At 32.2% G+C, this 69559-nt stretch overlaps 1 long non-coding RNA gene across 1 annotated transcript; it reads left to right on the plus strand.

The window, feature by feature from the left end:
- The first annotated feature begins 35275 nt into the window (after nt 1-35275).
- On the plus strand, nt 35276-38923 carry LOC139501339 (uncharacterized). Its single transcript, XR_011658522.1, has 3 exons — nt 35276-35334; nt 36737-36890; nt 38830-38923. It is a non-coding gene; the product is annotated as an uncharacterized lncRNA (long non-coding RNA).
- The last annotated feature ends 30636 nt before the right edge of the window (nt 38924-69559 follow it).

Here is a 69559-nt window from a genome sequence, read left to right on the forward strand (position 1 = left end):
GAACTATTTTTTAAGTTAAAATATACCTCTGGGATCACTCGCCTCTCTTCCGTAATGATAAAATCCATGCAGATGCTTAATGATTGTAATCATAATCGTTGATTGATTGATTGATCATGATGAACACCACTTTCAACAGTCTTTGCTATATTAAGTTTGTCATTTGTATTTCCCCATTGTTTTTTACATATGTAACTGGTCTTCGTTGCAAATGATTAAATTACAAATAAGTATGGAAGGCAATTGTAATTTTACATTTTACATTTCGGTTCAGACTGCTTTTTATCCTAATATTACAGTTTATGATATATTTCGAAAAGAAAACATTCAAAGTTCTGTATTTATACACGATGTGTGATACAAAAATGTGATACGAAAATCTGCGTTAATTTGATTGACTTGACATGACTGCTTTTTATCCTAATATTACAGTTTATGATATATTTCGAAAAGAAAACATTCAAAGTTCTGTATTTATACACGATGTGTGATACAAAAATGTGATACGAAAATCTGCGTTAATTTGATTGACTTGACATGACTGCTTTTTATCCTAATATTACAGTTTATGATATATTTCGAAATGAAAACATTCAAAGTTCTGTATTTATACACGATGTGTGATACAAAAGTGTGATACGAAAATCTGCGTTAATTTGATTGACTTGACATGACACTAATAACATACAAAACACCAACCCATTTCATCTGACAATATTCTTGTTGTCAAAATTTGTTAAATTTTTAAGCGGTTTAAGGGGGTAGACCTTGGTTCAGGGAGATAACTCTTTAAATCAGTTAAGCGTTTGTAAAAGTCAAGTTCATCAATGTTTTTTAAGCATTTACCTGAAACAGATTAAAAATATTCTATGTAACCTAGAAGCTTAGAATATGTTTTTGAAAATGGTTGACACAAACGTACTGATGATTTTAAGAGTTATTTCCCTTAACCTAGGTCTACCTCCTTAAAAGGTTAAAAGTTTCTGACACCAGAATGGAATATACGACAACATAATGTGCAGGAAACTAACTAGGTTCACATTTCGCGGAATTTTAACTTTAACACGTTGAGAGTTGTGACCATAAGAGAAATAGGTTTAACAACTAAATAACATTGGGTATCGCTTGATTTTATTTTTTTTAATTGAATCTCGTTAATTTTTTTTAAAGTATTAATACATTCTAATACCAATGTTATCTCAATTGATTTCTAATCACCTGTCAGTGTCACCAAATAGATATACTATTGAACTGTTGAACTGAGTAATATTATGGGACGAATATATGTAACTGGACACATCATTGATGAGTTTATCCCGAAACATCTGTCTATTGTTGGATCAGTTTTGGATAAGCGAACGGTTAAATCCCGCCCAGTCAAGTGACATAAATCAAGTAATACGAAGGCTCGTTTTTTTTATCTTATTGAAATTAAATAACTCAAGTTGAAATCGAGCTATACTCATTTCTCACTCGTTATAAAACCTATAACTATCACATTGATTGATTGCTCTATTTATGTTGTTGGACGCCACTGTCATTAACCATCATTCTAACTTTGTAGTAACTTCCTGAAGTATCTGTACAACGTCCACAATCGATCCTCCGACAACACAACAAAACTTAGATTTGAATTGGCATCTGTACATGCTCCCTGCGTTATCCATCATTGAACCAATGAACATGCAATTCACCCATCTATTTTTTATAAAATTTAGAAATTTAGTATTTAAGTCCTGTAACACACTGCACCAATGAGCTTATGAAAAACTGTCCATGTGATTCTGTAAATCAATCATACAAAAAATCCTATATAAAAACTGATCAAAGATCTGAAGCAATGATTTTGTACTCCAGACAGACGTTTCGTCTTCAACAGACTCATCAGAGACGTTCGAATCAAAAGGTTATACATGTTATAAGGACATTCTACACAGCGATTGCATAACCTTAGCTGTATTTGCAAAACCTTTATGAATTGGGACTTATGCTCTTCATCTTCGTACTTTTGTATTTTAGTAAAAAAAAAATAATTGAACGGCACTCGTGTGGGTTTTTTTTTTTTAAAACAAAGCGACTGTCTGACGTACAAAATTTAAACTACTGTTGCCTTATTTTACATCATCAGTTGAAGAAGCAGACCATAGAAAATCTGAATCTACCATACAATTACCTTAATTGTAAATGAATAAAAGACATTTAAGACCATTTAACATACACTTCACATAAAACCAAAGACTGAGTAATACGAGCTCCACCCAAACGCACGACTGGCTGAATTTGATGACATATCATATCTCACTTTTTGGTTATTAGAAAACCAAAGCTCATGCGCTTGTTAGTCCATTCTGATGTATCAGCAAAATTAATATGTTGGGTGTTTTAAACCGTATATGATAATGTACTTTTCAATTTGTCAAATGATCAAATGAATCCGATAATACAACTAGGTTCAAAAGGACACGCACTTCTTTTCTTTTTTTAAGTACATAATAGCTACTTTTCCATTTACTAGTTTCCTGATATTTGACATCTGTTTCTAGAATGTAATTATCAATGTGCGTCAAAGTTCAAAAACCTTTAATATGAAAAGGCGTCCTGCTGTATTGAATGGTATAGTCAATTTTCATTCTATAATGAATTATTTTATCTGAACTGTTTTGTTGGTCTTAGTCTTTTTTCGAATATGGAAGAGGGTGTTGTTTTGGTGCCATGATAGTTTATCATTGATACTGATGTTATGAAGATAAAACAAAATCTAAATTCAATTTGGAAAAAATTAGAACAAGCTTTAATACAAAGTCATTGTTGTAATATATATTTAAAAATTGCGTAAAAAACAAAACGCTAAGAGAAATTCAGGAATTGTTTGTGATTTGTATAGAATATTACCAAATAAGACAGAATACCTTAACGTATAAGATATCTGTACAATGAATTGTAATAGGGCACCATTTCTTTGTAGCGATAATAACATTCAGGAAAAGTCTTGAAAAGGTTAATGATAATTAAACGCTGGTGTAATAATTTTTCGGAATAACAGAGATTTCTTTCGATAAAAATCAAATACATTATAATATACAACAAATCAAACAAGTTGAGATATGTAGACGTCAAACGATGAGGCTAAGAAAACCTTTAAGTAATTTATGACAATAGATAAATTCCGCTTGAAAAAAAGTTGGTTGTATTATTAAAACTAAATATCTTTCGATTCAGATTAAAACATGTTTTGTGATCGTTGCTTTTGGTTGAAAACCGTATGTGGCATTTTTAATCTTTACATTTTGTTCTTTATAAAAAAAGAACGAATATTACAAGCTGACAAAGAAAAAAAAACATATTTCAATGAAAAATACTCAATTAAATGACAATATGAAAACAAAGAAAAGACAAACATCTTTCAACAATACAGTTCACATAAAAACAAAAGACTAAAAAATTTAGGCTACACCAAACTCCACACCTCCTTAATTGTCTTACATATGACATAATAAATGGACTCGAACTTGTTTTTTCTTTATGTTTTTTTATATATAAAGATATAATACTTACCTTCGTATCTTTAAGTGTCGTGTTATTTGACCGCTGTTGAAAAGTTACCTTCGTATTTTTATTTGACGTGTTATTTGACCTCTGTTGAATAGTTACCTTTGTATTTTTACTTGACGTGTTATTTGACCCCTGTTGAATAGTCACCTTCGTATTTTTATGTGTCCGTTTATTTGACCGCTGTTGAATAGTTACCTTCGTATTTTTATTTGACGTGTTATTTGACCCCTGTTGAATAGTTATCTTCGTATTTTTATGTGTCCTGTTATTTGAACGCTGTAATAGTTATCTTCGTATTTTTATTTGTCGTGTTATTTGACCGCTGTTGAATAGTTATCTTCGTATTTTTAAGTGTCCTGTTATTTGACCGCTGTAATAGTTACCTTTGTATTTTTATGTGTCCAGTTATTTGACCGCTGTTGAATAGTTATCTTCGTATTTTTATTTGTCGTGTTATTTGACCGCTGTTGAATAGTTATCTTCGTATTTTCATATGTCCGGTTATTTGACCTCTGTTGAATAGTTACCTTTGTATTTTTATTTGACGTGTTATTTGACCCCTGTTGAATAGTCACCTTCGTATTTTTATGTGTCCTGTTATTTGACCGCTGTAATAGTTATCTTCGTATTTTTATTTGTCGTGTTATTTGACCGCTGTTGAATAGTTATCTTCGTATTTTTATGTGTCCAGTTATTTGACCGCTGTTGAATAGGTATCTTCGTATTTTTATGTTTCCTGTTATTTGACCGCTGTAATAGTTACCTTTGTATTTTTATGTGTCCTGTTTTTTACCGCTGTTGAATAGTTATCTTCCTATTTTTCTCTGTCCTGTTATTTGACCTCTATTGAATAGTTACCTTTGTATTTCTATGTGTTGTGTTATTTGACCGCTGTTGAATAGTTTCCTTCGTATTTTTATTTGTCGTGTTATTTGACCGCTGTTGAATAGTTATCTTCGTATTTTTATATGTCCGGTTATTTGACCGCTGTTGAATAGTTACCTTCGTATTCTTATTTGACGTGTTATTTAACCCCTGTTGAATAGTTATCTTCGTATTTTTATGTGTCCGGTTATTTGACCGCTGTTGAATAGTTATCTTCGTATTTTTATTTGTCGTGTTATTTGACCGCTGTTGAATAGTTACCTTCGTATTTTTATGTGTCCGGTTATTTGACCGCTGTTGAAAAATTATCTGCGTATTTTTATATGTCCAGTTATTTGACCGCTGTTGAATAGTTATCTTTGTATTTTTATGTGTCCGGTTTTTTGACCGCTGTTGAATAGTTACCTTCGTATTTTTATTTGTCGTGTTATTTGACCGCTGTTGAATAGTTATCTTCGTATTTTTATGTGTCCTGTTATTTGACCGCTGTTGAATAGTTATCTTCTTATTTTTATGTGTCCTGTTATTTGACCACTGTTGAATAGTTACCTTTGTATTTCTATGTGTTGTGTTATTTGACCGCTGTTGAATAGTTACCTTTTTTTTATTTGTCGTGTTATTTGACCGCTGTTGAATAGTTACCTTCGTATTTTTATGTGTCCGGTTATTTGACCGCTGTTGAATAGTAACCTTCGTATTTTTATGTGTCCGGTTATTTGACCGCTGTTTAATAGTTATCTTCGTATTTTTATTTGTCGTGTTATTTGACCGCTGTTGAAAAGTTATCTTCGTATTTTTATGTGTCCGGTTATTTGACCGCTGTTGAATAGTTACCTTTGTATTTTTATTTGACGTGTTATTTGACCGCTGTTGAAAAGTTACCTTCGTATTTTTATTTGACATGGTATTTGACCGCTGTTGAAAAGTTACCATTTATTTGTCGTGTTATTTGACCGCTGTTGAATAGTTACCTTTGTATTTTTTATTTGACGTGTTATTTGACCGCTGTTGAAAAGTTACCTTCGTATTTTTATTTGACGTGCTATTTGACCGCTGTTGAAAAGTTACCTTCGTATTTTATATGTCGTGTTATTTGACAGCTGTTGAATAGTTACCTTTGTATTTTTATGTGTCGTGTTATTTGACCGCTGTTGAATAGTTACCTTCATATTTTTATGTGTCCGGTTATTTGACCGCTGTTGAATAGTAACCTTCGTATTTTTATGTGTCCGGTTATTTGACCGCTGTTGAATAGTTACCTTCGTATTTTGATGTGTCCGGTTATTTGACCGCTGTTGAATAGTTACCTTTGTATTTTTATGTGTCCGGATTTTTGACCGCTGTTGAATAGTTATCTTCGTATTTCTATGTGTCCGGTTATTTGACCGCTGTTGAATAGTTACCTTTGTATTTTTAATTGACGTGTTTTTTACCGCTGTTGAATAGTTATCTTCCTATTTTTCTGTGTCCTGTTATTTGACCTCTGTTGAATAGTTACCTTTGTATTTCTATGTGTTGTGTTATTTGACCGCTGTTGAATAGTTTCCTTCGTATTTTTATTTGTCGTGTTATTTGACCGCTGTTGAATAGTTATCTTCGTATTTTTATATGTCCGGTTATTTGACCGCTGTTGAATAGTTACCTTCGTATTCTTATTTGACGTGTTATTTAACCCCTGTTGAATAGTTATCTTCGTATTTTTATGTGTCCGGTTATTTGACCGCTGTTGAATAGTTATCTTCGTATTTTTATTTGTCGTGTTATTTGACCGCTGTTGAATAGTTACCTTCGTATTTTTATGTGTCCGGTTATTTGACCGCTGTTGAAAAATTATCTGCGTATTTTTATATGTCCAGTTATTTGACCGCTGTTGAATAGTTATCTTTGTATTTTTATGTGTCCGGTTATTTGACCGCTGTTGAATAGTTACCTTCGTATTTTTATTTGTCGTGTTATTTGACTGCTGTTGAATAGTTATCTTCGTATTTTTATGTGTCCTGTTATTTGACCGCTGTTGAATAGTTATCTTCTTATTTTTATGTGTCCTGTTATTTGACAACTGTTGAATAGTTACCTTTGTATTTCTATGTGTTGTGTTATTTGACCGCTGTTGAATAGTTACCTTTTTTTTATTTGTCGTGTTATTTGACCGCTGTTGAATAGTTACCTTCGTATTTTTATGTGTCCGGTTATTTGACCGCTGTTGAATAGTAACCTTCGTATTTTTATGTGTCCGGTTATTTGACCGCTGTTTAATAGTTATCTTCGTATTTTTATTTGTCGTGTTATTTGACCGCTGTTGAAAAGTTATCTTCGTATTTTTATGTGTCCGGTTATTTGACCGCTGTTGAATAGTTACCTTTGTATTTTTATTTGACGTGTTATTTGACCGCTGTTGAAAAGTTACCTTCGTATTTTTATTTGACATGGTATTTGACCGCTGTTGAAAAGTTACCATTTATTTGTCGTGTTATTTGACCGCTGTTGAATAGTTACCTTTGTATTTTTATTTGACGTGTTATTTGACCGCTGTTGAATAGTTACCTTTGTATTTTTATTTGACGTGTTATTTGACCGCTGTTGAAAAGTTACCTTCGTATTTTTATTTGACGTGCTATTTGACCGCTGTTGAAAAGTTACCTTCGTATTTTATATGTCGTGTTATTTGACAGCTGTTGAATAGTTACCTTTGTATTTTTATGTGTCGTGTTATTTGACCGCTGTTGAATAGTTATCTTCATATTTTTATGTGTCCGGTTATTTGACCGCTGTTGAATAGTAACCTTCGTATTTTTATGTGTCCGGTTATTTGACCGCTGTTGAATAGTTACCTTCGTATTTTGATGTGTCCGGTTATTTGACCGTTGTTGAATAGTTACCTTTGTATTTTTATGTGTCCGGATTTTTGACCGCTGTTGAATAGTTATCTTCGTATTTCTATGTGTCCGGTTATTTGACCGCTGTTGAATATTTACCTTTGTATTTTTATTTGACGTGTTATTTGACCGCTGTTGAATAGTTACCTTCGTTTTTTTATTTGTCGTGTTATTTGACACCTGTTGAATAGTTACCTTTGTATTTTTAAGTGTCGTGTTATTTGACCGCTGTTGAATAGTTGTCTTCGTATTTTTATTTGTCGTGTTATTTGACCCCTGTTGAATAGTTACCTTTGTATTTTTATGTGTCTGGTTATTTGACCGCTGTTGAATAATAACCTTTGTATTTTTATGTGTCTGGTTATATGACCGCTGTTGAATAATAACCTGCGTATTTTGATGTGTCCGGATATTTGACCGCTGTTGAATAGTTACCTTCGTATTTTTATGTGTCCAACTATTTGACCGCTGTAAAAGTTATCTTCGTATTTTGATGTGTCCTGTTATTTGACCGCTGTTGAATAGTTACCTTTGTATTTTTATGTGTCCGGTTATTTGACCGCTGTTGAATAATAACCTTCGTATTTTTATGTGTCTGGTTATTTGACCGCTGTTGAATAGTTATCTTTGTATTTTTATGTGTTCTGCGATTTGACCGCTGTTGAAAAGTTACCTTCGTATTATTATGTGTCCGGTTATTTGACCGCTGTTGAATAGTTACCTTCGTATTTTTATGTGTCCGGTTATGTGACTGCTGTTGAATAGTTACCTTCGTATTTTTATGTGTCCGGTTATTTGACTGCTGTTGAATAGTTAGCTTCGTATTTTTATGTGTCCGGAGATTTAACTGCTGTTTAATAGTTACCTTCGTTTTTTAATGTGTCCAGTTATTTGACCGCTGTTGAATAGTTACCTTCGTATTTTTATGTGTCCAGTTATTTGACCGCTGTTGAATAGTTGAAATGTGAAACTATTTAAAAAAAACTTGCACTAAAACGCCATTTGTAATAAAATAATACATAGGTAAATGAAAATAATTTGTTGTAAGGTTGAGATCCTAAAAAATAGGTTTACCGCTGCCGCAGTTTTGCGCCTGTCCCAAGTCAGAAGCCTCTGGACTTTGTTAGTCGTATATGATTTTTAATTGTAGTCTTTTATGTATAATTTGGAGTTTAGTATGATGTCCATTATCACTCAACTAATATACATATTTATTTAGGGGCCAGTCGAAGGACTCCTCCGGTGGGTGCGGGAGTTACTCGCTGCGTGAAGAGCCATTGGTGGCCTTCGGATGTTGTCTGCTATTTTGTCAGATTGTTGTCTCTTTGACACATTTCCCATTTCCATTCTCAGATTTATGTACAGTTCAAATGGAGAAAGGACATAATTTTACAAAACGAATAATTTTGATGTGAATAGTACGAAGAAGTGAAAATTTAGGTCAAACTTATCACCGTGGTTCAAACATTATGACGTAGCTTATAGAGTCCCGTCGAAGTTATTTAGGTCGGGACTACGTATTTGATGATATGCAATCATATCAATAGCTGACTAGAGTGATAAAGTCAGTTGGACGATCGATGAAAATAATTATAAGTTACTGCACGGTCTGCAAAAAGGAGAAACACTATAACCGGCTAAATTTTGACGAATTGAGAAACAAATTTGGGACGTTCTTATTTTTTAACTGTTCATTCATTTTCATTCTTTATGTTATGCAAAGTTTAAATGATACTGAACAGAAGATGAACAAAGATATGTTTTGTTAACTAAACTATTATTTTATAATATCATGACTTTCAAATGTTACCAACCAAATAAGAAAAAATATAGTCATTTAAGATGTTCTTGTCTTAAGCAAGTATAGGTGTTTCGGTTACGGTGTTGACATGCATATCAATAATGTGGTCATTTTTATAAATTTCCTGTTTACAAATTTTCGATTTTTTCGAAAAACTAAGGATTTTCATTTCCAAAGCATAATTTACATCCGCCGCATTTGGCACAATTTTTTTTAAAATTTGGATCCTCAATGGTCTTCAACTTTGTACTTGTTTGGCTTTATAAATATTTGATATGAGCGTCACTGATGAGTTATACAACAATGTATGTAGACGAAACGTGTACCTAATTATAATTCTGGTACCTTTGATAACTAATTAGGTTATTAGAATAACATTAAACAACATTATTTGATATATGTAAACAAATATCACAACCCGTTAAAGCGTTTAACGCGATTGTGATTGACAGCATTAGCAAGAAAATATTAAATGTCGGTTAACACAACGCTAACATATGATTGACAATTCATATAAATTACAATGCAGACTCCATTGCGAAAAATAAACAATTACTTAACTGGCGACAATAAAGTCTGACCACCATTACTATTTTATTAATAAATGATACGATAAAGTCAGCCCTAATACGAATAAATCAGCAAGTAAAATACTGATGATTTCACACTGTCTATATTAGTACAACTTATTTCTTCTTGCAAGAATTTGCAATTTGCTGAATATTCTTGGATCTCTGCATTCACGCATATCATGTATGAATGGATCACAGTTAAGGTAAAAAAACATTAGATTTGGAAACATGGTTTATAGAAGTGTAAAACACAGGCGAAAGATACCTGAAAGACAGTAAAATTCGAAGATAGATGATAAACTGACAGCACCAGGGATTAATAAGAAAAAGACAAACAGACAAATAATAGTACACAACACACAACATTTAAAACTAAAAGGGAATAGTTTGACCTAACCAATCCATTTAAAAGATGAGTAAATATGTAAATCATACACAAATGATATCATAATATCAATGTGCAATAGACAGGAGTAATATTTAGCAAATATTACTTCCTCAGTTCCGTCTATTATAATTGAAAAAAATGAATGGTATTTAAGTAGCAGACGTTACTTTGGACTGGTTAAAATATGTAACAAAACATCTCTAGTGTGTAATTGGCTAACAACTCATCAATTCAACTTGATTTGAATCCGATTCATGCGACATTAGATTTTACCTGTTGCAATTAAGATGACAATGTGCACAGCATGTGCAGTCATTAAAACGAATATCCACTGAAAAGTAAACATAGGAAAGCATATGATGTATAAAATCCTAATATTGCTCATTGACATTAAATGACTCGTTCGTTTATGGTTCCGTAGTAGTATATATATTGTTTATAATGCTCAGTTTTGTATTCTCTGTAGGGTATTTTGTGGACTAATGTTTTTCTGTTTTCTGTTTATGTTTTGGCGGCCATGTCTTTGTTAAATGTTTTTGCCTTATGGATTATTCTTTCCTTTTTCGCGTATACCTACACAATCTGTATGTCTGACAGTTTACTTTTGGTGGATCTCTTCTTTTTACTCGCATATAACTGCACACTCTGTATTTCTGACAGTTCTCTCTTTTTTAAAACTTGTCTTTCTTGCATATAACTAAACAATCTGTATTTCTGACACACAACTTTTTATTGATCTCTTCTTTCAGTTTGTCAGAAATATGCAGGTAGATTGTCGTAATAATAACAAGAGAAAGCTACAGTTTTTGGTGCAATATGATTTATTTATAAACGGATATATGCAAATATGTAAAATATATAACATTTTCTCGTAAACTTTTCGTAAACATAATTTGTTTATTTAGCTTAAATGAATCAAACCATATCGCTCCTTTTTACATGTACCTCAAACTATTTATTGGTTTTCAAGTTATTTGGGTCACCCTATTTGATTTGCAAATGCTTTTGAAACTCGATTTAAGATGTTTACGGTACTTTTTTATTCTAAAGATATATATAAAAGGGTCGATAAGGGGGTTCAACAACAAGAAAATGTTATTAGCAGCCCATAAATAGTGCATTGCTTTGTCCGATCCGCCAACAATGTAAGAATACAAAACTAAAACCGACCTTGGTAAGTTTGATATAAATGTAAGTCCAATGATTATGCTAAGCGTTGTCAAATTTTGACGCATTTTAAATGCGAGATTCCTTTTTATTTCAGTTTGGTTGCCTGTTACTCCTGTTACTTGAACGGCGATTGTTTTTTGTTGTTTTGTTATCCGGAAAATGACAACTCCATAGGATAGTGCTATCAAACAGCAAATAAAAATTGCTGGTATATCATGTAAATACAGAAATCCTAGTGTTGCTGTGTAATTGACGTCACATGGAAATGTTCCGATTAAGGTGTCCAGTCCAAACCGTACCAAAGCAATAACATGAGGTAAAATGAGACATATTGCAATTGAAATATTGCTTGTAAGACCCGTCAAAATCCTTTGTTTTACGATGAATGTAGCATTTATACGTTCGGCGCATATTATCAACGTTTGTAAAAGTGATGCTATAATAGTTCCGCCTATAAATTGTTTTATCACCATACATTGGTACCTGTATCCTGTATCGTTTAATTGTAATACATTTAAAAACGAGCCATACAGAGATTCTAATCCAATTAGAGAATCGCTTATGCTTAAACAAAGCGCTAACACTAAAAAACGTTTCATCTTTAACTCTTTTGACGACCTTATTGTATGCATGGCAAATCCATTGAAAAACAGAAGTAAAATTGATATAATCAAACCAATAACTCCTGCAGTTTGTTGTCTCATTTTGAAAGAAATGTCGTCTCTTATTTTATTCTTTCTATCGAAAGCTATAAAAAAGGGCAGTCTTTTATATTCGCATTCAGTTTATATATGTTTTCATTCTGATTTACGTAATCATCTATGAAACAGCACGACTTATTGTTGTCAGATATACAATTTCTTCCATTTGATATATGATTATTGTGTACAAAAAAAAAGATAATTATATGCATCATGATTAAAGTATCATCCGTTGTTAAGGATCACCTATCTACTCAATAAGAATAATGACAGGCCTCAATCCAAACAAGATGAAATAACATTAAGTTAATGAAAGATTTGTTTTTAATTTGATACAAAATCTGTGTTCTCCTTTTTACAATGTTTGATGAGAGTACGCATATTATTACTACGTTTGATGAGAGTACGCATATTATTACTACGCTTGAACCTGAGGAGTTCCTTAGATTACATTTAATATACCGAAAGTTGAAAAGGGCATCTTTGTAAAATTTCAGCAACTGATAAATTATATCTGTAATGACTTCATCGTTCACAACCTTCAACCACCTAAGTGTTGCTTAGTCTTCAGTATTCTTTGTTGTGTATTGTTAAGTATATTTTTTCTGTTGGTCTATTTTTTGTTAGCCCTGGCGTTGTCAGTTTGCTTTCGATCTATGAGTTTGAACGTCCCTCTGGTATCTTTCGAAACTCTTTCGTGCTGGTAGCATGTAACCTTCTATCATTTGTATAAGTATTTCAGTGACATATATGTATACATATACAGATTGCCTAACTTATCTTATATTTATGCAATAAAACCGTTAAAACCGAACACAGTCTCCAAGACACTCTTCTACAACTCTAAAATTCCCAAAATGATGCAGATTATATAGGTATTTACAACAGAGACTACAAAGATAAGCTTTAAATAAAAATTGTAATGTGCGATATAAACTTGACAATTATAAAATTTTAAAGGTGACAGCAGTTAAGAAGTTACAACAATTATTGCATAGAAATCCATTCCCGATAAACAACACTGACTGATCTAAGCTGGTAAAATATTTCAAATTAACAACGGTAGAGTAATTATAACCTCATTCATTTGGTTGATATCTTTTGCGAAGAACATGTAATACATCGCCATTCTTTCAATATCCAAGCTGTGGAATAGTCGTTATCCACGTGTTGTCGGCAACGTATTTATATTCTTTAACTTTAAGTTACATTTGCCTTGGTGGCAATAAATGTAGCCTTGGTGTCTTTAGGACCTTATTGGTCATTTATATATGCCTTGGTGGCAATAGACCTAAGTGGTAATTTTCATATGCCTTGGTGGCAAATAGACCAAGGTGGTCATTGTAGGATAGTAATTTTTACATTTTTTTTACATTTGCTTTGGTGGCAACATTAAATTAAGATACTAGCCTTGGGGTTTTAATACCTCGATGGTAGTTTATAATTGCATTGTTGGCTTCTTGATAGAACTAGATGGTAATGTTTGACCTTGATGGCAAAATATTTAAGAATTTAGACCTTGGGTAGTTATTGTAAACCCAGGTGGTAATCTATCTATAATGCCGTGCGCCAATTAAACGCAGAGCAAAGTGCTATAGCGATATTATATTTTGTGTAGAAGTTAGGGCTCTGGACATTTTAGAGACCTGCATTTGAAAGGAGAATAAAAAATTGTTTATAGGGTAAACAGTTTCTTTTGTAACTTTTGAGTGTTGTGGATTTTTTTGTTTATCATTACATCGTACATACTGATAGAACGTCCTCTTTGAAGACTTTGTTAGAAAGGTATAAAAAGATTGAGAAAGTGGAATAATTTAGTGTGTAATTACATGTCACTGTATATTGATGTTTGCCAGAGTATTATGTATTGAATTATGATGTGTCTTCTTCGAGGTCCGCGTTCAGCGGTTTGTTTGATTTTACATAACATTGAATAGAATGTTTTTGTTTTCAGATGGTATTACCTGCAGTTTTAACAAGCTGATGAATGAAGGAGAAGCAATATGGCATTACACGATAATTCCTGTCAATGAGTTCGATAAACCTAAAAGGAAAGGATTTTTCTTATCAGAATCTTGTGAGAACAAATTGCAAGTTGACGTAATGTTTTGATTTCAGAAATTGTGTTAAAAATGAAAAAAAAATTAAAATAAATTGGTGAAAATTATGTTTTTCTGTATTGAAATAAGCAGAAGATGCCAATATGGCACGGTACTATATTATAAACAAATCTGTGATTAAAACAGCTTTACGTTCAAATGAACCAATATAAAAGTTATCAAAATTCCTGTTATTTGTCCGTAATTTTATGAAGTTTACTATTAGATGTGTATATATTTTCAATGATGTGTTGAATTATGTAACAACAACTGTCTCTCTTGGGAGATTAAATAATGGTTGCAATATTTTTGTTTTGTTTTATTTCATGAATATAATGTTGAATCAGTATGTATACTAGTACCAATGTATACTAAAATTGTAATGTATGGATAATTTTTAAAATTTAAATTGTCTGATATGGTTGTGGTCTGTAATCTATTTCTTACATGAAGAGATATTTCTCGTATCATACTGCACATAATGTGATACGAAAATTTGATACGAAAATCTGCGTAAATTTGATTGACTTGACATGATGCTAATAATATACAAAACACCAACCCATTTCACCTGACAATATTCTTGTTGTCATAAGTTGTTACATTTTTAAGCAGTTTAAAAGGCTTAAAATGTCTGACTGCAGAATGAGATATGCGACAAGAAACTGGATTGTGCAAGAAACTAACTAGATAGACATTTCGCTGAATTTTTACTTTAACACATTGAGAGTTGTGACCATAAGAGAAATAGGTTTAACAACTAAATAAAATTGGATACTGGTATCGCTTGATATTGGTTATTTTTAATTTAATCTAGTTATTTAATTTGAAAAATATTAATAAATTCTATTACCAATGTTAGTTAAATTGATTTTTAATCACCTATCAGTGTCACCAAATGAATATACAATTGAAGTGAGTAAATATTTTGGGACAAATAACTGGACACTTCATTGGTGAGTTTATCCCGAAACACCTGTCTATTGTCGGATTAGTCTTAGATAAGCGAACAGTTAAACCCCACACAGTCAAGTGAAATAAATCAAGTTATACGAAGGATCGTTTATCATCATATTGAAATCAAATATCTAGAGTTGATATCAAGCTGTATTGAATTCTCACTCATTATGAAACCTATAAATATCACATTGATTGATTGATCTATACACTTGTATGTAGTTGGACGCCATTGTCTTTAACCATCATTCTGACTTCCTGAAGTATCTGTACAACGTCCACAAATTTAGATTTGAAATGGCATCTGTACCTGCTCCTTGCTCTATCCATCTTTGAACCAATGAACACGCAAATTCGCCCATCAGCTACACACGTCTTTTTTTAAATATCGAATTTTAGTATGTACGTTCTGTAATACACTGCACAAAGGAGCTTATGAAACACTGTATATATGATAGTCTAAAAAAAATCATACAAATCCTATTCAAAAACTCACCAAAGATCCCAGGCAATGATTTTGTACTCCGACACGCGATTCGTCTACAACAGACTCATCAGAGACGTTCGAATCAAAACATTATACATGTTATAAGGACATTCTAACCAGGGAATACACGAACTTAGTTGTATTTGTAAAACCATTAGGAATTTGGTTCTATGGTCTTCTATTACTCTAATTTTAGTTAAAATCAGTTGTTGTTGCTTCATGTCTGTCATATGTGTTTCTCGTGAATTGGTTTGTTATCAATTAAACCTTCTATATTCTTTATTGAGTTTATTTTTTTTTTATGTCGGGTTTTTTTATTGTCGACTCTACGATAGCGTTTTGTCTTTGTTGAAGGCCGAACTGTTGTTTTGAATGTCATTCATACACTTCATTTAAGCTTTGGTTGATTGTTTTCCCATTATTAAACATTATGTTTTGTATTTTATACCCTGCCAATACACACAGTCTTGCTCCTTTTAGAGTTCATTTTACATCCTGCTTTTTTTCATGATTTATCTATTCCTAATTTGGTCATGAGATCGACAGAAAAATATAGAACAATTCATATCATTGATCGTCTATAAACTACTGTTGCCTTATTTTACATAGTCAGGTGAATAAATCAGAATATACCTATACAATTACCTTAATTTTAAACGAATAAAAGACATCTAAGACCATTTAACATACACTTAATATGTGTATGAGTAATACGAGCTCCACCCAAAAGCACTACTGGCTGAATTTGATGACACATTATATCTCACTATTGCTATGAGAAAACCAAATATCATGCGCTTGACAGTTTATCTTGATTTATCAGCAACATTAATATGTTGGGTGTTTTAAACCGTATATGATAATGTACTTTTCAATTTGTTAAATGATCAAATGAATCAGATAATACAACAAGGTTCAAAAGGACACGACCTTTTTTTTAAGTATATACTAGCTACTTTTACATTGACTAGTTTTCTAAAATTTGACATCTGTTTCTAGAATGTAATTATCAATGTGCGTCAAAGTTCAAAAACCTTTAAGATGTAAAGGTTTCTTGCTGTCTTTAATGGTATAGTCAACTTTCATTTTATAATGTATTATTTTATCTGAACTGGTTCTTTTTTTGTCTTTGTCTTTTTCCTAATATTGAAGAGGGTGTTCTTTTGTTGTCAGGTTTATGATAGTTTATCATAGATACTGATGTTATGAAGATAAAACAAATATTTAAATTCAAGTTGGAAAAAAGTTAGAATAAGCTTTAATACTAAGTCATTGTTGTAATACTTATTTTAGAATCGAGTTAAAACAAAATGTTCAGAGAAGTTCAGGAATTGTTTGTGCTTTGTATAGAATATTACCATAAAAGACAGAATACCTAAAAGTATAAGATGTCTGCACAATGAATTATAATAGGGCACCGTTTTTTTGTACCGATGATATGTAGACGTCATACGATTAGGCTAAGAAAGCGTAAACACCAAAAAAAGAAAAAATTATGACAATATATATATTTTTGTTTTTTTGTAATTTTCATAGGAAAACGTCAATTTTGGCGACAAATTTACTTAGATATATAGGGGAAATGCCTTTTTTCGGCTTACCTTTTTAGATTTTCGAATGGATGGCTATTTTCTTATATACGGAGAAAAACAAAAAACTAACATAATATCCAGGATTGCATAGTGGAATCGATACACGTATAGAAACTTATATGTCACCATCCTTGTTTTTGAAATAAATGGCTTCAAAGATGATCGATAGGCCTAGAATTTGACCAAAAACGTGTGACGTTATGGTGTACAGAATATAACGTTATTCCTTCTCAGAGAAATGGAGAAAAAAATATGTGTCGGGATCTGAATGGGTATATTTTATTTTCATTTCCACTGTCGACTGTCGTAAAGTTCCTAGTAATGCAATATAAAATTCTACTGAATCAAATATAATTTTATTTCGTCCTGCACATGGAATTTCACTCATATGAATTAATATTAATATCGTCTGATTTTCACATCAAACGAGCATATACTTGAAACTTGCGTGAACAGGTTCCATGTGAATCTTATGATAATAGTTCATGCATAAATCACCGGAATTTTGTACATGTTAAATTCACGTAAATATTTGAAATAAAATTATTTAAATAATATCTTTGTTCTAAAATTTGATTAAAACCATAAAAAATACCTTCAGATTTTTGTTCAATTTTACGTGAAAATTAAATGAAACATTTCGCGTGAGATTCATCCGAATTACTGATTTTTAACTCCATCATATTAGACAATGGTGGTATCATCACTGCATCCCGTGATTCAGAAATATAGTATTTTAAAAAATTTGATTCATTTAACAGTTTTTTAATTGCTCGGTTTGATGGTTGTTTAACGTTCAGTGGCAAATAGTTCATGCATGTTCGGGACGATACAATACAATTTTGAAAACAGTTGTTTATAAAAGACACATTTGATGCACCAGTCAAAAAAGGTTAAACATTCTGTTATTTGTGAAAATTATGAGGAAAAATAATGATCGTGATAAAATACACATTCCAAAAAATAAAATAACAAAACTCCAAGAAAAATTCAAAAAAAAAAATCCCTTATCAAATGATGAAATCAAAAGCTGAAAAACATCAAAAGAATGATAAACAGCTGTCATATTCTTGACTTGGTACATACAATACATGTTGTATAGTGTACTCTGCGTGGTGTAAATGTGTTACTTGTTTGCCCAGCAAGTCGGAAAAACCTTGCAAACTGTTAACCCGAATAATTCAGTCGTTATATTCCGCTTACTGGCCTCAGATCACAATTAATTCCCTTTGTTCGTGGTCTAGGAATATAGTTCCCAATTATTATATGGGATATTTCTTCCCAAGTAATCTGTCTACTGTTTTCCTTGAAATGTTTACTATTTGAGTGGTCCTATCAGTTGCATATTTATTGAAATAAGTAAAACATGTGGAAAAAAATGATTGTTGAAAGTGAAAGTAGTGATTTGGCCAAAATGAAAGTAGGGTAGAAATCAGCCTTCGTCATTTATTCAAGATTCAAATCCTACCATTGGCATGCTAATAGGGCCCTCAAAAGAAAAAGCACTGATGGATTGTACTGGGACAAGCATATTTTATTAGAATAATAATGGTCTATAAGCAGTTAAATTTATTTCATGTTTGTGGAGGTGCAAATTTTTTAATTCAATTTGACTTAAACTAAAAAATGCATTGTAGCCAAGGGGAAGAATAATTGTGTTCTGAGGCCTACTACATTAAGTAAGTAGGAGAGATCGATTACGGGGAGGGACTGAATTATTCGGGTTAGCAAACTGTATGCAAAATTATACAAATTACAACATTCTGTCATTTGTGAAAAATTATTTACATAACAAATCTTGAGATCATATATGCATTCTTTATAGAAGTAAAACAACTGCGAAATTTAAAAGTTCCAGCTTGAAATTCAACCTGTATCAGATGTAAGCCGGAGTCTGTACTCTGTGTGCCTTTTATTTTATCAAAATGCCTAATCCAGTAACCTGTAATGAAACAAAAAAGAAAATCCAGACGATAAGCGATTGGAAATTTTACCGCATCTCCTTATATTTCATTATGGTTTGAATTTTCTAGAGAAGTGCAAAAGTTTTAAGACTTTAACTAATATTCACCAAGAGACTGAAATGTTACTGTGACAATTATACTACACATATTCAAAATTTTCCAACGTTTACTAAAACTACAAATAAGAAGTGTAAAGATACTATTCCAATTAGCATTAGTCACGATTTTCTTGATGTCTTTGGTGTTGATGTTTAATTAATGCCCAGCTGTTGCTATCTTATAAATTGCATATCACATATCTCCATTTATCATTCTATCAGCCAACTTTTGTACAAATAACATGTACATGTACACAAATTTTTATTTTTTTATTTGTACTTGCACTTTTACAAATCAGTCGGAAACCAGGTTGAAATAGAACAAAAGAATCGAAGCTCTCTATTAGAGAAGGCGATAAATGTTTACTGTATTGTTTACTATAGTGACAAACAAAACTGCAATTTTCTTCTCAATTACGAGGTGTTTTATTTCAAAAACACCATTTGCATAAGTTTTCAATTTATCTAGTACATAGTTAAACAGAACAATTAGATATCAAGTCGACGACATGGGTATCTTTCAAGTTGGATGACAAAAATGCATAACCTCCGATTTTTTTGAAAAAATTACCACGGACGGAAAAAATATCAATCTATTAGTTTAGTAATTTTCGTGTCTGCCCTTCCATTATGTAACTGAAGAAAAAATTCCAAAAAATAGGTAACAATTGTATCGAAAAGAGAAAATCGAGTGCATCATTTTATGTTAGGGCGTGTTTGAGTTCAAAGTAAGAATATTTCATACATCGTCTCGCTTCATATTCTATCATTTTTATATATTAAAGCTACAGGTTGACTTTATAACACAAAAAAATAACAGTACTAAAAGATGAAATATATGGGTCAAGTGAAATACCTATCTAATGAGTCACAAAAACAGGGAAGGTGTGTTCGAATAGCTATTTTTTTACTGAAAGTACTTGACGACAGTCTTACAAGTTGGATGATGAAAATGCATATCTTCGAAAAATTCTAATTTTTTGTGTTTGTGATAACTAGGGTTTATAGTCTTCAACCACTAAAAAAATCTAGTCTGCCCTTCCACGAAATATTTAATTAGATTTTTTTTAAATGTTTATGATTTTTCGAAAATTCCACCTAACAACCGATTAGACAATAGTTTTAAGTTGAATCAATGCAGACAAGATCATTAACTGATGCTCATTAGCTAGTTGATACATTTGTCTTTTAAAATATAACTGACATATAAGGATCGTATTGGTGCAATGTGGATAAATTTATCGGTTTCCAAGAGCAAAATTGGTAGCGCGTCATCGCTACAATGGCTTCCATGTTTACGATTGTGAAAATGAACTGGCGTAATGGGAAGATAATTTTGACGAAGTAGGATCCTGACTGAAATAAAGTCTCATGTTACCCCACTTCCATAATGAGCAAGCGGTAACGTAGATATTTAGTTTTGCGTAACTGTTCAATTTCGGTCTTCCTCGCGGTCTGCGTTTAAACTTTGTCGATTTAAAAAAAAAATAAGAGGCAATGATTTAAATTTTAACAACTAAAGTTCCAAGTTACGGGTGTAAATTGTAGGATTGATTGCTTTGATTATTGGTTGGTTAACGTCCAGTGGAAAATATTTCATGCATGTTCAGGACGAGAACAAGTTAACAATAAATACAATAGGTAGGTTTTGCAATAGAAGCAGGGCATCCGCGATGATGGTCGGTAAAATTTTAAACGACGCTATACATGTATATATATACTTGTATATTTGTTCTAAAAACTAATTTTAAGAAAGAAACTTTCCGGGCCTTTTCCGACGCCTAGTATGCGAGCAATATGCCCCTCAGAGCCCTAAAAGGTAACTTTGTTAATTTTCGTTCAGTCGTTTTGTCTCCCAACTTGTACATGTACATTATTTCCAACTCAAAACTAAAAAAAACACCGAATACCCATGCAAGCGTAAATTAACTCGAATATAAAATCTAAATGATTTCAAGATCTAGCTTTTTTTACAGTCTCTTGCCGTTTGAATAATAAAAAGTCAGTCATTTGCATGTAAATTTCGAGAAAAAAATTATAACGGAATCAGGGAACACGGAACCGGTCTGACTACAGCCAGCCGCAACTATCAACTTGCGTTTGTAGACGCAAGTGGATACTCGGGGCTGGCTTTATTCAGGCTGTAACGGAACCTGAATTTTGTTATTTTATTTCTGCCGAATCAAGTGCCCATGTATTTTTCAGCCTTCGTTAACTTTCTAATGCTTCATTCCGATGTTGCTGTCCGTCCTGAGTAGACCTGGTTTATACGATTACAAAGCTGGCACTGTATTTTAAAATATTTCCAAAACGTTATCGAATTTACTCTGTACAGACCAATGAATTTCAGAGACTGTTTACACATGGAACAAGGAAAAGTTATTCGGCTAAATAACCACTTTTTTACATTCCATACAAACAAACTATTTTCTGTATGATTTTCAACGTCTGCTTGTATTGTGCTCTTCCCCCTAATTTTATCCGTATTCTCATCCAAATAAATTTCAATTTTGTCCGAGCGGTGTTTTTGATGACCATTTTAAAACGAATTAATAGTTGTAAAATTCCCCGTTTTTTTCACACATCATCCTAAGCTTCTATAAATTAAATTTCTACTTTCAAAACAAAATTTCATGGGGATACGGCGTGAATCATGAATAAGTACTTATTGCAAAAATAAACCAAGGTTTACTTTTATAAATTGTTATTTGGATGGAGAGTTGTCTCATTGGCACTCACACCACATCTTCCTATATCTATACCAAGAATAAAAATAAAGTAAAGTGAGAAAACTGTGTCTGTTATACATAAGAACATATATAGATAAAGCGTGCAGATGCTTAAATATCAAAGAAACCGAATATTTAAAAAGTAAAGTAATACTTTGTAAAGATTAACAATGATCAGAATGATTGCCGGAAAACGATAAAACAATCTATGTCAAATAACCGCTACGTATTGCATCAAAACTCGGCACTCTGCATCTAGGGAAAGTTACCGTTAAAAATGTCACACAAAACCCGCTGCATTGGCTATAAATATGTGTGAACGTTATTCGATAACGTCAGGAACGATAACTCATGGCGTAACGTCATTCGGTATCGTGTTACCTTAAAACATGTTTTGTGATTGTTGCTTTTTGTTGAAGAACCGTCTGTGGCAATTTTAATCTTTACATTTTGTTATGTAATTAACATCTTATCGATGTATATCTGATATCTTTTAACTGTATATATACCATTAAAAAAAAAAAGGCTCTTTACATAATTATCAAGAAAATACATTTCGACCTAGACTATTGACAGAGTATTCAACCTTGAATTTTTCGAAAAACTAAGTATTTTCTTGTTCCAGGAATAGATTACCTAAGCCGTATTTGGCACAACTTTTTGGAATTTTGGATCCTCAATGCTCTTCAACTTTGTACTTGTTTGGCTTTATAAATATTTTGATATGAGCGTCACTGATGAGTCTTATGTAGACGAAACGCGCGTCTGGCGCACTTAATTAAAATCCTGGTACTTTTGATAACTATTCACCTACTGGTATATGATTTGAAATGACGTCTGTACCTGCTCCCTGTTCTATCCATCATTAAACCAATGAACATGCAAATTGGCCCCTTACCTTATGATCAGCTACACACGTCTATTATTATTAATTATTTTTTTTGATAAAATATCGACTTTTAGTATTTAAGTCCTGTAACACACTGCACCAAAGAGCTTAATTATGAAACACTGTCCATATGCTATGAATAAATCATACAAAAATTCCTATATAAATAGTAATCAAAGGTACTAGGATTATAATTTAATACGCCAGACGCGCGTTTCGTCTACATAAGACTCATAAGTGACGCTCAGATAAAAAAAGTTATAAAGCCAAATAAGTACAAAGTTGTGTAAAAACTCATCGAAAATCCCAGGCAATGATTTTGTACTCCAGACACGCGTTTCATGTACCACAGACTCATCCGAGACGTTCGAATCAAAATGTTATACATGTTATAAGGACATTCTACCCAGGAAATACATAATTTTAGCTGTATTTTCACAACCTTTATGAATTGGGTTCTCTGCTCTTCTGTTTTGTAATTTGGTATTTTTGTATATATTTTTTATTCGGCACTCATGTGGGTTACTCTTTAAATAAAGCGACTGTGTGACGTACAAAATTTAATCTTGGAAGCCAGGATAAATTCAATTGGCTTTGAAATAGCTTCAAGTAACTGTGAGTACTGGTAATCTTATTTCGTTGCTTTCTGACTATTATTTTTATGTTAGTTAAAACCAGTTGTTGTTGGCTCATGTCTGTCATATTTGTTTCTCGTGAATCGTTTTATTATAAATTAGACCTTCTGTTTTCTAAATTGAGTTTGTTTATTTTTTTATGTCGGGACATTTTATTGTCGACTCTACGATAGAGTTGTTGTCATTGTTGAAGGCCGAACGGTTGTTTTTAATTGCTTTCATTCACTTCATTTGAGCTTTGGTGGATTGTTTTCTCATTATCAGACATTATTTTTAAACTATAAACCCTACCGATGCACCATGTCTCCTCTCCTGAGATTTCATTTGACATCCTGCTTTTTTCTTGATTTTTCTCTTCCAACTTTTGTAACGTGATGTACAGGAAAAGAAGCATTTTATTGCAGGGCTATACATGATACATGTACATAGGCCTCGACCGGTTAAGAACTTATTATAAACACGGTATAGGAACAAATACTAACTTGGTCTATAACTTGTAATGGTGTAAACTATATAACAAATATCAAGTCAATATCTTCAAGTTTGACGAAAACAAGTGTTGGAAACTAACTATTTAAGTGAAGGATAATTACTTTGAACAAAACCATCACACTGGAACAAAACTCGAAATTTATATGATACTTGTCATGATAACACTTTATACAAAGTTTCAAATACACATTTTCAAGCATGTCGAAAAACAGTGCAAATTGACAGTGATAATTTGAGTAAATTTTCTAAGTCGAAGGACCCTAATTCATCACAAAATCATCAAACTGTAACAAAATTCAAACTGTAACTTGTCATGATACAACGATCACCAAATACCAAATCAGTATCTTCAAGCATGACGAAAAAACGTATGGAAAAATAATCTGCTAGACTAACGGATGAACAGAGAGTCATAATGACGGACAGACATACAGACATACGGAGTGTAAACCTTAAGTCCCTCCACTTCGTCGTTAGGGAACTAATTAGTACCATTTATGTTATTGATCATCGATAAACTACCGTTGCCTTATTTTATATAATCCGTTGAAGAAGCAGACAATTAAAAATCTAAATCCACCATGAAAATTACTTTAATTTAAACGAATAAAAGACATTTAAGACCATTTAACATACACTTCACATAAAACCAAAGACGGAGTAATACGAGCTCTATCCAAAAGCACGACTGGTTGAATTTGATGATATATCATATCTCACTTTTGCTAATTAGAAAACCAAAGCACATGCGCTTGTTAGTCCATCCTGATTTATCAGCAAAATTAATATATTGGGTGTTTTAAACCATATATGATAATGTACTTTTCAATTTGTCAAATGATCAATACAACTAGGTTCAAAAGGACACGCACTTTTTTTCTTTTTTTTTAAGTACATAATAGCTACTTTTACATTTACTTGTGTCCTGATATTTGACGTCTGTTTCTAGAATGTAATTATCAATGTGCGTCAAAGTTCAAAAACCTTTTATATGTAAAGGCTTCCTGCTGTATTCAATGGTATAGTCAATTTTCATTTTAAAATGAATTATTTTATCTGAACTGTTTTGTTTGTCTTAGTCTTTTTCCGAATATGGAAGAGGTTGTTGTTTTTGGTGCACGGTCAACGCTTTTACAACCCTATAAAGTTACAAAAAGAAGCATTCAATACTTATAATTACATTTTTTTAGCTAGAATCATGAAAACACGATTTTTATCAAGTTTTCATTTAATTTACCTGTGCACTTTATTGTGGGACCTCGTGTTATCATGAATGATAAATGTTATTGTCTAATACAATTGTTTCAGGAATAGCACGAGATGTGCAGTTGGCCAATCAGAATAACGTATTATAATGAAACATACATCTAATGTAATTATTTGCGTATAAAGAACAAAATATTGGGTACGATTTGGGTAAGGTACTATTTGACATAGATCTACAGCGACATCGTGCGCAATATTGTGGCACTACTTCATTCTTGATATGTAAAACTTCTTGATTTGTAACTTGTTGGTTTTTAACTTGAAGTTTAAGAAATTGCATTTTAATATTAAGAAGTTGCGTTTCACAAATCAAGAAATGTAGAAATGCATGTAACGGAGGTAGAGAATACTTGCTACAAATTAAGAATTTACGTTTACAAATTAATAAATTGCATTATACAAATTCAGAAATGTATAATAATGTCGGATATTCCCTTCCATAAATAAATAGTTAAAGATCCAAGGTAGGAAAACATGCACTTGGATGTAATTGCCTTATCGATTTTACATTTCAAACAATACTTAATTGATAACGATTTGTAAAGAATTGTGGATTCCCTTTTCAAAAACTTTAGCTATATCAAAATATTGTTTTAGATTATCTACACTTCATTTAAATTACCTAGTTTTTGGAAAGTAAACTTCTTTTCTTAAGAACAGTAACACAAAAAAGGTAAGTCCTTTCCTTTGCCACTGAATGTAAAAAGAATAACGATTTGTCTAAAGTAAATAGATAACGAGGGTAAAATTTACATAACTAAAACATGACATCATAATGACTTAAAACAAAACGACACGATATTTCACAATAGACCTTATCGCTATTTATTCAAATACGAATTTAGTTCTGAAATAACAGTTTGTTTTACTAGTTGACGCTAACTGGGACCGTGTTATGGTTAAATTATCGTCAATACTACAAACAAACATTTTTATGACTTAAATGTGCATTAAAAAACTTTCATAAAACTTTAACAAAACACGTTTAGAAATTTTATCTTTCTACGTGTCATATTCCCTCAGCTCATAACTGATAACCTTTGTGTGTATAACACTTTACACCAACATAAGTTGAAGTTGTCTCAGTAATTTTTTCCGGATTAAACTAAATTTGCAGTACGATGCATGGAACTGTTTCGTGTATTGAAGTTCCATTTGTCTTCTAGTTTTGAAAAAAAAGTTAATGGACGATGATAATGATACAAAAGACGAAATCAATAATACAGAAGAAAATGTAAGGAAGAGAAAATGATGAAACAAATGAAGTTGAACAATTCAAATTAAAACTGTGTAGATGAGCTTTTTGAAGGAAAAAAACGTACGATGCCGGTTGCTCAAGAAAAATAGTTGTTTAAAATATTTTGGCTTGGGAATATTTATCCAACGTTTTAAATGTCTAAAAATTAAAAAAAAAAAGTTTTTTATTGGAACTTTAACTATGGCTGGAGATATAGAAAAAAAATGTAAAGGAAAAGGAAAAAGGATCAGATATTCGTACTCTTTTGAGTCCCAACCTACATGGGGGAATGTTTTATAGTTTGTCATGGGCATGATGATATTGGCGAGAAACATTTTTCAGACCTGAAATCGCATCTTGATCAAATTGAATTTTAAAGGGATCATGGGAATAAGGGGGAAATCCCCAAAATGCTTTAAAATGTATGATACTAAACGAGTCGTTGACTTTATTTAAGAAATAATTCTTTCTTACCATGCTCTATGCTCATTTTAACATGTGTCGGCATTATATTTGTTAGTATCTTAATACCGAGCGTTAGCGAGGTATTAAATGTTTACAAATATAATGCCTACCCATGTTAAAATGAGCATAGAGCATGGCATGATAGGATTATTTCGATTCTAATAAGAATATTTTGAACTTTTGTACTTCGAAGCGGACCTACAGTAGACGCTCGAAATGTCGCCATTTTGATTTGATGAACAAAAACATTATAGAAAAATCAACAGTTTATCAATAAGAAAAAGATCAGAAACATTTAAACTTACTTTTAGAATGTTTTTATTTAATTTCCTAGCGAGCAACATCAACAAAAATGTCAATTTTGATCTCTGGCGTTGTTCAAAATTCATCTGACGTTGTTATTTCAATTGTGACGTCAAATACGTGCAGCCCTTGTTCTATTCGAATTAGAACATGGCTTTGTACCCAAAGCTAAAGAAGAACGTCATTTTAGAATGTTGGTTGCGTCATTGAAGTTGGATTACCTCAGCCTGATGCATCAAGAGGAAAAGATGATAAAGCACCCATTCTACATCAGAAGAGAATAAACTTTATTGGTCTTCTGAAGTTCAACAACATATCGAAGCTTGCAAAATTAAACGAGACGTATAAAAATATATATTGGCTTCAAAAAAGCACTAATGAGCTATCTGTCGTTAATCGGCTTCCATTACCGATCAGTCATCTTTATCATAATTACCGCTACATATATGGAACGCCACAGCTGCCTTATGATAACAATAACCATATAATTACGGATAAAGATATATCATGAATCAAATGTTCTATACTATAACGACATTTAACTATGATACTCTATAAATTTTCTATATCACTAAGATAAATGTATATACTATAAAGACACTTTGATACAACACGGAGCTACCTTTTCATACTATTCTGTCATTTCACTTTGTTATGAAGATAATATTTCATACTATGACGACATCTTGATATAACATGGAGCTACATTTTCATACTGACTTGTCATTTAACTAGACTATTATGTGATATTGTTATGTCATAAAGATACATTTTATACTATAAAGATATCTTAAAGTAACATGAAGCAACTTTTTTCTTACTACTTTGTCACCACAGGATATTATAACGATAAATTTGTATACTATACAATCATCTCGATATTACATGGAACAATTTTGTTATACTATTATGTCATATAACTATCTTTTAAAGACATATTTTAATATTAAGCTAACAATTCTTATATCACGAGGTGTCATCTATATACCAGTAGACTATTTTATTACATTATAACACCATTTCATCATACCATAATACCATTTCACAATATCATAAGACCAATTCATCATACCATAAGACAAATCTATAAATAGCGGCGAAAATTCCCCGAGAAATGAATCCGCAACATCGATTGTAATGAAGAAGAAAAAAGGCCGTGAGGGAAATCTTTTTGCGGGCGTTAGGGAATCGCTTTCAAGATGAATGAATTTATCGACTCTAATTTTGCATTTGTCCTCAGCCAGTTGTTTTATAAAAAGACCATAAACCCACTTTTTCATGGTATGGTATCAATATTTCTGACCTGACACTACGTACCTTTTATTGCTTAATTCTTTAGAATTTTATATGCAATGCTTCGGGTTCTTTTGGGAATATTCCAAGGTAAACCCTCATCAGAGAGGCCGATCTTTATGTATTTATTTCGTATCTAGTATTGTAGATAGATGTGTGTCTATTTCATAACAGTTTTTTTTCAATTTATTTACTACACGTGCATATAGGTCTACGTTGTGGCATGGAAGTCAATATAATACTTCCATGGTTGTATCTTGTCTTTTTACAGACTGACGAAACTGACCAAGTTGATCAACACTATTGTTTAATTATTTATATATATAATGAAAAGACTTATTGTCTTTATTTTTAACACTAATTCAACATAGGTCTACACGGGATCCAGTAGAGATAGTATAATCAATGTTATATTGTTGAACTCAGGGTAGACTGGCGTGTTTGTTTTACCATCTATATGATAATATACAAAAGTCTCCATGCTTAGCATTTGAAGAAGTTTGTGTAAGTACCCTGCCGGGTAAAACATGGATATATAAGAAACCGTCAGTTATCTCAGATACATGATCTATTTAAATGAATCGGCAACATGCATATGTCTTTATTACATCTGTGTCACAGTATAAACTGTATTATAAATCCTCCTGTGGAGGGGTTCTTCGACTTAATAATTAATTATCATGTCGCTAATATTTTCATTGTGTAACAAAAAGCAAAACGGACCAAAATAGTTATCAAAGCCAAAGCAACAGACAAAAAACAAAAGTGTCGGACAAAAAGTAAAACTAGCGGACACAAGGCAAAAGCGGACAAGAAGCAAATCCCGGACTTAAAGCACCGTACCAAGCGCGTCGGGGTCAATCATTCTATATACTAAAATCGATATATGTCAAAACAACGCAACAAATCATTTTCTAGTATATCGATATATCGTAATATAAGAAACATATAGCGGTATTGTTCTCAAATTATTGAGTTAATAGATATAGGAAGATGTGGTATGAGTGCCAATGAGACAACTCTCCATCCAAGTAACAATATATTAGAGTAAACCATTATAGGTCAAGGTACGGCCTTCAACACGGAGTCTAGCTTGGTTCACACAGAAACGCAAGCTATAAAGGGCCCCAAAAATAACTTAGCTAGTGTAAAACCATTCAAACGGGAAAACCAATGGTCTAATCTATATAAAAACGAGAAACGCGAAACACGTATGAACTACATAAACAGACGACAACTACTGTACATCAGATTCCTGACTTAGGACAGATAAATATATTTGCAAAATTGATTGTCACTTTTAACTGATATAATTAAATTCGATTATAATTTGTATCGACATAAATATATCGACATCTACTTCAAGTCAATATTTTTTATATCGGATTGTTTTGATATTACACATTATTTCGCAATATTTTTCATAACTAATTGCGGTATTGCCACACAAGTCGACATAAGATATAATGTTACGTATGATATAACGCAACAACTTGAACAAGTCAATAGCAACAACAACAAAAACAGATACATATACGCTTCCGTACTTTATGGATCTGATATAATTGATTTCATTTATGTTCAAGATTTATGAAAGTCAGCAATTTTAAGGTGATCTCCAACTTATATTATTGTTTATCAGACTGTTTCCTCATATAACCAGGTCCAATCTAAATAGTTCATCAAAGAATAAACCAGAAACAGATCTTTTACTATAGTAGCCATCATTTTACTATGTTTATATTTAGAAAAGAAAATACTTAAAATATGCAAGTTTGTCCATATTGTCTATGATTATAAATCTAATGATTTTATTTAAAAGACCGTGAGTTAATGAAGAACAGATTCTGTCTTTTTCAACTGTAAATGTTTATTCGTCAAGGGAAATTTCAGCAGCTGTTTAACGTATGTTGAAGATTAGGAAAAGCTACATTTTTTTGTATTTGTATAGATTTCCAAAAAGACTGCATTGTAAAAAAAATAAAATAAAAAAAAACTCATTAGACATCATGCTTATAATTTGCGCTTTTCATCTAGAAATTACTCAAATCAAAATGGTAATATGCTAAATACATTACCTAGCTGAAGAGCATTGGGGACCTGTAATTCGGAAATGTTTTGTCAAATACAGCCTAGGTGAACTACTTTTGCACTCTAGTGACAATGTTTCTTTTGGGATACCCATCAGAACACACCAGAAAATAAAATAAGTAGAGGAATATCCTAGGCGCACAATTTGTATTTTATTGTGCAATCTAGTTTTTGAGAAGTTGTATGTTTCTAGTATGACTTCATGTTCCACTGTTGTAGAACTACCGTGGTATCCAAAATAGCAAAAACTCATGTAGAATAATTCTAGATACATTGTGTTTAAATATGCGAGACATATTATTAGGAAAAGCTTTGTTTATGTTTATCTCATAGTTTAATTTCAAAACTGTGTCTAGTGGTGTTAGACATCTTGAATTTGGAGAGGCTACATACACAAAATTAGTATCAGGCTATTTTAGGGCAAGTTTAAGATACGATAAGATATTGTATTTGTTTAAAATCCAAAATGACAAGATTGATACCAAGACAATACACATTGGTTATACAAAAACATACAAACATATATATATGACCACATTTATAAACATTGTATATATATATATATGAAGAGGTGGTACCACAAAGTAATTTAGTACTCAATAAAGCATTTCTAGCATTGTCGCTTATGAATTTATTTTATTTTATTTTAAATAATGATACACAATGTACAGTGCATCATAAGCCTATTTGGCTGGCTGAAAATTACTTGTTTATATGAATGTAATTGTTAGTTATAATTCAGGTTGCACTTTAATATCAAAATATTCATTCATTCCTATACGAAAAGGGTAGCGTACAAGAACCCCAGCGGTACCCCCTTCTGTCGTTAAATTCATTCATCTTGAAAGCGATTCCCTAAGGACGACAAAAAAAGATTTCCTTCACGGCCTTTTTTTCCCATTACAATCGATGTTGCGTATGAATGTCGCGGGGAATTTTCGCCGCTATTTATAGATTTGTCTTATGGTATATGAAATGGTCTTATGGTATGGTGAAATGGTATTACGGTAAGATGAAATGATTTTATAGTGTAATCAAATAGTCTACTGGTATATAGATGACACCTCGTGATATAAGAATTGTTAGCTTGATATTAAAATATGTCTTTATAAGATAGTTATATGACATAATAGTATGACAAAATTGTTCCATGTTGTTTCGAGATGATTGTATAGTTATACAAATTTATCGTTATAATATACTGTGGCAAAATAGTATGAAAAAGTTGCTTCATGTTATATTAAGAAATCTTTATAGTATAAAATGTATCTTTATGACATAGCAATATCACATAATAGTCTAGTTAAATGACAAATCAGTATGAAAATGTAGCTCCATGTTATATCAAGATGTCTTCATAGTATGAAATATTATCTTCATAACAAAGTGAAATGACAGAAAAGTATGAAAAGGTAGCTCCATGTTGTATCAAAGTGTCTTTATAGTATATAAACTTATCTTAGAGATATAGCAAATTGACAGAGTATTATAGTAAAATGTCGTTATAGTATAGAACATTTGCTTAATGATATTTTACCCGTAATTATATGGTTATTGTTATCATAAGGCAGCTTTGGCGTTCCATATACATACATTGTTTTCCCAGCATTTAACGCTTCCACATTGATGAAGACAAATTGGTCAAATGTACTTTGTGACAGCTCGGAAAATCCGTATGTTCGGAGTTAAAGTTCATCGTCATTCGATCTATGAGTTTAAATGTCCCTCTGGTATGTTTCGCCCCTCTTTTTGAAGTCCAATCAACTTGAATCTGAGTTCACATGTTCCATATGATATGATCATTCTAATAGGTTCCAATTGTAGTAATTATAATTCTTTCCTCGAATGTGACATTCCGAACTTTACTTATCACCGGCTTTGTAGTAGCATGTGGAAAAAGACGGGTGCTACATCTGGAGCAGGATTTATTTTCCCATACTGAGCCTCTGGTTGATGGATCTGTGTTGCCCTTTCCTAGTTTCCTTTGTTGTGATTTGTGAAATGTTGTTAGTATTTTCCTTTTTTTTTTGGCCATGGCATTGTCAGTTTATTTTTGACTTATGATAAAATTGAGAATGGAAATGGGGAATGTGCCAAAGAGACAACAAACCGACCATAGAAAAAAACAACAGCAGAAGGTCACCAACAGGTCTTCAATGTAGCGAAAAATCCCCGCACCCGGAGGCGTCCTTCAGCTGGCCTTTATAACTCTTTGTTATCTTTTCAGTTCTCTAAAGAAATATTGCTACGATCTATCAGTAACGCGATAGATGCCTTTTTCAGAGCAGGATCTGCTCACCCTTCCGATGCAGTCAACATTGATGTTATCAAAACCAGCATGAGATATGGAAATTAATAATTTTGTGATGGTTTAATATTTTGAATAAAGAGGACATGCTGGCATTCTTAATTGATGTGGAAAACATGTTTCAGTCATTGTGTTTCTATAATACTGTCTTCCGTTTTATGCAATCATCCCTAAGTTAAAAGAGTTACTGAATTTTTTTATTGCTGTATAATTTTCACAATTAACATCAAATATTGTAAGGTTGATGCGTCCACTTATTTTTTTATACGAACCAGTCTGAGATATGAAAACTCCTGAATTTTGATGACAATGCAATATTTTAATTAAAAACATTGATGCAGTAGAAATGTACACTGACCGCTTAATTTAAAACCACATCAGAACGTAACTATTTTGTTTTAATTTTCCTTGGGGGTATGATGATTTCAGCTTCCAAATTGTGAACTTTTCTTGTTTATCATCCTAGCAGCGCTTTCAGGCGGAGTATATACCCAGTTGATACGATATTTTGAAATTTATCTTTCCTATCGTGATTTTCTTATAAAAAGGTAGCCACTTATGTGGAAGCCAAATCACCAAGGATACCAAGTGGTTATGTTGAATTCACAGCTTCCAAACGCCAATACGAGACGGTTGACCGCGAGGGAATATCTGGATCACAGATAACAACGGGTATATTCAAATTGTCGTAACCAAGGATCTGCTTACCTTCAGGAGCACCAGAGATCATCCTGACTTTTGATAGAGTTTCTGTGGCTCAGTCTATATTATCTTTTGTTAACTTACCTTTGTGTTTTCCATCGTTTTTGCAATAGGGTTTTCAGTTTGTTTTCAATTTATGATTATGGATATCCCTTTGATATCTTTCGACTGTCTTTTGAATTTATAGAAGGGATAACGAAGATACCAAAAAGAACCCTCAAACCCATCAATCGAACTAGTGTCCCTTTGCTATCATATGAATCTTTGATATACATGGACGTTCCGAAAAGTAACAAGTTTTTGTCGCGATAACCATAAGTTGATATTGGCGTGCACTCTATACTAGTCGGTTAACATTTATACATAAAACCATATTTAACAGGTCGAAAAAGGTTATGCAACTTTATCTGTAATCCTTTGTATATAAATATATCATTACAGCTAAGTGTGTCAAGAACCAGGATGTCTGCCAGGCTGCACAAAACTCCAAAGATAATCCAGCAAATTGATAAGTTGAATAATGTGATCATTAAACAAAGCTGTAAATAACTTTAACATGTTTAAGGTGTTAGCTATTTTGATGAAAAAATGCAAAAGATATTTATAGATAAATGCTAACCAGCACTTTCACTTTCTCTTTTCTCTATTTAAAATTAAAGGATTTAAATAATACTTTATATCAACTAACAGAGGAGTGAGGAGTGATTTATTTAGATAAAGGTCAAAAGAGCTTTCTGCATTTACATTCAATCGGAATACTAAAGAAGTAGAAAGCAAATATGTAAAAATACCTTAATAGTGGGGAGCTTTATTACCTAGAAAGTTTAATTTTAATACAAATGAAAGGAGCTATGTAGATAAGACAGCAACCACAAAAAAACACAAATATTTAAACATTTAAGGACAACGAACAGTCTTGTCTAAAACAAGATTGCAAGCTCTACATAGTCATTGGACTATATAAACAATGCTGTCATACAAAGTTAATTAAAAACACAGTAGTGAACCCCTCACTTTGCCTATTTAATTTTATTTTATTTGAACCTCATTGACGAGTCGTTTGTCTGGCTTACAAAACTTATAGCCCGATATCTATTATGAAGTTACTGACCTATAATCAAACAAAAATTGAAATAATCGGGGGCGTCGACAGGGTTGACACAGTTGTCTCATGTTATGTTGATTTCATTTGTTCTGTCTCTTGGCTCCGTTGTAGCAGTACTCTGTGTATAGTTATTCAAGAAACCCATGCTGGTTTGTTAAGACATTGATATATTATTATCTAATTAGTACTTTTTGTACAAATGTTTGATTTTTTTTCTTCTCCATTTCAGTAACCTAAGAAAATAAGGAGACACTAGGTACGTACCTGAAGGATAAATGATTTAATTTCATTTTGTTAGCATATTTGGTTTATTGTACAAAAGCCCTTTCATTTAACACTTTCGAAAATGATTGTCGTATTTTCTAATTTTTTTATTGCGTGCAAGTCCCTAAGAATGAGAGTAGTGTTCATTAGAATCACTGAATCTTTAACACATACAATATTTGTACGTTGTTCCGATTGCTTAATTGGTGTTTGGTGTTTATTAGTTTTATCGCCATGATATAGCATTTTTTGCGCAGATACGGCGTGATTTGTTAGATTGATTTTGTTACATGTAAGTTGCTTCACATACACTTTTTAAATAAAATTAAAAAATTACTTTCAACTTCTTGTAGGTACATATATACTTAGATACGATGGTACCGACACAGAAGATGTCATTAGTGTTATTGGAAGTGAGCACCTATTTTAAGCCAACTGATGCTAATGGTATCTGTAATAGCACACAATCACACTGATATAAGTACTTTATTTCTGCACTTAGTTAGCTATACGAATCTGGAAAGAAATATATAAAAACACAATTGTGCATATATAAAAAGTTTAGTTTTTGAAAACGAGTGATTGATGATTGTGTGTTTTTATCATTGTAGAATTATCTGTCGCAAATAAATAACAACAATATAATTGTAGAATCTTTTTTATAATTCTTTACAAGCATTGATGTTATTTTAGTTTGTTCAAACATGTACGTCTTTAATCAAAAGAGAACTCTAAACCAGTTAATAGACGGAAAATGCAAACATTTTACTACAAGCTGAACTGATTTCCAGATCAAAGTTGGTTATTGGTCAAATGTAGGATATGGCTACTTTTTTTTATTTGTATTATGGACCCGATTGAACCTACCCCTAATTCCTATTTTGACTTGGATACCTTTTCATGATTCAACTTTGATCTACAATGTTCCTCTTTGTATAAGCTGGCTGCATGACCTGTTGAACGTTTATCAACTCTTCTAACAGACAAAGTAAAGAAATGGGACTATTGTGGATCAAATCAAAATCAGGTTTTTTAAATATAAATTAATTTTCAGGTCACCTGTTCTTAAAGGCCAAGTGATCTTTTTTCATCACTTCGCGTTCGTCGTCGTCGTCCGTTAACTTTTACAAAAATCTTCTCTTCCGAAACTACTTGGCCAAATTTAACCAAACTTGGCCACAATCATTATTGGGGTATCTAGTTTCAAAGATTTGTCCAACGACCCTTCCTGTCATCCAACATGGCCGCTATGACTGAAAATAGACCAAAGGGGGGTAAATGGAGTTTTTGGCTTATATCTCTGAAACTAAAGCATTTAGAGTAAATTTGACATGGAGAAAAATGTTATCAGGTTAAGGTCTATCTGCCCTGAAATTTCAGACGAATCAGACAACCAGTTGTTGGGTTACTGCCCCTGAAGTAGTAATTTAAAGATTTTTTTCAGTTTTTGGTTATTATCTTGAATATTATTATAGATAGAGATAAACTGTAAGCAGCCAATGTTAAGCAAAATAAGATCAACAAAAAAGTCAACATCACCAAAATAATCCACTAATCCCTTAAGGAGTAAATGCCCTTTATAGTTAATTTTTAACAATTGTTCGTAAGATTTTGTTATCTTTAACCAAAATCATCTCCTCTGAAAACATATAGACAACTTTAACCAAACTTGGCAACAATCATCACAGGGTATATAGATTTTAAAATGTGCCCGATGACCCCATCTGCCTATCAACATGGCCGACGTTGCTTAGTAGATGCAGGTGAGCGACACATGCTCTTGAGAGCCTCTAGTTATGAATTAATTTATTTCAGGTAATTGTACGTTCACATCAGGCGAATTCATGTGTTTAAAAGCTGACAATGGAATGATCCTGCTAGAGGCAGAGCGTAAAAGTTCGAGGTGTGTCGGAGATATTGTAAAATTCCGTAGTCCTGCTGGATTGGAGATAGGGAGCATGAGAAAAAGGTATTCATTTAAATTGGAAATTTCCTTTTGTATGTCTTTTTTCAACAAAACCTTCAATTCAGTTTCATATTGTTTTAAGGCTTAATATTTTGTAAAGATAGCATTCTTACTGTTCATCTATTAATCCATAAATTGAGTTAATTGATTGATTGATTGATTGTGTTTGTGTTACGACCATTGGTGAATTGCACATGCAAGTTACCAAGGATTACAGTAGATAGGTTATGTTCTAGGACCGGAAGGGCAGAAAATCTGGACTGCCACTTAAAGACAAAATTTGGACAGGGCAGATATTTTTTTGAAATTATTCCTAATTTACCTATAATTGGCAGTGCATTATACTAATTCATTCCTGATTGACCGGAGTTCTTTTTTCTTCTTTTTTTATAATCAGATTTGATAGACCGGTGAAGCGTATCCTTGTTATGATATGTCGATAAATATATATCGTCTTGTGTAAACAACTTCTAGATATTTAAACTAAATCTTATATTGTACTGTTACACCACTGTTCCAGGTTTTCCGTTTATTTTTTTGTACATTTATTAGTCAGTTAGTTTTCTCGTTTGAATTGTTTTACATTTGTGATTTCGTGGGCCTGTTATAGCTAACTACACGGTATGGGCTTTGCTCATTGTTGAAAGTCATACAGTGACCTATAGCTGTTAATTTGTGTGTCTCTTTTGGAGATTTGTCTCATTGGCTATCAATTGGGCATAAAAACGTCGTATATACCCGGCAGTTTCCTGAATATATACTTACATCTCTGTGTTGTTATCCAAACACAAAACTAGACACATTTGTAATCCGTAATATATTCTCTTATGGTTGTTGCCTGTTATCTATTTCTTGCATGCGTAGATATTTCTCGTATCACACTGCACGGAATTTGATACGAAAAAGTGATACGAAAATCGGCTTTAATTTTATTGGCTTATCGAGTATTTCCATTGGCTATTCGTTAGGTCATCGATGACTTTCAAAGGTTAAGACAATGTACATTTAGGCCATCGCAACATACATCTTTGTGATTTCTTCAATAATATACAAAATACTCACACATTTCACCTCACAATCTTCTTTTTGTCAAACTGTATTACATTCTGAAGCGGACAAAAGTCTTAAATTGTCTGATGTTAAAGTTTGACACTGGAAAAGGACATATGACGTTATACTGGAATGTGGAAAAGACCAGATCAACATTTTGCGGAATTTTTAAATTAGCACATTAAGAGTGTTGACCATAAGAAGTAAATCCCAAACATACTGAACTCCGAGGAAGAGAAATGGGTTTAACAACTCGTGAAACTTGGATGTCGCTTGATATCAACTCTCGTTATTAAATCTAAATAGTTATAATAAACTTGCCGAAGGCTCGTTTATTATTATATTTAAATTAAATAACTCCAATTGATATCAAGCGATATCCCATTCTCACTCGTTATATGAAACCATAAATCTACATCACTTTTCCGTGTATATTTAAATTTAGACATATTCAATCTTATGCGTTATGTTAAAAGGGACATTTATGTATATTTTATTAATCGATATGAAACGGGTCTGATCAAAATATAACTGGAGCTTTGAGTAAACCAGACCAAAAGTGTAGTTTAGCACATATTATGTTCTATTAGAGCAGCCAAGGTCGAAATTAAATGGTGTGCAGTACACGTTTTAAAGTTAGATTCATCCTACGCTGACTCAAGCAGCGAACATGTCAATATTAAACTTATCGCGAGTGAAATGTCTAGTGAATATATCTGTTTTTTTTGGCATCTTTGTCTAGTCTATACGGTCGGCATGAGGCAGTAATAAAACTTTTCGCAAACTCGCTTTGAACAATCAAAATGTTTTGTTGATAAGCTAACTAGCTTAATGTCTACGTCTATTTGTTATCCTTTTATATAATTGATCATGGTCTTTCTCTTTTGTTTAGGAGATTCACCTTAAACTCTCATTATGATATCTTTGGCGGTAATATGAATATGTTATTTCACTTCAAATCTGATTCCTCCGGAACAGCAATCAAGGTAAGTCTAGTATCATATTATGAAATTCATTGGGTCTGTTACATTAGTTAATGACCTCTTTAAATGCCAAACGGAAGTGATCTTGAGAAAACCAGAATTAGTAATTTTGCATTTCTTCAAAGAAAAATACCTTGAAATCATTAAATCTATAAACATAAATTAACTAACGATCAAAGACCGTGAGTAATCTTCTGTAAACCAGAAATAGTAAATTATATCTTTTATTTCGGGTAAAAGTTATAAAGACAATATATACATGGAATCAGTGTGAATGTAGTTATCATATGATAACGGGAGTAACTTTTTAGTCAGCAGCAGCAGCAAACAATTTCCTTTATTAAAGGAAATAGTATATAAAAACATGATTTTGGAATCAGTATGAAGAAATCTCTCATTTGATGGTAGTAGCAAATTTTAGTAAGCCCGAAGTATGTTCTTATCAATGTTTTAGAAAGTTAATGGTGGAAAGATCTTCAAAATTGTTCCCTGACCAATTGGTTACGAAACAATCGATTTTCTTTTTAAATTCTCCCGCTAAAGTTTTTCCTTCCATCAAATATAAAAAAGAAGATGTGGTAGGATTGCCAATGATACAACTCTCCACAACAGACCAAATGACACAGAAATTAACAACTTGATGTCTAAATGTATGTTTAGCTACTTTTGTGTGTCCTACAGTGTATGCACTGAATTTTAAATTTGACCCTACTCATCCGAACAATTTTCATTGAAAGAGTTATCTCCCAGTACACTATTTATTTTGCGTGTGTGTCCTCCGTAATAATAGAAAAGCGACGACATTATTTTTCTAAATTGTTCGTTGTATGCTCATCAAGCTTTGGTCAGTGATCTGGTGACATTTTGTATGAGTTAACTACCCTTCACTATTTATTCTATCAGTATGTTATCATAACTCATAAACCATAAACCATAAATACCTTAATTATTTTGATTTGAGATCCTTAGTCATGACCTGAAATTTCTTAATGTTGCTATTTGTTAGTGTGTGCGTCTTGTATGGAACTTTGAAAGCTAAAAACTAAACTACTATTGCAATAACTTTAGTTAGTTGGGAGGAAGAAATTGTATTGTAAACTATATATATTTTCCAAAGATATATGTTGACATCTATGGAAGTAATTGATCCTGAAATAGTTAAATTTAAGATAATTGATTATAACTTGATAATAATACATGATTCGAAATCAATTAATTACCTCTATAATATAAATTAATTTCTTTGAATAATATTACAGACTGTGAGGGATGACGTAGTAGCAACAGTTAGTAATAACACAGAAAATACATCTGTTCATATAAACTGTAAGTAAATACAATGATCTTAAAAATAATAATATTCAACCAAAACGATGAACAGCCTTATAATCTTTAAATTGACTTTTGATTTCTGTTGTTTTCTTTTATCTAACTAGCAAAGCCCTGTTTGCATTTGACCCTATCATTTTGCGGTGGCATTCCAAATTACCTGCCTGTCAACTCGGAAACTTCCTATTGGATTTATATGGCAAGCTGTATTTATATTTATTCAATTTCAAGATATCTTAGAAAGTAGATAAGATATGTTATTTAATATATAAGATATCTTGTATTCTATATGAGATATCTTATTTATTTTGAATGTAACAAAATATATTGTATACCTTATAAGATATCTTATTAACTTATAAAGATATGTTTTAAACTAAATAATATATCTTGTATAGTTTATAAACTGAATAATATATCTTGTATATATATATAGTTTATAAACTAAATAATGTATCTTGTATACATGTAGTTTATAAACTAAATAATATATCTTGTATGGTTTATAAACTAAATAATATATCTTGTATAGTTTATAAGATATCTTACATGTCTTGTATCGTTTTAAATATATATTTTAAACAAATACTTTATAAGGTATCTTTAAAAATATATAAGATATCTTATATAATTGATTTATAAGATATCTTATTTGGTTTATAAGATATCTCATATTTAATTTTAAAGATATCTTATTTGGTTATAAAGATATCTTATTTAGTTATAAATCTATCTTAATTAGTTTTAAAGATATCTCTATTAATTAAAAAAGATATCTTATTTGAAATGTAAAAAATCTTATTTGAAATGTAAAAAATCTTATTTGAAATGTAAAAAATCTTATAAAGTATGTAAGATATCCTAATTAATTTAACTAGATAATATATCTAATAATCATGAAACATTACTGAAATTGAGAATGGAAATGGGGAAAGTGTAGTTCTTATAAAAAACAAATGATAAGCAGAACTCCTGCTTTAAAATTAAAGATGTCGTTAAATATGGCTTCAACTATGTATGGTTAAGTCAAAAAGATAGATATTGTAGATTTTTTCTGAAACAATTAAAGGAGAGATTAGTTGATACATTTATAAGCGAAGCAAATAAACAAATGCTTTCTTTGAATTCTGATACATTTGTCAACTAAATAAATATATTTTTGGCCACATACTTTACAATTTTGTGAATTGTATTTATAAACCTTATAATTTTAAATGCCGTATTTGTGCACATAATTTGTAAATAGACAGGACGATATTATAATATTAACAGGAAAGATAAATTATGTACTTATTCTGATACAAGTTCCATTGAAGACGATTTTTTTTTATATTGGAATGTAATGAATATGTTGAAATTAGGGGAACATATACCAAACAATAATATCGGAGACACCCCTCTACTTATAAAATTCTTTATTGATAAATTGGTATATGTACAAAATATTGAAAAAAACTAAACAATTCTAAATACCTAAAATTACAAATGTTGCTGAGAAACTACACTTCTAGTTTTGAACATTTCTGTGTTTGACAAACTCTGTGATTGTATGTCGGATATAGTGCAAGAATAAATAATTTGTCAAAGATAGTATATATCCTATAAGCTTTACTTGCTTCTGAAATAAAGCATTATTATAAAGAATACAAGACATCTTATATACTTTACAAGATAGTTTATTTATCTAAAAAGATATATTATTTATCTGAAAAGATATCTTATTCATCTAAAAAGATATCTTATTTATCTAAAAAGATCTCTTATTTTATTAAAAATATATCTTATTTAGTTTATAAAATATCTTATTTGGTTTATAAGATATCTTTAATAGAAAAAATAAATATGATATCTTACATAGTTAATAACAGATCTTTTTTTAATTAAGAAGATATCCTTAAACCTAAATAAGATATCTGTATAGACTTTTTTATAAGATGTTTTATTTAATATATAAAATATCTTATTTGATTTATAAGGTATCTAGTTTGATTTATAAAATGTTAAATTACTTAATAGGATATCTTATTTAGTTTTTACTTCATAGGATATCTTGTAAATGGAATAAATATAGATACGGCTTGCCATAGATTTATTGTTAATTTGTTTTTAATTAAATGATGCAATTAATGGTCTATCTAGATCAATGTTTTCTCCTGTCAGGTGTGTCGAACTACCTGTACAAGTGATTTATAGGCTGATATCCCGCAGGGCCGGATTTAAAACAGTAAACAGAGGGAAGTTATGAATTTAGAATATAGCAAAGTGCTCTCGATGAATACCTGTGATAAAAATGATCATAAGATACACCTAGACAACAGATGCCAGTGATATGCATTATGTAGCACTCATATACATGTAAATCATTTGATCTTTCTTATTAAAAACTAAATCATAAATCAAACATTGAATACAGTCAAATTTGTAACACTTTTTCTGCAAAAACATCACTTGTAGTTACTGTCTTTTCATAAAATTTTCCAAAAGTCGTTGAACTTGACCAACCGGCCTTAGCTAAAATATCACTAACAGGCACATTATTTTGCTTTGCCTTCGAAGTTGATACAGATCGTGTAATGTGTGCTTTAAATATACTTGTGTCAATTCCTACACTTTTTTGTGTGGTTTAATATAATTTAATATTAATGAATCTTCTTTTGATTTTATATCAACAGTACGTTTCAAATATTCCTTCAGCACTAAATACACACATAATCTCCTGTCTGGAGGAAAACTTTTTAAAATAACTTCTGGATTCTTATATCCAGGTCTGCTTTGTTTCAGCAAATCAAATATCTTAAATCGAAAACAATCCTTCTGTTTTTGCATATTGCTGAGTTATAATAAATGAATACTCTGTGATCTAGTAGCATTCTTCAATGCAATTAACATAACTAGTTTTAAATTTAAGTCTTTCATTGATATATCAGCAACTGGTGATAAACGTGTCAATAATCTCAAAACAATAGAAATATCCCAAATATTTACATTAATATGTACAGTTGGTCTCAAATGATATACTCCTTTGAGAAATCTTATCACAAGTGGATGCTTTCCAACAGGCACATTATCAAAAGTCAAACCAAACGCAGATAGTGCTGACCTAGCACTATTCAATGCTGAATAACTCAATCCACATTCAAACAAATAAGTCAGAAATTCTAGCACAAGTTCTACAGACGTGTGAAATTTATCCTCTTTCCGTTCAAGACAGAAAATAAACCATTTCTTGATATATGTTTATATTGTTTTTGAGTCCCTGATCTCCATGATTCCATGATAATAGTGTAAGTTTTCTGATACTAAAAAAAAAACTATATCAAAGTTTTAAAACAAAAAAAAACCTAAATCTTTAGCTTTCCAAAACTCTTGATTACTGACCCAGCAGTTGGGAAGAATAGTGTTATTTCCAATATTTCTATAAAATAGAAAAATAAAAACAACAGGAATTTGAATATATTTAAAACTTTTAAAGGCATTTTATAAGAATATTTCCTAAACATAATGAAATAGTATTGAATTTAAAAAATTCAAAATATGTGAAATAAAATTAGTTGTAACTCAAATGTATTTTTTTTTATCTAAACTGTATATAGAAAAAGGATAATTCCTAACTAAAATATTACATGATTTTAATTTTACATTCATACTCAAAATCAAGAGACATATTAAATCCCTACCTTTTCTCTTTACTGTTGTGTCACCTAATGTCTATAACGCTTTTTTAAAGTATTTCCCAAATTATAAAAATGTCCTTACATCGCTAAAACTAACCCATAAATAAAATGCTAAAAATGAAGTCATGCATCAATTATAAAGATTTAATTTACACTGACCATGCTGACAATGAAACTAATTCTTGAACAAAACCAATCAGGGGATCATTTGAGCCTTGAACACTTTACAATATTCTAAGTTTGTAAGAGAATGATAATCCCTTACTTCATGATAAGAACTCGCTAAGGCTCGTACTTAATCATGAAGAAAGGGATTATCATTCTCTTACATCCCAGCTCCTTTGTTCTACCAGGGGTGATCTGAGCCGGATCATCCCAGCTTGAGTTTCTTTGTTTTGCATGCTTTCCTTTGTTTTGAAACATTTTGGCGGGAATGCCTAACCCACACTAAAACTTCGAATATTTTTTTAGAAAAGACACACTTTCAAAATTTATGTAGAAAAAATCCATTGTCTATGCTGAGACGAGTTGGCAGACCCTTTTCAGTGGGATTTTAGCCCTTTTCATAAATAAGGCGAAATGTCAGACTGGTTGTTCAATGGAATGTTACCCTTTTTCATAAGTGGGGCGAATTCGTAAATAAGAGTGGGGCGATTTTTTAGAAAGTGGCGATTTAGTTTGGGCCGATTGGCCAGTGGGGAGAGTTGACATGGTTTCATATTTAAAAACATCGTGTTCGGGGGTCATACAGGGTATATATTATATAGTAATATATAAAGTATATTATAATGGTTGTGTGGCGTTCTAAACTAAATTTTATGAATTGTAAATGGTTTTTCGTCTGATCTAAAACAGCTGGGATGTAAAATAGTTATCTCATTCGGACTTGGTGTGTCAGTGTTAGATCACCCTCTGGCCTCAGTCCAGAGGGGTGATCTTTCACTGACACATCGCATCCTCATGGGATAACTATTACTTATATATTCATAATGCCTGTACTTAATTTGGCCTTTTTAACATTTTTTATTCGAGCGTGACTAATGAATCTTTTGTAGACGAAACGCGCGTTCTGGCGCAAATATAAAATTACAATCCTGGTATCTATGATGCATTTTTTTAAAGGGGTACTAGCTGTCAAATTCATGTTCATCGATTTCACTCAAATTTTCATATTTGATTTATAACATTGTAAAACATTTATCCAATTATAAAAAGTCTAGAATAAACAATAAACCGGGCATGGGCTCGATAATATTTAGCCTAGTTTCGTGTGAATTTTAGTTTAGACGCCATATATTTAACTGTCGAGTTGACCTCCCGAAAAAGGTGGAACTTTACTAGCGTGTTGTTGGATAACCATAGTTTTTGTTATTTTAATATTTAAGGTTAGTTGCCAATCATCACAAAAATTGATAAGTTTATCGGACTATTGTGTATGCCTTCCCTACTTTCAGACATAATTAGAAGGTCATCTGCAAACGAAAATGAACCAATATTGGAGTTTAATAAATTTACAGGTCTACAATCTTCGGTGTTAAAGCTTGGGCTTAGGTCATAAATGAGGCAAATTTTTACTTATTGTTCAATGATTTTTCTATCAGGAATATTTTTACTAAACTTCGTAAGAAGTGACCATGGTCTTGAAATAGAAAATGGGCGTTACATTAAAATTCCTCGAGAACAAAAACTGTGTAAAACCTGAAAAGTCATCGAAGATTAATTTCATTTTATTGTCAATTGCAAGGTAAACGAAAATATCAGACACAATTTATATAATGATATACAATTAGATGATAAACATTTTATTCGTTTCCCTGATGATCAAAAATTATATATATATTAAACCCCACTTCCTTTGGACATGTTACAATTATTGGCTTCTTAATTAAAAGGTCATTAGAATTGAGGACAGAGGTCTTACGGTAACATGGATATTGAATAATGTAATATTTTAAATTTATCACTTATGTTTTTGTGTCTTTTTGATTAATTTTCGTATACTGTGCCTTAATTTCACGTGAAACATTAAAATTTGCAATGAATTGACCACTTTCCAGTATGTATTCATTTGAGCTCTTTAAAACCTGTATAATGCCATTCCAAAAACATTGGATCTTCGAAAAACACAATGATCATGACACTGCAAACACTGCTTTATTGCAAGCATGTTCCCATTGTGGAGTTGCTGGCTGCCCTACGATAATTATGGATATAACAACAGACGCAGACTTATCTGAACTGGAAGTGTAAACTTTTTATCTGGACCTGATCTAAAAAATAAGTACAGTAACTGTAACATCATATTCAGTATTCTCAAAAAATGTGTCATAAAAAGCGGGACGGTAAATAGCTTAACATTTTGTATATTCTTTTGTTCATTGATGAAGTCTATCTGTTACTACGAATTTGATCCCTAAGAGGTATTTTTATCAATCGGCTGTTGTTGTCCTTTTGACTTAAGTGCAATGTCTTCAATCATTTAAATCCTCCGGATCATAGTGTGTGCCATATTGCCTGTTTAGGTTTTCTAAAACGTACATTGTATGTAGAAATTAGAAGATGAGGTATGAGTACCAAATGATACATCTCTCCATCCTAGACACAATCTAGTAAAGGAAGCAATCATAGAACGATCTTCAACGCTGAAAAGAAAGCTATAAATGGACAAAAAATGACTAGTGTAAAATAATTCAAACATAAAAAACAACCTAATTTATATTCAAAACGAGATAAGATAGTCTCCAAATAATTGAGAGAAATATAATGTGTTTAGGTCCAACGCTGCAATTTTCTCAAAACATATAAAAGTTTACGTCCTTGTCGCACATAAAATTAATAGGGATAGCATCATAAATGATTTTATCAAGATTTTCAAATATTCGAGTCCCTTTAAATTACCAAAAACTACAATATCCACATCAGAAGAAAACGAAATTTGCTAAGATGAAAACAAAACGAAACTACAGCTGCTTGTAATTAATAAATATATTTTTTATTTGTTTGGTTCCTTTATCAATCCCCTTTATCAATATATACTAGTGTTATGAAAAGCTTGTTATTTTGAAACTCAGAAACGAAGAGGAAAAACCTATAACGAGAATTCTTTTAACATAAATATATGAACTTAGCAAAACAAACATTCTGATTTTAAATTAATGTTGTTTATATTAACAGTTGTTTTATTCTTCGCATTGCCAAACATTATGTTGCCAATTTGGAAATATAAAACAGAAGATGTGGAATGATTGCATATGAGACAACTCTCCACCAGAGACCAAATGACACAGGAATTTACAACTATAGGTCACCGTACGGCCTTCAACAATGAGCAAATCACATTTCGCATAGTCAGCTTTGAAATGCCCCGAAATGACAATGTAAAACAATTCAAAAGGAAAAACTAACGGCCTAATTTAAGTACAAGAAATGAACGAAAAACAAATATTATAACACATAAACAAACGACGACCACTGAATTACAGGCTCCTGACATGGGACAGGTACATACATACAGAATGTGGCGGGGTTAAACATGTAAGCGGGATCCAAACCCTCCCTAACCTGGGACAGTGGTATAACAGTACAATATAAGAACGAATCAGTTGAAAAAGGCTTAACTCATCAGATGGATAAAAAATACAAATACTATAAATACAATTGGACGTTGCCTGGTACTTGTATATCCCAAAAAAGAAAAAAAAAGACACTGGGTACAGATCTTAGAGTTCTCGCAGTTACTGGCAGCTAGTTCAAAGCCACTAACAACTAGTAAAAAAATCATGCATCTATAAAGACTAAATTATCAATCAGTACACATCCAACATCCAACGAATTTAGTGTAAAGACGTCATAAAAAGTCAGAGAAAAGCATGACCTTGTGCAATGCCGATACAGGTATCGACAGATTGTAGATCTATGAATTGGTATTATGTATATAACATATTAGTAATATTTAGTTTGCTTTTAATTTACTGATAACTAAATCGATATATATACCAATAAAAACAATTATATACAATGATCTAATTACAGTGTTGATTTGGTATCCTTTTAGAAAAAAATCATCTAACGGATCGATAAGTTTACCAGGATCGTTTCTAAATTTCCCGACACGGTAAACAATATTTCCGTAAAAATGAGGATGTGCTATCCGGTTTGTATTCCGTAGTCGTCCGCCGTCGACATTCATTTACTTTTACAAAAGACTTTCCTCAAAAACGAATCGCTCATTAAGATGTTAAGATCGACTTAGTATTTATTGTCGTCAAGTGACTGTTAATATTGTGTTGATACATTTTTGTGTTATGTTAAATCAACTTTAAAAGTGTAAACAGTGTTCCTATTATTCTATCAATTCTTCAACTAGAAATTATGTGTTGTCTGAAATGGCTTTCCATACTTTCGGCATGTCAAATAGTTCCTAAAATAACATTTTCTGTAGATTAAACGTATAGACAATGTATAAACTATTTAGACGATAACCTTTCAAAACAAAATCGTTTGAGAACATTTACCTGTGTTGGAAAAGCAGATTTCGTCCCTTTTTGTAAAATGACTGAGACCTATATTATATATCAATGTAGGGAGCGCAACTTTGTTTTTTAACTTACCCCAACTTTGGACCTCAATTAAAAAAGTTCCGTAACTTTACCCAACTTGGTCGTTGGATCCAGGCAAGCTTATGCAGGTGGCTACCCTTTGTTCCTAGGTTCCGATCTAAATAAATTTTTGTTTAGGGTAACCAAAATCTTTATGCCAAATCGTTTTTCATTCTATTTGTATGTAACTTTTACACTTATCACTCTTCTTATCGAAATGTAATAAATAAATGACCAGAGTGACTATTTTCTTTTGAATAATTAGGTAAACTGGCTGGTTCTTTGACGAAAAGTGAATATACTGGTTACTAGTACCAGTATCAGCTTTTCTTTGTTTTCAATCGTATATATAATCTTGAAGATCTAATTGTATCGCTACACTAGTTTAGTGTAACCTGTTGTTATCAATTGTTATTATCATTATATAGACAATAAACCCATATGTTATCAGAGAGATAGAAGAAAGGGTTAGCTAAAAAGAATTTTAGATGCCGGCTTTAAAAAAAGTTGTATTAAATACACGAGTAAATAATTAACTTTGTTTGTGTAAGAATGGAATTGCATTTCATTTTCCTACTGGAAATTATTAGTCATCAGATTTATAAGTACGTTTCGTGTTAATGCAAGTCTTCGGTTTTTAGGCGTGATCATTTTGGCGCGCTTTCCTTATTGTTCGCTGGCTTATTGTTCGCTGGCTTATTGTTCGCTAGCTTGATGCATCTTATTGTTCGCTGGTTTATTGTTCGTTAGCCTGAGTCTGGTTCAGAAAAGAAGGAAAAGTTTGAAAAAGAAAAAAAGAAAAAAAGAAAAAAATATGATATGCCAAAAAAGTCAATAATTTTGTCAGCATTAAGAAATTTTTTAAGCAGTTTTGATGAAATATGATAGATGATATAGGGTTAATATATGTGCTGTACCTGTCAAATTCTGAAAACAGTATTCCCTAGTTAATATCTCTTTTTAAGATTATGGAAAACCAATCTTTCTGAAGGGTGTTTGTATATAAAAATAAGGAGATGTGGTATGATTGATAATGAGACAATTATCCACCAAATTTCAAATAAAGTGGATGTTAGCAATGGTAGGCAACCGTAAGGTCTTAAACATTGAGAAACCTACATACCGTATGGTCGGCTACACAAGGCTTCGATTGGTGATTATACGTTTGTTTCTTAAAGACAAATTGATAAATACATACCCTTCCTCGATTTAAATGACTTAATCATAAAAGAAGGTACACTATTATAACATCAATTTTGAGAAAAGATGGGAAATTTTAGTGACTTCAACAGACATTTGTCACACTCTATGTGTCTGTCTCTTTTTTACGTACCCATAATTCAAGGATTCCTTATTTTCTTAGCTATCTAAATGAGAGTTTGTCTTATGGGTAATTGTGGTTTTTACTGTTGTTTCGTTGCTGTCTTGAGGATGAATACCTCAAATCTTCGTGTAATCATTCATCATATTAATGGCTATATTCCGGGTAATTCAAACACTCGTTTCTTCGCATAGAAACAACTCTTAGTTAATCAGAGCATGGAACGAATACTTTATATTACGGACAATAAATGTGGATACAAAAAATAAAAAGACTAAGCGAAATTGTTTATCACGCAATGTATGAATAATGTTGCATTTCAGTAAATAACACGTGTTCTCGGTTGATCGTAAACACGTAGTAGTCCATGCATAGTTACTCATCTATTGGATTGGTAAAAAAAACATGTAACAAAAATGCGTCATTCGTCAATAAACAATTACATGTGCGATGACATGAGTATGCTTACATATGCTTAGCCATATAAGGTTCCCGACCTTTTTAGCGATGGCGAAGATCGTTTAGTGATGGCGGTGCGCCATCATGAAACATGTTATGGATATCTCTGTAAATGGTAATACCTGTGTTAATATGACATACATATTCGATGATAGTCTCATTCATTTAATAACAATAAATATATGTACGTATTTTTATGGCAAATGAAAAGAAACTGGATACTTAATTGTGCATGTATTTTGTTCTTGCAGATAAGTCGAAAACAAGCGTAATTGAAAAAATGTTGATACTAACAAGCGTATTAGCGTGGAGAAAGAATGAACATCTTTACCATGGAAAACTTAGTGGTTGTTGTCAATTTTGTCTAAAACAATTAACAGTACTTTTGATTTTCTGTCTCTTGTGTCCTATCGTTGTACCATTTTATGTGCTTGGTGTTTTGTGTTGGATCTCGATGTTTCCCATTACATTGCTTACAACGGACAAATATGCGGCAAAAAGTGAGATGATCATTGCCTTGATCTGGCCCTGGACTTGTTATTGTGTTTGTAGTTGCTGTAGAGGTGTACAAGATTACAACGAATGCGATTGCTTTCATCAAATGTGGGACGACAATTCATCCTGAAATTAGTCGTTCGTAGGGTGCAGTGCTAGTTTCTATTCTAGTATACTTTTTGTTGTTGGTTATTTAACATTAATATTTTAGTATTAAGTATAACTTTAGCATTGTACATTGTTGGAAAATATCAAATTTATTTGTATGAGCTTTAGAAAAAGGACGAAAAGAGAGGCTCGCCGAGCTTTTCTCCTGTTTCGTAGCGAGAAACAACAATATACATGTCAATGATAGAATTAAACCACGCAATTAAAATATGTAAAAGATACACAATTTAATGAAAAGCGAAAAATAACAAAGCGACATTCAAACTCATAAGTCGAAAGTAAACGGAAAAAAATATGATATACTGTTACCTATATTCTTAATATGTAAAGTTGTTTAAATATACAATGTATTAACGTTAAACAGTCTTGGGGTATCGACATTGTACGTAATTTAGTTAGCTGGTTTAACTCAACCACATCAATGCATGTACCATCACAAGTAATAGCTTTTCTAAAAAAGCTAGCCGTCTCTTAGCTGATGAAAGTGGAAAGTGTTCTCGCTTTGTAGATTAATTAATTCAGAATAGCCTTGCATATAAATCAACAAATTTTACCAAACAGGTTATAAAGCAGCATACCGTTTAATTTTGGTTGTCAAATGAAGTCCTTATCGTAAGAATCCTTCAAAGTTTAACATACTTGATTGACATAATCTTTTGTGAGACATCGTTCTTTTAAAAGGCTAACAGTATTTTCGTATTTGAAATTTATAGTTTTCTTTTATTTCTCTTTCTCTCATATAGCAAATACATGTAGCATAAATGGTCAATTAACCTCAAAACAACTACTAGAAGTTTTTTCTTGACCCTGCTCATTGTTTTAAGTATTATTCATTTTTTGATATTAGATATTATTGTTTTACGTGTATTCACAACTATTCTATATATCATAGCTCATGGTAGGATTAAAAACTTTAAATATTGTAATGACATGTCCATTGTAGAAAACCGTAGGTTGAATTTTAGAAGTAAATTGTTTTGTTTGTTTTAATTGGGTTGCTGCCTAAATTAATTACGTATACTTCATATCTCCTTTAAAATCATTCATAGAAATTAAGCACTGTTGACATATGATAGTATACATGTATAATTAATTTCATCGTCTGAGAGTAGTTGGGTTTTTTTTATCTTCTGTTCCTCGTAGTCAGCTATTTCTATAGGAAGAGCTAGGGAGAGCTAGACAACGTTCAACCCAGCCAAAAACCCTGTCCTAAAGATCGGGAGTGCATTTATCATACTTATCATTTGTATTGAGAGGTAGAATAGGTCTTTATTTAAGCTTCATGATGTTTGATGAAGTCGAGAAATTTAGGTTATAAAACACTAGGTTGGAGATTGAATCTGAAACTGATTAGATGTTGATATTTTTTACAGATGCAATTAAAATCATGGTTGTAAATGCTTTACATATTTGTCATACAATTTATTCTCCCATCATGACTGTGTGAAATATCATAACCATGATAGCTATATGTAGGCATACTTATTGTAAAAAACGTATTTGATCTCTAGGGTACTATGTTCTTTTACCAGATACATATATATGTGTTTCCCTTGGGTCTCGGCTTTTACCATGAAAAGGTTGCATTCCACCCTTTTCCGAGATACAGATCCCAGTTAAGATTAATATTTAATCGAAAATAACTGATTTGGATATCTCCCCCTTTTTTTTGTTGTCTTTGGATTATCTCACTAAGTATAATCTAAGAAAAAAGCACGATGTTTTCCTAAGTTTGCTTTCATATATAAGATGTACGTAACCGAGTGAGTGACCACAGTGACTCGGTTTATCCGTTAGCTTTTTAAAATTTTGTTTATCAATGTTTTCAAATCTTTTTTCGTATTTCCTGTCTTTTGTATATTTATACGTCGTATACGGATATGGATAGTAGATCATTGTAAACTGCACATTGCTAGAAAACAAAGAAATGTTTATATAAATGCCAACGTTAAAAACGTTAATAATCTGGGAACAGTATATCTAATATGTCAATATATATGTTCCTGTAAAAATGTAATACAAATAGACAGCAAATACGGAAAAAGATTTGAAAAACATTGATAAACAAAATGTTATTCTGCTAACCGAGTCCCTGTGTTAGTGACTGGGCAGAATGTTAAATAATCACATGTGCGTTTACAAGATTTCAGGAGGTTCAGTTATTTATAGATAAGTGTAAATTATGTACTGTGTACCTATATGCATGATTGGTAACCAGGCAAAATAGAGAGTTCAAATCCGACACTCTATGGGATTGAAAGACATTTACTAGATTTGGATTGTCCCAACCAATCAACAAACTTCAATTATTAACGTCTCAGTAATAATTTCCAATCAGGTAGAAAGAAGCATTCCACCCGCAGAATGGAACGCCGTAACTGCCTTATGGTACTTCCTATCATGATGAGGTTTTTCGCTATTATGATGAGGTTTTTCTCTATTATGATGAGGTTTTTCTCTATTATGATGAGGTTTTTCATTATTATGATAAGCTTTTTCTCTATTAAGATGAGCTTTTTCTCTATTATGATGAGGTTTTTCTCTATTATAATGAGGTTTTTCTTTATTATGATGAGGTTTTTCTATATTATGATGAGGTTTTTCTTTAAAATGATGAGGTTTTTCTCTATTGTGATGAGGTTTTTCTCTATTATGATGAGGCTTTTCTTTGTGAGCATTTTTTTATTATGATAAGCTATTAGAAGGGAATCATGGGAAATTTAAGAGAATTAAGATAAAAAAAAAAATGGCAGAATCAGAAATGTTGAAAGTTCTTCGGAAAGTTGGCTAGCTCCATGTACGGGAAATGTTTGAGAAAGAAAAAATCACACCAAATATTGACAGCATCTTTTCAAAACATGGAATATTTAGGAGTTACTATTCAAGCGCATATGATGACACTGAGAATGGAATGCATCAAGTATGGAAACAGGAAACCTGTGAAAACTGATGGTTTGGATGGTCATCCAAAATACCATGTTAACAAAAATGTACTGGAATCGTTGTTGGATTGTGTCTTCAAGATATCGGACATTGGAAATATCTTACAACTCTCAGAGAGAACAATCTATCGACGGATGGCTCATTTTGGACTACAAAAAAGGGATGTAGTGGACATTCCTCGTTGTGGCGAACGCATGTTGCGTGAAATACTGAAATGAAAAGGAATTAAAGTACAAAGATGGATGTAAAGAGATGCCATTTATAGAATAAACTAAGCTGGTGCCCAAGAGAGAAAGACCGGTCGACTGCCCAGCCGTGTATACAACGTGATGGGGTTGAACCACTTATGGCACATAGACAGTAACCATAAATTAACAAGATGGAGATTCATTATACTGGATGGGATTGATGGGTTCAGTAGGCTAATTATGTATCTACATTGTCGTGACAACAACACAGCCGCCACCGTATTGAGAAGCTTCCTCTCTGGAATAGCACATTTTCGTATACCCTTAAGGGTTCGGTCAGATTAGAGACTAGAAAATGTATCTGTGGCGCATTTCATGTTGACAAAACATGGTGACGGCAGTATGATTACAGGCCAAAGCACGCACAAATAGCGAATAGAGAGATTGTGGAGGAACGTTTACGAGGGTGTTTTGTGCTATTTTCTACAACTTCTTCTATCATATAGAAGACCCGGGTATTCTCGATCCACTAAATGAACTGCATTTAGTAGCCCTGCACTACATTTACATGGATAAAATTAACAGAAGACTTGATATTTGGACTCAAGTTTTGGCAAGCCATAGCATGAGAACAACAAACTCATCTCCCGTCAATATTTGGATCGCCGGTCAAATACAGAATCCAGTTGGTACACAACTCAGTGAAAGAGATTTAGTTGATTATGGATTAGAGGGAAACATTGATGAGGCTAATCTTATGGACGTTGGAAGGCCAATTTTTGAGCCAATGAACATTGTAATTAATGACCAACTAATGACAGCAGATTGCAATAGGACAGGTTCCAACTTTGGCATTGATAATTTTGTGAACTGTGTCGAAATCCTTTCTACACAAGCCTGATTGAACTGTTCAGTGACTTTTTGCGAACAATAACAATGTTTTAAATGTTCATTGTTTATTTCCTGTCCTCTTTTGTGTCCCCAGTATTAGTCTTGTTTTATGTCGAGCCTGCGACTTTTGTTGCAGAAAGCTCGACATAGGCATAGTGATCAGGCGGCGGTGGCGGTGGCGGTGGCTAACTTCTCAAAAGCTTTATATTTTAGAAGGTGGAAGACTTAATTGCTTCTTACGTTGTACATAGATGCCTCATGTTTCGAAGTTTCCGTCTGTCAAATGTCCATTGTCCTTGATCTCATTTTCATGGTTCAGTGACTACTTGCAAAAAAATAAGATGTTTTGTAATGTTAATTTCTCTCTTGTTATGAGTAATAGTATCAAAATATTAGGAATGTGCGTACCCTGAAAGGTCCTCCTGCCCGCTAGACAGTTTTCAGTTGACCTCGACATCATTATATGGATCAGTGAACAAGGTTAAGTTTTGGTGGTCTGGTCCATATCTCAGATACTATAAGCAATAGGTCTAGTATATTCGGTGTACGGAATGACTGTAAGGCGTTCATGTTCAACTGGCAGGTGTCATATGACCTTGACCTCATTTTCATGGTTTAGTGGTTGTAGTTAAGTTTAGATGTTTTGATCTGTTATCGTATACTGTATGCAATGTTATGATATTGTAATTATTGTATTTATTTATGTTGGCCTAATTTGTGTTGTATGGCCTGATAGTTGTTTACAGAATAATCTTAGAACTGTGCAGTTTAGAAATCACTAGAACAATTACAGAATGATTGGAACTTTCCAGAATGATCCTAATAAAAGATGCGTTATATAAACTTCTACATTTTACTAGAAACTTCCGTTGTAACTTTCCAGGATGTTCCAGTATAGACTGTTCTAGAATCTTCCATGACAACTATATATATACAGACACTAAAGTTAAACTCTCACTCTTGCACTCTTGGACTTAGACTTAGACATCGATAGACTTTAGTATTCACAGCAATTTAGATTGAAACTTGAATTCTACAAACAACATCATACTGGATTGTGGCCGTAGTAGTGAACATAATATTCAGATTGGATTCCGAAAGATATCCGGATACAGATACAGATAAAAGATTGGACTCACATTTTGACAGTTAAGTTAACAGTAATATTTGTGTAATACTTCTTGTAAACTTTTGTATAATAAATATTGTTAAATTTTATTATTGATTTGTGTCTTTTGTTGGCTACAATTTAAAGGCGATTTCTGGCCGTAACAGAAATTGGGGGCTCGTCCGGGAGAATGAGAATATCTTATTCAAAATTTATTCAGTATTTTTATTATAACTAGCCAACAAAATTCTACAAAATGTCATTTGATGCCGGTAAATTTTTGAAAACGCCAGACCTGGAGAGTTTTGATAATTTAACGAAAGACGAATTAGTGTTGCTTGCTAAACATCTGCAATTAGTTTTTAAAGTATCTATGAGAAAACAAATTATAAAAATTTGGTTATAGACAAATTAGTTGACGCAGAAATTTTAGGTGAAGAGGCTCTTGAACTTAAGGTTGAACATGTTGATGCCTTTAAATTAAAACAGCTTGAATTAGAACATGAATTTAAATTAAAACAAGCAGAACTGGAAATGAAGGAAAGATTAGAAATGGAAAAAAAAAGAAAAAGAAGATGAATTTAAACTAAAAGAACTGGAAATGAAGGAAAGGTTGGAGATGGAGAAAAAACAAGATGAACTTAAATTAAAACAGGCAGAACTTGAAATGAGGGAAAGGCTAGAGATGGAGAAAATGAAAACTGAAATGGTCAAAGAAGAAAGCAACACTAAAGTCCAGTCGAAATCAGAAAATTTTGATGCAGCAAAAAATATACGTTTGGTTCCCAAATTTTGTGAAAAAACAGTTGATAAATATTTTCCACAGTTTGAGAAAATTGCTAATAATTTGAAATGGCCAAAGCCATATTGGACTACAATGCTACAAAGTGTTTTAGAGGGTAAGGCCGCTGAAATATACTCCGCACTTCCATCAGAAAAAAGTACTGATTATGACATGGTAAAACAGGAAGTTTTGAAAGCTTATGAGCTAGTACCAGAAGCATATAGACAGAAATTTAGATCTTATAAAAAGTTTGATTCGCAAACCTATGTGGAATTTGCTCGGGAAAAAGAAGATCTATTTGATAAATGGCTTACTTCAAAGAAAACAGATAACAATTTTGATAACTTAAGACAATTGATGTTATTAGAAGAGTTCAAACAATGTGTTCATTTAGACTTAAAAACATATTTAGACGACAAAACTGTTGAGACAATACATGATGCAGCTGTTATTTCAGATAATTATACTCTTTCACATAAAAGAAGTTTCAAGGGTCAAAATGTTAATACTTCCAGTGGAAATTACAAAAATCAAAGTACTGAGCGTACTGATAGTAAGCCTGTTGCACAGAATAAGAGTCAGTCCAGTTATAATATGTCTAGTCCAAAATTTGATACTTTTGAGAAGAAGTCACTGATTTGTGCTTATTGTAAGAAAAATGGTCACCTGATGGCTGATTGTTTTAGACTCCAGAAGAAGAATGAACGAGATAATAAGCCGAAGTCCAGTGCTTGTACGACACCTTATATTACCAGTACGTTGGAATGTCCTGCGAATCAGGCTTTTAAGTCCAGTTTTTGTGATTACATGGAGGAATATAAACCCTTTATGTCTGATGGGTTTATTTCTATTGTTGATGATACCACTCTTCAGCCTATTAAGATTTTACGGGACACTGGAGCTTCTCAGTCTTTATTGTTAGAAGGTGTGTTGCCTTTGTCCGAGAAGACTTCTGTTGGTGCCTCCGTTTTGTTACAAGGTGTAGAATTAGGTTGTATAGATGTTCCTCTCCATCGTATCTATCTGAAGTCAGATTTGATAACTGGACCAGTTATTGTAGGTGTTCGTCCTAATCTCCCTGTAGAGGGTGTTACATTATTGCTAGGAAATGATCTAGCTAGGAACAAAGTGGTTGCTGAACCAATTGTTACCAGTGAACCAGTGGTGGATGTTAAATCACCTGAAGATGATGCTGAATTGTATCCAGCTTGTGTTGTTACTAGGGCGATGGCTAGAAAACAACAAGATGAGAATTTGCAAGAAGACCAGTTTGATTACATGGACCTTTCTGACACTTTCCTAGCCGACATTGAAGGTCCTGGTAGCTCAGAAAAGGCCATAATAAGACCACCTAGTGTTGACAAGAATGTTATTATGCCATGGCCAAACGTAAACAGCCATTCATTAGACCGAAAGAATTTATTCGAAGAACAACATAAAGACCCTGAGGTTCTTCAGCTCAACCAGCGGGCTCAACCACAGGAGGAAGCAGACAAAGTGGCCGAATGCTATTACCATCAGGACGGCATTTTAATGAGGAAGTGGAGGCCTCCTGATGCTACCCCAGAGGAGGAATGGAGAGTGGTATACCAAGTGGTGGTGCCTAAAGTTTATAGGCAAGAAATTATTGGTCTTGCCCATGACACCCCCTTGGCTGGACACTTAGGTATAAGGAAGACTTGCCTTAAGATCTTGCAGCATTTCTACTGGCCCAGACTACGAAATGATGTCGCAGAATACTGCAAATCATGCCATATATGCCAGGTTGTTGGTAAGCCTAACCAGAAAATACCACCAGCACCACTTCTGCCTATTCCAGCCTTTGACGAACCTTTCAGCAGAGTTCTAATTGACTGCGTTGGACCTTTACCAAAGACCAAAACTGGAAATGCGTATTTATTGACAATCATGTGTACATCCACACGCTTTCCTGAGGCTATTCCGCTAAGAAATATCAAGACACCTACTATTGTCAAAGCTCTTATCAAATTTTTTACGTTAGTAGGACTTCCTAAGTCTATACAGTCCGACCAGGGATCAAATTTCATGTCAGGTCTATTTCAGCAAGTCGTGTATCAGTTAGGGATTGCTCAGTATAGATCAAGTGCGTACCATCCAGAATCTCAAGGTGCCTTAGAACGTTTTCATCAAACATTGAAGAACATGATTAGAACTTTTTGTCTTCAATTTGACAGAGACTGGGATGATGGAGTTCACTTTCTACTTTTTGCAGTCCGAGAGGCTGTTCAAGAATCGCTTGGATTTAGTCCCTTTGAGTTGGTTTTTGGCCATACTGTAAGGGGGCCGTTGAAATTGATTAAAGAAAAGTGGCTTACTGAACATACTGACTTGAATCTTTTAGACTATGTATCTAGATTTAAAGAAAAAATTGTATACTGCTTGTCAAATTGCTCAGAAAAACTTAAAAAATGTACAGAGCAAGATGAAAATTTGGTATGATAAAGATGCCAGGGATAGAGTTTTTGAGCCTGGTGATAAGGTACTTGTATTTTTGCCAGTCTCTGGACATCCTTTACAGGCTAAATATTGTGGTCCTTATACAATAGAGAGTAAAATCAATGATTTGAATTATATTGTAAAAACTCCAGGTCGGCGTAAACAAAATAGAGTGTGTCATATTAATATGTTAAAACCATATTTTGAGCGTACTAATGAATGTGATAGTAAACCAGTTGCCACTTTAGGCATGGTTAAATTTGAGAACAATCATGACAAACCAGATGTAATTGAACCACCTTTTACTTCTAAAACTATGGAAGAGACAGTTAGATTGAAAAATTCAGAAATTTTGTCAAATTTAGACTCAAAACTTGCACATCTGTCTTTTGATCGTAGAGAAGAAATAAAAACTTTGGTATTTTCTTTTAAAAATCTTTTTCCAGATGTGCCAAACAAAACCACTGCTGTTTGTCATGATGTTGATGTAGGAGATGCTTCTCCAATTAAGCAACATCCTTACCGGCTCAATCCACTCAAACTTGAAGCTATGAGAAAAGAAATTAAATATATGCTTGACAATGATATTATTGAGCCGAGTAACAGTGAATGGAGCTCTCCTTGTCTCCTTGTGCCAAAACCAGATAAAACCTTTCGTTTCGTGACTGATTTCAGAAAAATAAATTCAGTCTCAAAATCTGATTCCTATCCGATTCCAAGGATAGACGATTGTATTGACAACATTGGTCAAGCAAAATTTGTGAGCAAATTTGATTTGTTGAAAGGTTATTGGCAAGTTCCACTGACACAGAGAGCTCGTGAAATATCAGCTTTTGTTACACCAGATGGCTTATTTCAATATACTGTAATGCCGTTTGGCATGAAAAGTGCACCAGCTACATTTCAAAGAATGATCAATAATGTTATAAAAGATTTAAACTGTTGTTATGCTTATATTGATGATCTAATTGTATGTAGTGATAGCTGGGAACAGCATTTAACACATTTGTATGATACTTTTGATAGATTGTCACAATCAAATTTGACTGTTAATCTTGGTAAAAGTGAATTTTGTCAGGCCACTGTTGATTATTTAGGGCATACAGTTGGCCAAGGTCAAGTGAAACCTATTATGGCTAAAGTGGAAGCTATTTCCAAATTTCCTCCTCCTACAAATAGAAAACAACTTATGAGATATTTAGGCATGAGGCCACACCAAATTGATTCCTAGTTCGACGGACCCGCCCGCACCTATTTTTTTCAAAACAGAATTTTTTTATTTTTTTTATATTCCCGCTTCCCGCATCCGGAAATGTAATCATGTCCATTTCCCGCACCATTTTTTTTTGTAAATATTATAAAAAGATATCAACATTTGTTTTTAAAATCACAGTCTTAACCTGTATATAACGATTTTAAACATAAAAGCACCCCACCACACTTTGTAAATATCTGTGAGAATATTTGTTTCAGCATGAAACCTATTTATCCAAAGCGGGAGTGCTCCGATATAAATTTAAGAACAAAAAATTGGTTACTTTCCCCCTTACTTATATTCCCTATCAAAAAAATGTTCGTTGCGTTAGAATAAAGTACAAAGAACTTCTGAAAGATTTGCCTTCGACTGTAATTATATTGAATGCTTGCAAACAAAACTATCCATAGCCGCTGCATGTTTATGCACCTGTCCTGATTGATTGAGGGGCCTGTCGTTCAGCAGTTATCGTTTGTTGATGTTGTTCATTTGTATTTTCCCGTTTAGATATACATGATATATAAATTAGATCGTTGGTTTTCCTGTTCGAATTGTGCACGCTAATAATTTTAGGGTCCTGTATAGCCTGCTGTTTGGTCTGTATCAAAGCCCTGCGTAAAAGGCTGTATTTTGACCTGTGTTTGTTATTATCAGGTTGAGAACAATCTTCAACAGGGGCGGATGCAGGAATTTTCGAAAGGGGGGGGTGCTAACCCAGGGCAAAGGGAGGGGGGGTGCAGGGGGTGCAAAACATGTGTCCCGATACAAATGCATTGATCGGCAAAAATAAAGGGGGGTGCGCACCCCCGGAACCCCCCCCCCCTGGATCCGCCACTGTTCCCTCAGACAAGGGGTCATTTTACTGATGTAGAAAAGAAAATAGAAATACCAAGGATTTGTATAGTTCTTCTATACAAAACATTTGAAAATTTAGAATTTTGTACTCAAAAAGAGGAGAGTTACATCATATTTTAAACAACTTTTTCTAAAAGAGGGGTCCACCTATTTTGAATAATATTAAACTGTTAAAGTAAATGTGTTAACATGGTTAAAGTCCAGGAATATTACAAAATTCTTGGATATGTTTTGACCATTTAATACCAGATAGATATATAGTTCTCTGAGAAAATATGAGCCCTTTTGTACAAACAAATATATTATTACTTATATTGATCCCTCATAAAACATGTAAAAGGGATATTTATAACATTAAGGGGTTGTCCCCAAACTGATTATTACTTGGATGGAGAATTGTCTCATTGTCAGTCACACATACATAGACCAGATTTAATTGTTTTTTGGTGAACAGGGAAAAAATACTTCAGAAATTAAAGAAATGTCAAAGTACAAGTGATAAATCAAGCTTTAATATTGTCAAAACCTACTATTTTATGTTTACAAAAAAAAATTATAATCGCTCGCCTTTACTTTTCAAGCTTTGCCTAAAAAATTTGCAAATTAAATATTTTTTTATTAAAATTTTCAAATCGCTCGCTCGCCCCAAATTTTGGAGTCCAAAAATCCGTAGAACAAGAAATTAAATTGGTGTGGCCTGATTGGATTTTACAGAAAATTTTGTTCAAATTTTGCTACTGTGGTTCAACCATTGACTCATCTTTTACGAAAAGATTCTAAATTTATCTGGAGTGAAAATTGTCAAAACGCTTTTGAAAATAGCAAATCACTTTTAATTAATAGTCCAGTTCTGATTACTCCAGACTTTGAAAAACAATTTAAACTTGCCGTTGATGCAAGCGATGTAGGAATTGGAGCTGTTTTATATCAAGAGACAGATGATAATGTTGAGAAACCTATATCATATTTTTCTAAGAAATTAGATAAACATCAGAAAAATTATTCAACTATTGAAAAAGAGTGTTTTGCAATGTTGTCAGCACTTCAACATTTTGATGTATATTTGAATCCCACTGTATATCCTATTCTTGTTTGTACTGATCATAATCCTCTAACCTTCATACATAAAATGAGAAACAAGAATCAGAGGTTAACTCGGTGGAGTTTATTGTTACAGGAATATGATGTAATTGTAAAACACATTAAGGGTAAAGATAATGTAATAGCCGATGCTTTATCTAGAGCTTATTAAAACACTTTGTATATACTATGTATTTTTGTTCATATTATTCATGATAAGTTTTTGTTACACTAAAACTTCTTTTAAGGGGGGAGGTGTTATGATATTGTAATTATTGTATTTATTTATGTTGGCCTAATTTGTGTTGTATGGCCTGATAGTTGTTTACAGAATAATCTTAGAACTGTGCAGTTTAGAAATCACTAGAACAATTACAGAATGATTGGAACTTTCCAGAATGATCCTAATAAAAGATGCGTTATATAAACTTCTACATTTTACTAGAAACTTCCGTTGTAACTTTCCAGGATGTTCCAGTATAGACTGTTCTAGAATCTTCCATGACAACTATATATATACAGACACTAAAGTTAAACTCTCACTCTTGCACTCTTGGACTTAGACTTAGACATCGATAGACTTTAGTATTCACAGCAATTTAGATTGAAACTTGAATTCTACAAACAACATCATACTGGATTGTGGCCGTAGTAGTGAACATAATATTCAGATTGGATTCCGAAAGATATCCGGATACAGATACAGATAAAAGATTGGACTCACATTTTGACAGTTAAGTTAACAGTAATATTTGTGTAATACTTCTTGTAAACTTTTGTATAATAAATATTGTTAAATTTTATTATTGATTTGTGTCTTTTGTTGGCTACAATTTAAAGGCGATTTCTGGCCGTAACAGCAATAGGTCTAATATATTTGGTGTATGGAATGATTGTAATGTGTACATGTCTAGCTGACAGATGGCATCTGACCTTCACCTCATTTTCATGGTTCAGTGGTCAAAGTTAATTTTTTGAGTTTTGGTCTTTTTATCTGATACTATATGCAATAGGTCAACTGTATTCGGTGTATGGAAATAGGTTATGATATGCATGTCAGTCTCGCAGGTTGTTTTTTTACGTTAAACTCATTTTCACTTTGCAATGCCTAGTGTTAAGTTTTTGTGTTTTGGTCTGATTTTCTTAAACTGTAAGCTATAGGTTAACTTTATTTGTTCTTTGGAAGAATTGTAAGCTATACATGTCTGACTGGCATGGTTCATATGACTTTGACCTCATTTTCATGGTTCATTCGAGTTGTAACCGTCACATACTATTCATTCCCAAATTTATCCTGTCATCAAATGGTTATCCTCTAATCACTGTCCTGGATATTCGTATCATTGTGGAAGTGTACCATGTGATATATATTGATTCATTATTGGTTGCTTAACGTCCAGTGGCAAATATTTCATGCATGTTCAGGATGATAACAAGTTAACAATAGATACAATAGGTAGGTCTTGTAATAGAGGCCATCTGGGATGATGGTCGGGGGAATTTGGACTGCCACTGGAAAATGAGGGTATATTGGATAGGGACAGAAATTTTGCCTTACAACAGGCAACCTACGGATCCCTCAAAGAGTTGTTGCAAGGGTTCGTAACGTGCATAGAGCGTGGCACTCTCTTTACACGAGACATCGGATTTAACGTCCCCATTCTGACCGGACGTGGTTGCGAACTTGATACATCCCGCACAGCCAAACGGACGCCATACTTTGGCAAGCGTTTTACTGCCGGTCGGGAGAAGACCAAGTGATCATACTTCGAATCCACAGATGTGATATATACATTTAGTCAGGAGCCTGTAATGCAATGGTTGTCGTTTGTTGCTGTGTTACATATTTGTTTTTCGCTCATTATTTTGTACATAAATTAGGTCGTTAGTTTTCTCGTTTGAATTGTTTTACATTTGTCATTTCGGGCTTTTTATAGCTGACAATGCGGAATTGGCTTTGCTCATTGTTGAATTCGTGAAAATTGTTGAGTTGCCATAAACTTTTGTTATTTAACCTGACTTAATATTCAAAGCTCTTATATCATCCAAATAATGAAACAATTAAAAAAAAAACGCACATAAATTCTGTTGGATTTTAAAGAAAAGATGTTTGGCTTCACTTACGTAAAAATCGGAAGTTTAACTTAGAAAACAAAAGAAAAGATAACATCCATTGCACTCTGTGCGTAAAATGGTTTAAAATAATCGGAAGTGCAGTACAAAAATAAACTAATGTAATACAGATTTGACGCCATATAGCATAATTAAAGAAATATATTCAGCAAATGATCAATCTCGATTTGGTTTAATTTTTAGCTCACCTGGCCCAAAGTGCCAATTGAGCTTTTCTAATCACTTGGCGTTCGTCGTCCGTCGCTAACTTTTACAAAAATCTTCTTCTCTGAAACTAATGGGCCAAATTTAACCAAACTTGGCCACAATCATCATTGGGGTATCTAGTTTAAAAAAATGTGTAGCGTGACCCGGCCAACCAACGAAGATGGCCGCCATGGCTAAAAATAGAACATAGGGGTAAAATGTAGATTTTAGCTTATATCTCTGAAACCAAAGCATTTAGAGCAAATCTGACATGAGGGTTACATTGTTTATCAGGTCAAGATATACTGGTTATCATCTTGAATATTATTATAGATAGAGATAAACTGTAAACAGCAATAATGTTCAGCAAAGTAAGATCTACAAATAAGTCAACTGACCAAAATGGTCAAGTGACCCCTTAAGGAGTTATTGCCCTTTATAGTCAAATTTTAACAATTTGTCGCAAATTTTTGTAATCTTTTACAAAAATCTTCTCCTCTGAAACTACGAACATAAATTAAACCAAACTTGTCCACAATCAACATTAGGGTATCTCGTTTTAAAAATGTGTCTGATGACTCCGCCCGCGAACCAAGATGGCCGACATGGCTAAAAATAGTACAAAGGGTAAAATGCAGTTTTTGGCTCATATCTCTGAAACCAAAGCATTTAGAGCAAATCAAAATAAAATTGTTCATAAGGTCAAAATCTATCTGCCCTGAAATTTTCAGACCAATCAGACAGCCTGTTGTTGGGTTGCTGCCCCTGAATTGGTAATTTTAAGAAAATTTTGCAGCTTTTGGTCATTATCTTGAAAATTATTACAGATAGAAATTAACTGTAAACAGCAATAATGTACAGCAAAGGAAGACCTACAAATAATTCAAATGACCAAATTGGTCAATTGACCTCTTAAGGAGCTATTGCCCTTTATAGTCAATTTTTGTAAATTTTTATAAATTTTGTAAATTTTTGTAAATTTTTACAAAATATTTCCCACTGTAACTCCTGAGCTAAGTTCATTATAGATAGAGATAATTGTAAACAGCAAGAATGTTCAGTATAGTAGTAAGATCAACAAACACATCACTATCACCAAAACACAATTTTGTCATGAATCCATATGTGTCCTTTGCTTAATAGGCACATGGACCAAGGTGAGTGACACAGGCTCTTTAGAGCCTTTAGTTTAATATACATTTGTAATTCTGCATTCCTCTTAATTATACGCTTTTACCAATTTTGCAAATCTATAAGAATTCTATCTATATTTTCCTACCGATAAATTAACAGTAAAATCAATCTTTTCAATAAAGGATTTTCAAATAACCCCATTATTCCTGGGCAAACTCAGTTAACATAAGTCTATTTTTAACAAACGTTGAACCAAATAAGCTGATCGATTATAAATTGATTATTTGTTTTATATAGATAAAAGTAAACGGATTCTCGAGTCAACTGTCATTTGTCTTCCTTAATGAATATAATAATATCTTTTTTGCAGAATGTAGGTCAGAATGGGTAAAACGTAAAATTTGATATACAGGAAATCGCCATTGTTTTTAAACAGGTGTTACAGGTGAGATTTGTGTACATCGCTTTTATTGCTTCAATCAATACATCGACGACTTTGTTATTGATGCATTTACTATAATTTAAATCAAATTAGCCACTTTTTATAGATAATTTCATTAGATGTAACTTTAAATTGGTCACTTTCTTTAATGATTATTTTACTATATTTAACAATAAACTTAACAACTTTTCTGTTTATTGTATTAGATGTAACCTTATATCTTTCAATTTTTCTAGATAATTGTATCAAAAGTATTTTTGAATCGTCTACTTTCTTTGTTGAATTCTTTGATAATTTTACTACATTTTACAATAATAAATTCGACTACTTTTTATAGATATTTGTGTAAGGACATAACCTTATATCAGTCACTTTTTTTAATACTTTTACTACATTTTACAAGATCCGACCACTTGTATTAAATGTAACCTAAAATCGAATACATTTTTATAAATAATTGTAATAGATGTAATCTTAAACCGGCACTACTTGATTGACAATTTTACTACATTTTACAGTAAATTTGACTTCTTTTGTGTATTAAGTGTAACCCAAAATCGGTCACCTCTTCTAGATAATTGTATGAGATGAAACTTTAAAACGGCCACTTTCTTTATTGAGAAATCTATAAAATTTTACAAGGATCGACCATTTTTTAAGAAAATTGTTTTAGATGTAATCTGAAATCGGCCACTTTTTATAGATAGTTGTATTAGATATAACCTTAAATCGACAACCACTTTTAATAGATAATTGTATAAATAGTCAACAAGTCACTTTTTGAAAACAATTGTATTAGATGTAACCTTACATCAGCCACTTTATTTATAATTTTAGCACATTTTACAAGATTCGACTACTTTTCATAGATATATGATGTAACCTTAAATCGACCACATTTTATAGATAACTGTATTAGATGTTAAATCGGCCACTTTCTTCAACATGTTACGATTTTCGACCTGTTATAGCCAATTCAAGTTAAATGATAATAAATGTATCAATACAAAAGTGGTCGATTTTAAGTTAAATCGACCACAATTTATAGATAATTGTATTAAATGTAACCTTGAATCGATCATCTTTTCTAGATAATTGATTAGATGTTTGTTACCTTAAATCGGTCACTTTTTTATTGATAATTCTGCTACATTTTATAAGATTACTAGTTCTCATATACGTAAATGTTAAGATTATAGAAATGAGTTTTCATCTTTTTAATTATGACATGTTAAATCATTTTGCTGTATTCATAGTAATAGTGTACTGAAGTATGACCCATTGCCAATAACTGTATTTGTGTTTGTGCCAATACAGTATATTTATTTGTATAATATGCGTAAATCAGTTTGTATAGAATTGAAAGAAAAAAAGAAGCAATGTATGTTGATCGTTGCTAAATACTTATGTATCTGGTTGTAAAATCGATTGTAAACGTTTACAAATCAATTCATATACACGACAATAAATAAGTTTTTAAAGTCCATATTGATAACGGAAGTCTTTACATATAGTGGAATTATATAACTTGTAATATTTAATAATTAAATTTCAAATTTGATTTATATAAGAGAAAAATTTAAACATCGTTTAAAACGCACATTAACAATACTTTGGAGAGATATTTTCTAAACCGTCATGAGAAAGTTAAAATAAATTGACAGTATAACGCCAAAACACACAACTATTTTACTGTTCATGATATTATTTTACGTCAAATTATAAGAAATTTCTAAAGTGTTAACTGTTTTTGTCAACAACCACGATTACACGATATATAGATAAAAGAACTGTTAGGGATGCGTTAACGTTTTACTTTACAACGTGTATTTTTAACTTTGAAGGGAATATACTGTTTGTATTCAGATTGAAACATTATTGGAAACCGAAATATTGGTTAGTATCATTATTTATTATCGGAGTTCAGTATTTTTGTGATTTTACTATTCAGTTTTCAAAAGAATAAAACAAATAAGTGATTTCAAGTAAACTTCCAATATAATACAATTTGAATGTAAGGAACTTAAAGAGAACAACTTATGGTTAATGGTATAAAAGAATACATATATCATATTGTATATATAAATTGAATAAACAACAGCCCAACAATGTTAGTTCTGTAAATTTGCGGAGGCAAATTTTTTGTTCTTCCCTGGCCGGGGTTCGAACTCATGCTACAATGTGCTACTGAGATATCGTGGCACCAAATCGCCTAGCACTATGCCCGACGCGCTACTCCACTCGACCAACTCGGCTTTATAAAAATAAAGCTTTCGGTGGCCGGATGTTACCTTTCCTCGTCAGTTTTAATCTAGTGTCGTAACACAGAACATGATATTATATATCTGTAAATTAGCTTTCGCAAATTTTTTGTTCTTCCCTCGCCGGGATTCGAACCAATGTGGTCTAGCGGGATGGCTATAGTGCAGGCGATTTGGTGTCACGATATTTCAGTAGCATGGGTTCGAATCCCGGCGAGGGAAGAACAAAAAATTTGCGAAAGCAAATTTACAGATGTAACATTTTTGGGTTGATGTTTACACGAGTTGTATATACATAATGTACACAGCCATGTATCACCATCTTTGCTGGTGATCCGGTGGATTAGTCTGTTGTAGAGTTGTTAGTGACTCAGACGTACTTATAAATATAATTATTTTCTGTGACTGTATCTTACATTAATTTGTAGGATCCTTTACTATAGATAATTGAGCTTATCTTTAACAATAACATCTATATGCCTTATATATCATGTACTGTAGTACGACGCTAGATTACAACTGACGAGAAAAGGTAACACACGGCAACCGAAAGCTTTATTATTGTGAAGCCCAGGTGGCAATGTGGTCTAACGGGACGGCTATAGTGCAGGCGATTTGGTGTCACGATATCTCAGTAGCATGGGTTCGAATCCCGGCGAGGAAAGAACAAAAAATTTGCGAAAGCATATTTACAGATCTAACATTGTTGGGTTGATGGTTAGACGAGTTGTATATATATATATATATCGGTTATCCGAAATATTTATAGATAATTACATTCAATGTTTCCTTTTTTTTGTAATTGGTGTTGTTTTGTACGTATTACATCAGCAATATATCTGAATGTGAAATTAAATGATATTGCTTCTTCGATCTTC

The sequence above is a fragment of the Mytilus edulis genome, chromosome 13, assembly GCF_963676685.1.
Source record: "Mytilus edulis chromosome 13, xbMytEdul2.2, whole genome shotgun sequence".
Taxonomy (NCBI): Eukaryota; Metazoa; Mollusca; class Bivalvia; order Mytilida; family Mytilidae; genus Mytilus; species Mytilus edulis.